At 46.3% G+C, this 72,089-nt stretch overlaps 2 protein-coding genes and 2 long non-coding RNA genes across 4 annotated transcripts in view; 1 reads left to right on the forward strand and 3 right to left on the reverse strand.

The window, feature by feature from the left end:
• Positions 1-2,458, reverse strand: part of LOC120698803 (CSC1-like protein At4g02900) — a 7,449-nt gene extending 4,991 nt beyond the window's left edge. Inside the window, exons 1-3 of the mRNA XM_039982544.1 lie at positions 2,307-2,458; positions 915-1,295; positions 561-710 (exon numbers count right to left, since the gene is read on the reverse strand). Of these exons, the coding sequence (XP_039838478.1) occupies positions 561-710; positions 915-1,228 (464 nt within the window). The 5' untranslated portion in view covers positions 1,229-1,295; positions 2,307-2,458. The remainder of the gene's footprint in view (positions 1-560; positions 711-914; positions 1,296-2,306) is intronic.
• A 22,457-nt stretch (positions 2,459-24,915) lies between these two features.
• Positions 24,916-26,643, reverse strand: LOC120698804. The gene is made up of 3 exons (XR_005685016.1): positions 26,497-26,643; positions 26,121-26,260; positions 24,916-25,249 (listed from the first exon to the last, which is right to left on the reverse strand). It is a non-coding gene; the product is annotated as an uncharacterized LOC120698804 (long non-coding RNA).
• An 877-nt stretch (positions 26,644-27,520) lies between these two features.
• Positions 27,521-28,433, reverse strand: LOC120698805. The gene is made up of 2 exons (XR_005685017.1): positions 27,906-28,433; positions 27,521-27,813 (listed from the first exon to the last, which is right to left on the reverse strand). It is a non-coding gene; the product is annotated as an uncharacterized LOC120698805 (long non-coding RNA).
• A 1,387-nt stretch (positions 28,434-29,820) lies between these two features.
• On the forward strand, positions 29,821-45,130 carry LOC120698806 (isoamylase 2, chloroplastic-like). Its single transcript, XM_039982545.1, has 2 exons — positions 29,821-32,543; positions 44,982-45,130. Exons 1-2 carry the CDS (start codon positions 30,138-30,140, stop codon positions 44,991-44,993), a joined length of 2,418 nt encoding a protein of 805 aa, XP_039838479.1. The 5' UTR covers positions 29,821-30,137; the 3' UTR covers positions 44,994-45,130.
• Positions 45,131-72,089: the final 26,959 nt, after the last annotated feature.

Here is a 72,089-nt window from a genome sequence, read left to right on the forward strand (position 1 = left end):
TACTTTCGGATTCTTCTATGTGCATCAAGATCTTGTGCCAGTCTAAAAAAAGAACTATTTAGAATTTGTTCCATTTACATAACTTGATCAAAGATCATGCACACTATCTTAATTTGTAGGAGTTTTGGTTTAGGTATCAGTGATTGTTGTCTTAATAATTCTGTGATCAATTTATGTTATGTATCAAAAGTGTGCATCCATATTGTGCATTCACTCTCAAACAGGTCAATTAACAAGTAAAGGCTCAATACTATAAATGAGAATAACTTGGAATATGTTAGAAAAACTCTAATTATGTGACTGACAACTTATAAAAAGACGTAGCAAGAATACCAGCCTTCCAGAGCTTCTAATCAGTTGTACGCTAATCTAAAACAATAATGACAAAATGGATTTGAAATATCTGAAATGTGAAGTTAAGACTAGCATCAGTGCACTGTATTAAATATTAAGTAACACATAACTATAAAAATATGCAGGGGGCATGATCCATTCTGATGCTACAAGATGCACTAAGCAACAATAGCTTGAGCAAGTAGAAGTAGAATTATTAGTTGTACCTTTTTGAACCTTTTCCAAGATTCGATATCGAAAGCTTGTCAATTTGGTCATAACTTAGTCCCTTTTCATTTTCCAATGTTCCACTAGTCCAATTGACGGGAACTAGAACAGCAAATGCTAGGAGCGCAATTGGCACAAATATTTTTAAACTGCAAATGAAGTGCGTGATACACCATCATTAGGAACATAATGTACTTATTCTGTAAATATGTTGATTTACCAGTGCATATGCTAAAATGAATCAAGTGACCATGTTCTAACATCAAACTTGCAGCCCAGGTAATTATTTTTGAATTTTGAAGACATGGAAGTAAAAGCAATAATGGTGCTGGAAAGATGAATGTCACACTCACCCGAGAAGATAGATGCGGACATATACCGCAGAGTCAAGCCCCGCATGCTCAATGAGTTCAGGTTCTGGCATTCTCAGTGCTGCGGGCATCCAGTTCAGAAACCGAATATATGTTGACATATCCGCATTGACAAACTTTGAGATAACAGTTCCTAAGTGCCTTGGGCTGCTTCTTGTCCCTTTGAGGTACCATTTTGGAAAGTACACTCGATCGTTAATAGGCTGTATCCTCAGAACTGCAAACGCTAGAAGGAAACCCAATGCAGATAGTATGTTTATGCCCGCAGAAACACCAATGTCAGTGAGAGAACCCATATTGCTCCAATTGTATTCACTCCAGAACAACCATCATACAGTATTAGCCAGATGTCGGAGCAAAAATCTGCATATAAACAATTGATTGGTCAAGAGGAGTTGTTAATTCGAATTAACAAAATAAGCATGCCCACTTGTTGGTCAACTCGTATGGAATCAGGTCCACGAACCCAAAGGTTTTAAACTCAAACTTTTGGACAAATGTAATCCCAGTACACATACGCATGCTCCTACGTTTCCCAACGAGGTGATCACAGCTGTTACTCTTTATGAAACACTTGAAACGTGTGCTACACTAGGATCTTCTTTCCTTTGTCGTCCAAAAAACAAAGCTAGTAGTTTTAATTTGTACAACTTTGTTATGGAGAACTTAGTTTTGTAAGACTTTCCTGGATAGTGCATTATTATTACCAAGCAAATAACTGGGGTGCTAGGGCATGCGATTCTGGTGGTAGCAGAGAGGAACCATCTCCAACGGTGGGCTATCTCCAACAATGGAATGCATATTTGAGTATCCATTTGTACGAATGCCTTCTCTGTGTCCGTGGATTGCGGCATGCAAATATTATGCACTCCAACAGAAGACGCAAACGGAGAGGCAAACGAAGGAGACGGTTGGTTGGCGGGCTTTTACCAGGGGCAAGTGTATTTTCCCGAGCTCGGACGCATTTACCGCGGCGCGGTCGTTGCTCTGGAGGCCGATGCGTCGAGGAGAGAGGGTACTCATTTTTGCGTCATCTCTCTCCTCCAACGCAAAATGGATCCCTCATATGCATCCTCTGTTGGAGGCTGATGCATACTGCTACAGTACGTTTCGAGAGGCATTTTTGCCTTTGCGTTCCCGTATGCGTCCGCTGTTGGAGATAGCCCGGCCAAAAAACAGCAATGCAAAACACAAACGGATGAGGATGAAAGACATCCCAGGAACCACTACGTGCACACATTCACAATTTCACATCATGAAATGGCGAACGCTTGCCCCTAGCCCTGCTCCGAAACCGCACGTCCAGCGGCAGAGGATCGAGGCACCCACATTCCCAAATTCCAATCGACGCAGAGGGGAGGTAGCGCGCGTTACCTGGAGGCGGCAAGACCGAGAGGCAGAACGCATCACCACCTCGACCCTGGGCGCGCGACCCCCAGGGCCGGGAACGGGCGCCGATCGCGCTCGCTGGCCCGCCTCGGCCTCGCCGCCGTGCGCGGGGGAGGGACGCGATCGGAGAGAGGATGAGGACGGCGACGGGTGGCCGAATCGAACGGATCGGGGGGGGGGGGGGGGGATGCTCCTCGCGGCGTAGTTGCCGTGTCGCCGATTTGTGTTGTTTGGGTTGTTGTCTTGTCGATGGGGAGAGGAGGGAGGCGCCGGCACGACGACGTCGTCTTCCTTCCTTCCTCCCGCGCCGCCGCTGGCCGGATCGCCGATCGCGCTTCGGCTCGGCTGGCTCCGCCAATTGTTTGTTGGTGCGCGGCGAGGCGGGGCGCACGCGCAACGGAAATAACGACGTGGGGCCCACCGTCCTGTGCCAGCAGACGTGCGCGCGCGCGCCCTCGAGCGCTTTGCGGGTACCTAGTGGCGCGTGCCCGGCACGTCGGGAAGGCTGCGTGAGGCCGGCATGTGTGTGGCTGGAGAGCTGGGCCGCGGAGACCGTGGCTCTGGCCTACCTCTTGGAGCCCAACAAGCAATTGGGCCAACAGTACAATACTGCAGCGCCTGGACAGGCACAGACGCCACAGAGAAATTCATAAGACCATCTCCAACAGATTAGTTAAAATTTCTAACTAAATGGAGAACTAAAAGACTAGTTAAAAAAATAAAGCTTTTCAAAAGGGTAGGAGATCCAACAGCTTCTCCAAATTAACTCACATCCCTCACGTTCGTCCCTCGCCGCGCGCCTCCCGAGCTCTATCCGCCGCGCCCTTCGCCGTCGCCCGCCGCGCGCTCCGCCCGTCGCCGCCGCCCACCGCCGCGCGCGGCGCTCTGCCCGTCGCCGTGCGCTCCGCCCGGCGCCGCGAGCTCTGCCGCCGCACGCGCTCCGCCCGGCGCCGCGCGCGAGCTCTGTCCGCCGCGAGCTCCGCCGCCGCCCGCCGCACCCTCCGCCGCCGCGCGAGATCCGCTCGCTGCGCGCGCTTCGCCGTCGCGCTCGAGCAGCCCCACCGCGGGCGCTCCCTCCCTCCCTCTCGTCTCCCTCCCGTCCCCTCTCTCTTGCCGAGATCCCGCCGCCGGTCCGAGATTGTAACGGCCCAGGGTTTTAAATAGCCAATTTAGGGTAATTAGAACCAAATTATGCATCATGTGCTTGACTTGCTTGAAAAAGGATCTTTTTGTAATTATAAAAGGTTATATGTGTAATTATAATTTTATGCAAGGTCCTTTCTATAGTTATGTTGAATAGGTTGCGTAATTTTAACTTTTGTGGAGGGTGTTTTTGCAAAATTCAATGCATTTAATGCATGGCAGCAAATTTTGCTTTAAAGTCTAAATTTAAAGTGAAATTACCTTGAAAAAGACAAAATTCCTAGAATTCAAAATCCTTTCCATGTTTTCAAAATTAGCTCTTTATCCTTTGATCAAATAAATTTTTGCACAACATCAAAGTTGTAGATCTTGAAAAATTGAACAACTTTCATGTTGGGAACTTTTTCATTTGAGCCCTATTTTAAAAGTTATTGCTAGTTTACAGACTGGTCCCTGGAATTTTTAGAAATAGCGTTTGGGTCCCTTTTCCCCCTTCCCCTGTCTGTCTCTCTCTGCTCTCTCTCGCCGCCGGTGCCGTGCGCCGCCCGCCCGCCGCTCTGGGCCGCCCTCCCGCGCCACCTCCCTCCTGCTAGCTTCCACGCGTCGCATAGAAGCTCCTCGACGCCCTCTTCCTTCGCGCTGGACCTCCCCTCCCTTCGCCACGCCGCCCAGAAGCTCCTCGCGGGTGCCACCTCGCCGCCGCCGTGGCCCGAGCAGCGCAGCACACCGGACCCTCATCTATCGCGCGCATCAGCATCCCTGGAAGTTCCACAACGCGTTCCCCTCGCTCTCTCGCACGCTCCCTACCCAGACTCCCCAAACCAGCGCCGCCGTCCACCCGCAACCCCGGCGAGCTCGACGCCGCCGCGGGACCGCCTCTGCAGACCCCATCTGCCTGCGCTGACCCCCTAGAAAGCTCTACCGTGGGCCCGCGCAGCTCACCGACCCATCCCCCTCGCCCAATTTTCACTGGAACACCTCGCCGCCGTTGAACATCCGCCGCCGCCGCCATGCTCGCCGTGGAGCCGCTCCTCCTTCCTTCCTCTGCCCAAATCAAGCACCCCACTAGCTCCCTCATGTCGAGGTGAAGCTTCCTGGCCACTCCACGCCACTTCTACCCTACCGGAGCGCCGCCTCTGCCATCTCCGACCACCACCGGCCGCCGGAGCCCGCGGACCCGCCGCCATAGACCATCCCGAGCCGTCCCGAAGCCACCTAGAGGTGCGCCTGGTTCCCCTCTTGCTTTCCCACCCCGATACCCTCGCCGCCGGCGACCTGCGCCACCGGTAATGGCCGGCGCCCTTTGCTCTGTTCTTCCCCATCGGCCAAGGACCCCGTGTTAGAAGGAACAAAAGTGCCAGGGGGTTATTTGAATAGTCAGTGACTCATATGAATAGTGCCAGCAGGGACTCCTTTGTAATTTTTGCAGTGAACTTTGAAATTCCATAGAAAATCGTAGGAAATTCAAAAAAAAATGTAAACTTGGATGTTTTGGAATCCTTGAGAGTAGCTCTTTGCAGTAGAATCAAAATATAGTGTATGTTTGTTGCAAGTTTTTGCTGTACAAGTTGTTTTGTGTCACTAGGTACATAAAGACTAGTTATTTAATCTTTTTCTTATCTGATGATTAAAAGCTTGTATTGCAGTGAAACTTTTATGGTAGTTTACTCATCTAACACTTGTTTTGCTATAAAAATTTCATGATCAGTGCTTTGGTGTAGCTATTTATTTGATTTAATCCTTGTTTAGTAGGCTTTAATTATGGTAAATAGTTTCTGTTCATAATAAGTCATGAATTTATTTCTACATGTTCTTTTTGAGTAGATTAGCTTGTCCAGGAAGTTTGAGCCTCAGTTCATGAATAGAACAGGAGCTAAAATTGAATCTTGCTAAACTGTTGTCTGTTTTGTTTATTTTCTCAGAATTAATTATTTGTAGATAAAATCATGAAAAATTCACAATAGCTAGATCATCCCTGTATAGGTCTGTTGTTAAATTTTTAGATTCTAATTTGCTCTAGTTTGACCTGTGTAATTCAAGCTTGCTCTAGGTGTTGCCTGCATGAATGATTTATTGTGATTAAATGGCTACATGTCTTGGCATGATTTTTACAGGGTTGATTGCTTTGTTCATGTTCTGTTTAGGGTAATTTTATCAGATGTGTTACAGTTTGTACTAAGAGTAGTTGATTTGTTAGCAAGCTATGTTTTGTTTGTTATAAGAAAACCACCCCCACTTGTTTATAAAGTTAGTCAACTTCTTTTGTGCTGTTGATCATGATGCCTTGTGTAGTTAAATTTGTTATTTAACTACTCTATAAATGATTGCCCATGTATGTTTATAATGTTGTTCTTGCATTACATATAGACACGACTGCCTTATCGGACGGGACGTACGAGCTAATTCCGGAATCTGACGTAGGTGATCTCGAAGCTCAAGTGAACGCAGCTGAACTAACTGAAGCCCCGAACCAAAGTTCGGAAGAGCATAGAGCTGAAATAGTTAGCGACTACCGAGAAGGCAAGCCCCGGACATAACCTATATTTCAAATTATTATCATTTAATGTTATTATTTACTTGTGCATCTACAGTTCTTAGGATTTGAATTGAAACCCTAGATGCATGATCCTAGGAACCTATGTACTGAACACTAGACCTGAGTTCGACTACTTGCTAAGCTTATAGGACCGGTAAAAGTCGAGTGATTGCCTGTCACTCGCGAGCTTTATAGGAATTGCTTGTTTACTTTCTGTTATCAATATAAGGACGACGGACGGGGTCGTGTTCGATATCATGACCTTTGGTGAGACCCCGTCTGTGTTGATAAACTTGCTAAGGTCGTGGTGTGTGGTAGTGCTGGTTAAGTTTTTGAAAGTACTAGCCACATGCCGTAAATATGGTACGCGGTAAGCCTAGTAGCCGATTGGACCGGGGAGTGGATATACCTTTCACTCTCTCTTTAGAGATAGGTTTTTAAATGTTATTGTTGAGCAACACTACGACTTCAAGGGACAAGGGTGGACCGGGCACGGGTGGACCTTGGAGCCCTGTAGTCGGGGAGAGTGACCCTATCCACAAGCCGGAAACAAAGGTCAACGGTTGCTTGAAAGTGACTCGATGGTGCTTCAAGCGTGTGTGCTAGGTTATCCTTGCAAGGTTGAATTTCGATTCAGAATCGTCCGCCTCTCACGATGAAATGAGACTGCTTAATCTCTTTGCCACACAGAGTAACAAGAGCAACAATATTATGATCAATCTTGATGTTTGCTTAGAAGTTCTACCATGATTGATTAATAGTTGCTTACATAGAATGGTTAATCAACTAGAATCTTGAAAGCTAAAACTTGAAAGTAAGGACATACTCTTTATTGCTTTTCAGCAAAAGGAAAACCAGAGCCTCACAAACCTTGCATAGTCTAGCTATAGTGGGCTACTTATACCCGTTGGCGGTTAAGTCTTGCTGAGTATTAGAATACTCAGCCTTGCTGTTGAAACCCTTTTTCAGGTATGAGTCTTGAGGACCAGGTCGCTAGTTTGACCTATCCCTGCTCTTTGCCTCCTGGCTGGTCTGTAGAGTGGGATTCGTCTTCGGCCGGCAATGACCATGACGAGTGATACCTTGCTTGGGCTAGCTTGGTATACTTTTGCGACGTGTTGTAGCCATCGTTGTCTCTTTCCGCTGCTTTCAAACTCTGAAGTTAAAGTTATGGTTTGTATAACTGCTTTTTAAAGTTTGTACTTGTGATAATGTTTTAGAACTGGTTTGTAATCATTTTATGCCTGTGTTGTAAACTTGTGGTTGTAATATCTCTAGACTCGCCTTCGTGCGGGGTATGCTTGTTCGATCCGAGAACCGGTGGTTGTATCGGGACGTTACCCGACAGACCAAGAATTGTTCCGTTTGAAGTGCGTTTGAGCTAGTGTTGCATTTAAGGTGACGCCCTGCGCACTTGAGCCGGGATAATTCAGGTGGTTCTGCCACAGCTGGCATCAGAGCTACAAGCGTATACCAGAGGTGTTGGAACCTTAAAAATCGCTTTCCGTATAAAATTGGAACAACAGGGTATTTCGAAAAATTACGTTGGATTCGTTAAGGGTTGTACATAGAACGTAAAGTCCTAGGGAATTTACGGGAATTACTAGGTGGTTATTTGTGTATGGTTTATGTTATTTGACTTCCAGCACTTTACATTTTGTCAAACCATACTCACAAGCAACTCTTAATTCCTGTAACGACGCACCTACGTTGAGGTAAGATGGTAAGGGTCCTCAGTCAGCTAAGGGAGTCTGACCTTCCCGTCGGTGATGCGAGCCGAACGCTGCCCTCAAGCAGTGACTTACTTGAGGTGCTTCCAATATACCGACTATTAGTTGACTATATTGGAAGTAAAGTGTGCTCAGTCAGCTGAGGGAGTCTGACCTTCCCGTCGGCGATGCGAACCGAACGCTGCGCTCAAGCAGTGGCCTACTTGAGCTGCTGCCAATATATCAATCTCGGTCGACTATATTGGGAGTAAAGGAATTTGTGAATACGCCTCTGAGTAGCGTATGTTAACGTTGGTCATACGGCGGGAATTGTATGGCTGCCGCTTCTATAGTGAGCGGTAATGTATGGGGACGCTTTCATGAGTGCTGGCATGAAAGGTTCAATGGATATATATATATATATATGTTCTGTCAATCTTCTGCAGGTACACTAACCGCGATTGATAAGTTAAGAACGGTTAAAATGTATCGACTAGCTATATAGGGAGAGCCGTATCTATGTTATACCACCGTGCTAACCACGTAAGCCCAACCATAGTTGGCAAATTGTTTATCTTGTGAGGAACGAACAGGACGTGCATGCATATTTGGTTGATGTTCTAATTGATTCCTAGTCTTTGAAGTTGTTACATGATCGTTTTAAGGAACTCCTAGTATGAATCCTCATAAGGTAAGTGTTAGTGTGCTTAAACTATAAGTGGATTAGATTTTGATTTTAGGAGCATGCTTGTTAAAAGGCTTAGACTTTCTTGGATGAAAAAGATGGTTTTAAGTCATGCCTTCATCCTAAGCCCCATCTTGATGTCTAGTGATCTTTTCATTCCTTAGAATCTCAAATGATGAAACAGTACCACTTGGACTACCAGTTTGGAAGATCATAATCCTTCCTACTTGCCAAATCTCTTCATTTGTGCATTTCTAGGCTGTTTGATGAATACTAAAAATGTTGCAAATTTTGTGACATGGGTGCTCATCAAATTTTAGCCTATTGAATCTGTGAGACTATATTTTTAGTCCAATCACTACTATGATCGCTGTTGATTAGCAGCGTAGCACAAAAACCCTGTCTATTCGATCGCCTAAGATCTATCTAGAAATCTGCCTTTCTATTGTATCTGGGAAAAACAAAATTAATTGGCCTAGTTTGTGACCTGATCTATGGTTGATCATGTGGAAAGTTTTAATCAAAAATGTGTTCTCTGGCTGCTACTAAATTTTCCCTAGTTAATGAAAGAATTACGCATTGCAGATGGTGCAAGGGACACACAATGCTCCTGCAGGGTTGGGAAGTGCTTGTGTTAGCGGACAGCCACTACTGTCCAACCTGGCTGAACTCGTGGCTACTCAGACCAAACTACTCCAGCAACTTGCTCAGAGACAGCAAGAGATTTATCAACTCTTACAGCAGCAACACCAGCTAGGGGAAGGGTATGATGTCCCCCTACCTCTGGTTGCGGAATATCAAGAGCTTAATGAAGAAATAAAGGAGACGAGGGATGTTTACTTAGACTCCCTAACGCCACCATCGCGACCTCCGATGGAATTTAAGGCTCGCCAAGCAAAGCATCGGACTCTCAAGCATGACCCAAGCGACATAGACTTGACTGGGTGGGAAATTACCTGCACGGACTTCATCCCACGTGGTGGTTCAGGCAAAATAAAACGTTGCTTCAATTGTGGGAATCCTAACCACTTCGCTCGACACTGCTCCCAGCCTAGACGACCAAAACAGGGTCAAGATTCTTTGCAGAACAACAAAAATAAGGGCAAGAGACAGGCTAGTTTACAAGGAAGGGTTGGAGGTACCCCACTTGCCGATCTTCTTGAAGGTGCACCGGATATGACGGGTATATTCTCTATTCTCAAACCATCTAGCCCATACTTTGCGTATCAAAAGGGAAGTCTCATTACCCTCCTTGCTCGTATAACTCTCCTTGAAAACTAAAAAGAGTGGCAATCAAGAATACTAGAATAACACGCAGGATCATTACTAGCATGGTTGTTGCATAGCCATTACTTAAACATGTGCATCATGGGGCTCAATTACAATTAACATCATATGCATCTGGGAAGGGTTTTGCGTTTATCACCTAACCCTCCGTCTTTCTTTCTAGCCATGCACATTATTTAGGTTGCTATGTTTTTACCTTGTCGTGGTGTCTGTCACTGACCAATGGTGCCGCGACGGGACCTAGGGCCTCGTGTGTGCTGCAGCCATACGTTTGTGCCACTAGAAGCGCGCTGGTATCTTGGTACGTGTAAGCAATACCCCGACAATCCATTTTTCACGACCTAAATATTGTGTTAACTTGGGGTTTTGATTCGACCAACAAAAACCGTGAGTTTTTGGTATATCCTTCTGGGTCACTAACCAGCATTGCAATCATACATCTCGAGGATGCATCATTCTCATGGTCATCAAGCATATGCATCTCGCATCATATTGTTTAATTTAATCAACAGTTTGAGAAACAATGTCCTTGAGCAAAAACTCACCTTGATATCTTTTCTATCTGGATTCACCACCAAATTGAGACCTTGATTCTACCAGAACTTAGGTCCTCTCTTCTTTACAAAAATACAACTCTATGTTAGTACTATAAAAGTCCACCGGTCTTTTCCAGCCGACTTTGATGGTGATTGTGATCTCATGTTTTATCCACCGACTCTTGCTGCAAAGAATGAAATCCTAGAGCCTTTAGTGTGGAAAAAAACAATTGATTAGTTCACACAATCGCACAGTAATTCCTCTCGCTCATAATATCATACCTTGTTTCTTGAACTTTCTCTAAGTTCTCAATCCTTATCTACAAAAGATCATATCGTCAACATCAACCTTCTCTATTGTGACTTAGTCCTGTTGGCTTTGATGGTTAGTCTACTCCTCTTCCCTTGAGAGTTTTTCGTTCGGAATCTCGGGACGAGATTCTTTTTAAGGGGGGTAGGCTGTAACGGCCCAAGGTTTTAAATAGCCAATTTAGGGTAATTAGAACCAAATTATGCATCATGTGCTTGAATTGCTTGAAAAAGGATCTTTTTGTAATTATAAAAGGTTATATGTGTAATTATAATTTTATGCAAGGTCCTTTCTATAGTTATGTTGAATAGGTTGCGTAATTTTAACTTTTGTGGAGGGTGTTTTTGCAAAATTCAGTGCATTTAATGCATGGCAGCAAATTTTGCTTTAAAGTCTAAATTTAAAGTGAAATTACCTTGAAAAAGACAAAATTCCTAGAATTCAAAATCCTTTCCATGTTTTCAAAATTAGCTCTTTATCCTTTGATCAAATAAATTTTTGCACAACATCAAAGTTGTAGATCTTGAAAAATTGAACAACTTTCATGTTGGGAACTTTTTCATTTGAGCCCTATTTTAAAAGTTATTGCTAGTTTACAGACTGGTCCCTGGAATTTTTAGAAATAGCGTTTGGGTCCCTTTTCCCCCTTCCCCTGTCTGTCTCTCTCTGCTCTCTCTCGCCGCCGGTGCCGTGCGCCGCCCGCCCGCCGCTCTGGGCCGCCCTCCCGCGCCACCTCCCTCCTGCTAGCTTCCACGCGTCGCATAGAAGCTCCTCGACGCCCTCTTCCTTCGCGCTGGACCTCCCCTCCCTTCGCCACGCCGCCCAGAAGCTCCTCGCGGGTGCCACCTCGCCGCCGCCGTGGCCCGAGCAGCGCAGCACACCGGACCCTCATCTATCGCGCGCATCAGCATCCCTGGAAGTTCCACAACGCGTTCCCCTCGCTCTCTCGCACGCTCCCTACCCAGACTCCCCAAACCAGCGCCGCCGTCCACCCGCAACCCCGGCGAGCTCGACGCCGCCGCGGGACCGCCTCTGCAGACCCCATCTGCCTGCGCTGACCCCCTAGAAAGCTCTACCGTGGGCCCGCGCAGCTCACCGACCCATCCCCCTCGCCCAATTTTCACTGGAACACCTCGCCGCCGTTGAACATCCGCCGCCGCCGCCATGCTCGCCGTGGAGCCGCTCCTCCTTCCTTCCTCTGCCCAAATCAAGCACCCCACTAGCTCCCTCATGTCGAGGTGAAGCTTCCTGGCCACTCCACGCCACTTCTACCCTACCGGAGCGCCGCCTCTGCCATCTCCGACCACCACCGGCCGCCGGAGCCCGCGGACCCGCCGCCATAGACCATCCCGAGCCGTCCCGAAGCCACCTAGAGGTGCGCCTGGTTCCCCTCTTGCTTTCCCACCCCGATACCCTCGCCGCCGGCGACCTGCGCCACCGGTAATGGCCGGCGCCCTTTGCTCTGTTCTTCCCCATCGGCCAAGGACCCCGTGTTAGAAGGAACAAAAGTGCCAGGGGGTTATTTGAATAGTCAGTGACTCATATGAATAGTGCCAGCAGGGACTCCTTTGTAATTTTTGCAGTGAACTTTGAAATTCCATAGAAAATCGTAGGAAATTCAAAAAAAAATGTAAACTTGGATGTTTTGGAATCCTTGAGAGTAGCTCTTTGCAGTAGAATCAAAATATAGTGTATGTTTGTTGCAAGTTTTTGCTGTACAAGTTGTTTTGTGTCACTAGGTACATAAAGACTAGTTATTTAATCTTTTTCTTATCTGATGATTAAAAGCTTGTATTGCAGTGAAACTTTTATGGTAGTTTACTCATCTAACACTTGTTTTGCTATAAAAATTTCATGATCAGTGCTTTGGTGTAGCTATTTATTTGATTTAATCCTTGTTTAGTAGGCTTTAATTATGGTAAATAGTTTCTGTTCATAATAAGTCATGAATTTATTTCTACATGTTCTTTTTGAGTAGATTAGCTTGTCCAGGAAGTTTGAGCCTCAGTTCATGAATAGAACAGGAGCTAAAATTGAATCTTGCTAAACTGTTGTCTGTTTTGTTTATTTTCTCAGAATTAATTATTTGTAGATAAAATCATGAAAAATTCACAATAGCTAGATCATCCCTGTATAGGTCTGTTGTTAAATTTTTAGATTCTAATTTGCTCTAGTTTGACCTGTGTAATTCAAGCTTGCTCTAGGTGTTGCCTGCATGAATGATTTATTGTGATTAAATGGCTACATGTCTTGGCATGATTTTTACAGGGTTGATTGCTTTGTTCATGTTCTGTTTAGGGTAATTTTATCAGATGTGTTACAGTTTGTACTAAGAGTAGTTGATTTGTTAGCAAGCTATGTTTTGTTTGTTATAAGAAAACCACCCCCACTTGTTTATAAAGTTAGTCAACTTCTTTTGTGCTGTTGATCATGATGCCTTGTGTAGTTAAATTTGTTATTTAACTACTCTATAAATGATTGCCCATGTATGTTTATAATGTTGTTCTTGCATTACATATAGACACGACTGCCTTATCGGACGGGACGTACGAGCTAATTCCGGAATCTGACGTAGGTGATCTCGAAGCTCAAGTGAACGCAGCTGAACTAACTGAAGCCCCGAACCAAAGTTCGGAAGAGCATAGAGCTGAAATAGTTAGCGACTACCGAGAAGGCAAGCCCCGGACATAACCTATATTTCAAATTATTATCATTTAATGTTATTATTTACTTGTGCATCTACAGTTCTTAGGATTTGAATTGAAACCCTAGATGCATGATCCTAGGAACCTATGTACTGAACACTAGACCTGAGTTCGACTACTTGCTAAGCTTATAGGACCGGTAAAAGTCGAGTGATTGCCTGTCACTCGCGAGCTTTATAGGAATTGCTTGTTTACTTTCTGTTATCAATATAAGGACGACGGACGGGGTCGTGTTCGATATCATGACCTTTGGTGAGACCCCGTCTGTGTTGATAAACTTGCTAAGGTCGTGGTGTGTGGTAGTGCTGGTTAAGTTTTTGAAAGTACTAGCCACATGCCGTAAATATGGTACGCGGTAAGCCTAGTAGCCGATTGGACCGGGGAGTGGATATACCTTTCACTCTCTCTTTAGAGATAGGTTTTTAAATGTTATTGTTGAGCAACACTACGACTTCAAGGGACAAGGGTGGACCGGGCACGGGTGGACCTTGGAGCCCTGTAGTCGGGGAGAGTGACCCTATCCACAAGCCGGAAAGAAAGGTCAACGGTTGCTTGAAAGTGACTCGATGGTGCTTCAAGCGTGTGTGCTAGGTTATCCTTGCAAGGTTGAATTTCGATTCAGAATCGTCCGCCTCTCACGATGAAATGAGACTGCTTAATCTCTTTGCCACACAGAGTAACAAGAGCAACAATATTATGATCAATCTTGATGTTTGCTTAGAAGTTCTACCATGATTGATTAATAGTTGCTTACATAGAATGGTTAATCAACTAGAATCTTGAAAGCTAAAACTTGAAAGTAAGGACATACTCTTTATTGCTTTTCAGCAAAAGGAAAACCAGAGCCTCACAAACCTTGCATAGTCTAGCTATAGTGGGCTACTTATACCCGTTGGCGGTTAAGTCTTGCTGAGTATTAGAATACTCAGCCTTGCTGTTGAAACCCTTTTTCAGGTATGAGTCTTGAGGACCAGGTCGCTAGTTTGACCTATCCCTGCTCTTTGCCTCCTGGCTGGTCTGTAGAGTGGGATTCGTCTTCGGCCGGCAATGACCATGACGAGTGATACCTTGCTTGGGCTAGCTTGGTATACTTTTGCGACGTGTTGTAGCCATCGTTGTCTCTTTCCGCTGCTTTCAAACTCTGAAGTTAAAGTTATGGTTTGTATAACTGCTTTTTAAAGTTTGTACTTGTGATAATGTTTTAGAACTGGTTTGTAATCATTTTATGCCTGTGTTGTAAACTTGTGGTTGTAATATCTCTAGACTCGCCTTCGTGCGGGGTATGCTTGTTCGATCCGAGAACCGGTGGTTGTATCGGGACGTTACCCGACAGACCAAGAATTGTTCCGTTTGAAGTGCGTTTGAGCTAGTGTTGCATTTAAGGTGACGCCCTGCGCACTTGAGCCGGGATAATTCAGGTGGTTCTGCCACAGCTGGCATCAGAGCTACAAGCGTATACCAGAGGTGTTGGAACCTTAAAAATCGCTTTCCGTATAAAATTGGAACAACAGGGTATTTCGAAAAATTACGTTGGATTCGTTAAGGGTTGTACATAGAACGTAAAGTCCTAGGGAATTTACGGGAATTACTAGGTGGTTATTTGTGTATGGTTTATGTTATTTGACTTCCAGCACTTTACATTTTGTCAAACCATACTCACAAGCAACTCTTAATTCCTGTAACGACGCACCTACGTTGAGGTAAGATGGTAAGGATCCTCAGTCAGCTAAGGGAGTCTGACCTTCCCGTCGGTGATGCGAGCCGAACGCTGCCCTCAAGCAGTGACTTACTTGAGGTGCTTCCAATATACCGACTATTAGTTGACTATATTGGAAGTAAAGTGTGCTCAGTCAGCTGAGGGAGTCTGACCTTCCCGTCGGCGATGCGAACCGAACGCTGCGCTCAAGCAGTGGCCTACTTGAGCTGCTGCCAATATATCAATCTCGGTCGACTATATTGGGAGTAAAGGAATTTGTGAATACGCCTCTGAGTAGCGTATGTTAACGTTGGTCATACGGCGGGAATTGTATGGCTGCCGCTTCTATAGTGAGCGGTAATGTATGGGGACGCTTTCATGAGTGCTGGCATGAAAGGTTCAATGGATATATATATATATATGTTCTGTCAATCTTCTGCAGGTACACTAACCGCGATTGATAAGTTAAGAACGGTTAAAATGTATCGACTAGCTATATAGGGAGAGCCGTATCTATGTTATACCACCGTGCTAACCACGTAAGCCCAACCATAGTTGGCAAATTGTTTATCTTGTGAGGAACGAACAGGACGTGCATGCATATTTGGTTGATGTTCTAATTGATTCCTAGTCTTTGAAGTTGTTACATGATCGTTTTAAGGAACTCCTAGTATGAATCCTCATAAGGTAAGTGTTAGTGTGCTTAAACTATAAGTGGATTAGATTTTGATTTTAGGAGCATGCTTGTTAAAAGGCTTAGACTTTCTTGGATGAAAAAGATGGTTTTAAGTCATGCCTTCATCCTAAGCCCCATCTTGATGTCTAGTGATCTTTTCATTCCTTAGAATCTCAAATGATGAAACAGTACCACTTGGACTACCAGTTTGGAAGATCATAATCCTTCCTACTTGCCAAATCTCTTCATTTGTGCATTTCTAGGCTGTTTGATGAATACTAAAAATGTTGCAAATTTTGTGACATGGGTGCTCATCAAATTTTAGCCTATTGAATCTGTGAGACTATATTTTTAGTCCAATCACTACTATGATCGCTGTTGATTAGCAGCGTAGCACAAAAACCCTGTCTATTCGATCGCCTAAGATCTATCTAGAAATCTGCCTTTCTATTGTATCTGGGAAAAACAAAATTAATTGGCCTAGTTTGTGACCTGATCTATGGTTGATCATGTGGAAAGTTTTAATCAAAAATGTGTTCTCTGGCTGCTACTAAATTTTCCCTAGTTAATGAAAGAATTACGCATTGCAGATGGTGCAAGGGACACACAATGCTCCTGCAGGGTTGGGAAGTGCTTGTGTTAGCGGACAGCCACTACTGTCCAACCTGGCTGAACTCGTGGCTACTCAGACCAAACTACTCCAGCAACTTGCTCAGAGACAGCAAGAGATTTATCAACTCTTACAGCAGCAACACCAGCTAGGGGAAGGGTATGATGTCCCCCTACCTCTGGTTGCGGAATATCAAGAGCTTAATGAAGAAATAAAGGAGACGAGGGATGTTTACTTAGACTCCCTAACGCCACCATCGCGACCTCCGATGGAATTTAAGGCTCGCCAAGCAAAGCATCGGACTCTCAAGCATGACCCAAGCGACATAGACTTGACTGGGTGGGAAATTACCTGCACGGACTTCATCCCACGTGGTGGTTCAGGCAAAATAAAACGTTGCTTCAATTGTGGGAATCCTAACCACTTCGCTCGACACTGCTCCCAGCCTAGACGACCAAAACAGGGTCAAGATTCTTTGCAGAACAACAAAAATAAGGGCAAGAGACAGGCTAGTTTACAAGGAAGGGTTGGAGGTACCCCACTTGCCGATCTTCTTGAAGGTGCACCGGATATGACGGGTATATTCTCTATTCTCAAACCATCTAGCCCATACTTTGCGTATCAAAAGGGAAGTCTCATTACCCTCCTTGCTCGTATAACTCTCCTTGAAAACTAAAAAGAGTGGCAATCAAGAATACTAGAATAACACGCAGGATCATTACTAGCATGGTTGTTGCATAGCCATTACTTAAACATGTGCATCATGGGGCTCAATTACAATTAACATCATATGCATCTGGGAAGGGTTTTGCGTTTATCACCTAACCCTCCGTCTTTCTTTCTAGCCATGCACATTATTTAGGTTGCTATGTTTTTACCTTGTCGTGGTGTCTGTCACTGACCAATGGTGCCGCGACGGGACCTAGGGCCTCGTGTGTGCTGCAGCCATACGTTTGTGCCACTAGAAGCGCGCTGGTATCTTGGTACGTGTAAGCAATACCCCGACAATCCATTTTTCGCGACCTGAATATTGTGTTAACTTGGGGTTTTGATTCGACCAACAAAAACCGTGAGTTTTTGGTATATCCTTCTGGGTCACTAACCAGCATTGCAATCATACATCTCGAGGATGCATCATTCTCATGGTCATCAAGCATATGCATCTCGCATCATATTGTTTAATTTAATCAACAGTTTGAGAAAGAATGTCCTTGAGCAAAAACTCACCTTGATATCTTTTCTATCTGGATTCACCACCAAATTGAGACCTTGATTCTACCAGAACTTAGGTCCTCTCTTTTTTACAAAAATACAACTCTATGTTAGTACTATAAAAGTCCACCGGTCTTTTCCAGCCAACTTTGATGGTGATTGTGATCTCATGTTTTATCCACCGACTCTTGCTGCAAAGAATGAAATCCTAGAGCCTTTAGTGTGGAAAAAAAACAATTGATTAGTTCACACAATCGCACAGTAATTCCTCTCGCTCATAATATCATACCTTGTTTCTTGAACTTTCTCTAAGTTCTCAATCCTTATCTACAAAAGATCGTATCGTCAACATCAACCTTCTCTATTGTGACTTAGTCCTGTTGGCTTTGATGGTTAGTCTACTCCTCTTCCCTTGAGAGTTTTTCGTTCGGAATCTCGGGACGAGATTCTTTTTAAGGGGGGTAGGCTGTAACGGCCCAGGGTTTTAAATAGCCAATTTAGGGTAATTAGAACCAAATTATGCATCATGTGCTTGAATTGCTTGAAAAAGGATCTTTTTGTAATTATAAAAGGTTATATGTGTAATTATAATTTTATGCAAGGTCCTTTCTATAGTTATGTTGAATAGGTTGCGTAATTTTAACTTTTGTGGAGGGTGTTTTTGCAAAATTCAGTGCATTTAATGCATGGCAGCAAATTTTGCTTTAAAGTCTAAATTTAAAGTGAAATTACCTTGAAAAAGACAAAATTCCTAGAATTCAAAATCCTTTCCATGTTTTCAAAATTAGCTCTTTATCCTTTGATCAAATAAATTTTTGCACAACATCAAAGTTGTAGATCTTGAAAAATTGAACAACTTTCATGTTGGGAACTTTTTCATTTGAGCCCTATTTTAAAAGTTATTGCTAGTTTACAGACTGGTCCCTGGAATTTTTGGAAATAGCGTTTGGGTCCCTTTTCCCCCTTCCCCTGTCTGTCTCTCTCTGCTCTCTCTCGCCGCCGGTGCCGTGCGCCGCCCGCCGCTCTGGGCCGCCCTCCCGCGCCACCTCCCTCCTGCTAGCTTCCACGCGTCGCATAGAAGCTCCTCGACGCCTTCTTCCTTCGCGCTGGACCTCCCCTCCCTTCGCCACGCCGCCCAGAAGCTCCTCGCGGGTGCCACCTCACCGCCGCCGTGGCCCGAGCAGCGCAGCACCCCGGACCCTCATCTATCGCGCGCATCAGCATCCCTGGAAGTTCCACAACGCGTTCCCCTTGCTCTCTCGCACGCTCCCTACCCAGACTCCCCAAACCAGCGCCGCCGTCCACCCGCAACCCCGGCGAGCTCGACGCCGCCGCGGGACCGCCTCTGCAGACCCCATCTGCCTGCGCTGACCCCCTAGAAAGCTCTACCGTGGGCCCGCGCAGCTCACCGACCCATCCCCCTCGCCCAATTTTCACTGGAACACCTCGCCGCCGTTGAACATCCGCCGCCGCCGCCATGCTCGCCGTGGAGCCGCTCCTCCTTCCTTCCTCTGCCCAAATCAAGCACCCCACTAGCTCCCTCATGTCGAGGTGAAGCTTCCTGGCCACTCCACGCCACTTCTACCCTACCGGAGCGCCGCCTCTGCCATCTCCGACCACCACCGGCCGCCGGAGCCCGCGGACCCGCCGCCATAGACCATCCCGAGCCGTCCCGAAGCCACCTAGAGGTGCGCCTGGTTCCCCTCTTGCTTTCCCACCCCGATACCCTCGCCGCCGGCGACCTGCGCCACCGGTAATGGCCGGCGCCCTTTGCTCTGTTCTTCCCCATCGGCCAAGGACCCCGTGTTAGAAGGAACAAAAGTGCCAGGGGGTTATTTGAATAGTCAGTGACTCATATGAATAGTGCCAGCAGGGACTCCTTTGTAATTTTTGCAGTGAACTTTGAAATTCCATAGAAAATCGTAGGAAATTCAAAAAAAAATGTAAACTTGGATGTTTTGGAATCCTTGAGAGTAGCTCTTTGCAGTAGAATCAAAATATAGTGTATGTTTGTTGCAAGTTTTTGCTGTACAAGTTGTTTTGTGTCACTAGGTACATAAAGACTAGTTATTTAATCTTTTTCTTATCTGATGATTAAAAGCTTGTATTGCAGTGAAACTTTTATGGTAGTTTACTCATCTAACACTTGTTTTGCTATAAAAATTTCATGATCAGTGCTTTGGTGTAGCTATTTATTTGATTTAATCCTTGTTTAGTAGTCTTTAATTATGGTAAATAGTTTCTGTTCATAATAAGTCATGAATTTATTTCTACATGTTCTTTTTGAGTAGATTAGCTTGTACAGGAAGTTTGAGCCTCAGTTCATGAATAGAACAGGAGCTAAAATTGAATCTTGCTAAACTATTGTCTGTTTTGTTTATTTTCTCAGAATTAATTATTTGTAGATAAAATCATGAAAAATTCACAGTAGCTAGATCATCCCTGTATAGGTCTGTTGTTAAATTTTTAGATTCTAATTTGCTCTAGTTTGACCTGTGTAATTCAAGCTTGCTCTAGGTGTTGCCTGCATGAATGATTTATTGTGATTAAATGGCTACATGTCTTGGCATGATTTTTACAGGGTTGATTGCTTTGTTCATGTTCTGTTTAGGGTAATTTTATGAGCATGTGTTACAGTTTGTACTAAGAGTAGTTGATTTGTTAGCAAGCTATGTTTTGTTTGTTATAAGAAAACCACTCCCACTTGTTTATAAAGTTAGTCAACTTCTTTTGTGCTGTTGATCATGATGCCTTGTGTAGTTAAATTTGTTATTTAACTACTCTATAAATGATTGCCCATGTATGTTTATAATGTTGTTCTTGCATTACATATAGACACGACTGCCTTATCGGACGGGACGTACGAGCTAATTCCGGAATCTGACGTAGGTGATCTCGAAGCTCAAGTGAACGCAGCTGAACTAACTGGAGCCCCGAACCAAAGTTCGGAAGAGCCTAGAGCTGAAATAGTTAGCGACTACCGAGAAGGCAAGCCCCGGACATAACCTATATTTCAAATTATTATCATTTACTGTTATTATTTACTTGTGCATCTACAGTTCTTAGGATTTGAATTGAAACCCTAGATGCATGATCCTAGGAACCTATGTACTGAACACTAGACCTGAGTTCGACTACTTGCTAAGCTTATAGGACCGGTAAAAGTCGAGTGATTGCCTGTCACTCGCGAGCTTTATAGGAATTGCTTGTTTACTTTCTGTTATCAATATAAGGACGACGGACGGGGTCGTGTTCGATATCATGACCCTTGGTGAGACCCCGTCTGTGTTGATGAACTTGCTAAGGTCGCGGTGTGTGGTAGTGCTGGTTAAGTTTTTGAAAGTACTAGCCACATGCCGTAAATATGGTACGCGGTAAGCCTAGTAGCCGATTGGACCGGGGAGTGGATATACCTTTCACTCTCTCTTTAGAGATAGGTTTTTAAATGTTATTGTTGAGCAACACTACGACTTCAAGGGACAAGGGTGGACCGGGCACGGGTGGACCTTGGAGCCCTGTAGTCGGGGAGAGTGACCCTATCCACAAGCCGGAAACAAAGGTCAACGGTTGCTTGAAAGTGACTCGATGGTGCTTCAAGCGTGTGTGCTAGGTTATCCTTGCAAGGTTGAATTTCGATTCAGAATCGTCCGCCTCTCACGATGAAATGAGACTGCTTAATCTCTTTGCCACACAGAGTAACAAGAGCAACAATATTATGATCAATCTTGATGTTTGCTTAGAAGTTCTACCATGATTGATTAATAGTTGCTTACATAGAATGGTTAATCAACTAGAATCTTGAAAGCTAAAACTTGAAAGTAAGGACATACTCTTTATTGCTTTTCAGCAAAAGGAAAACCAGAGCCTCACAAACCTTGCATAGTCTAGCTATAGTGGGCTACTTATACCCATTGGCGGTTAAGTCTTGCTGAGTATTAGAATACTCAGCCTTACTGTTGAAACCCTTTTTCAGGTATGAGTCTTGAGGACCAGGTCGCTAGTTTGACCTATCCCTGCTCTTTGCCTCCTGGCTGGTCTGTAGAGTGGGATTCGTCTTCGGCCGGCAATGACCATGACGAGTGATACCTTGCTTGGGCTAGCTTGGTATACTTTTGCGACGTGTTGTAGCCATCGTTGTCTCTTTCCGCTGCTTTCAAACTCTGAAGTTAAAGTAATGGTTTGTATAACTGCTTTTTAAAGTTTGTACTTGTGATAATGTTTTAGAACTGGTTTGTAATCATTTTATGCCTGTGTTGTAAACTTGTGGTTGTAATATCTCTGGACTCGCCTTCGTGCGGGGTATGCTTGTTCGATCCGAGAACCGGTGGTTGTATCGGGACGTTACCCGACAGACCAAGAATTGTTCCGTTTGAAGTGCGTTTGAGCTAGTGTTGCCTTTATGGTGACGCCCTGCGCACTTGAGCTGGGATAATTCAGGTGGTTCTGCCACAGAGATCCACCGCCGGTCCGGGGCCGAGCTCCCACCGCTGGCGGGCGCGAGCTCCCCCACCGCAGGGCCGAGCTCCGCCACTGGTGCGAGGCTGAGCTCTCGCCGCGGGTCCGAGCTCACCTGCCGGCGGGCGCGAGCTCTCCCACCACGGACGCGAGCTCCCCCACCGCGGATGCGAGCTCCGCCGCCAACGGGTGCGACCTTCGCCGCCGACGGGTGCAACCTCCGCCGCCAGTGGGCGCGACCTCTGCCGCCGCGGGTCCGAGCTTCGCCGCCGATTTGTGTGCGTGGGAACAGGAGGATGGAGAACGGCGGGGCATAGGCAAAGATGTCTACCGGGAAAGCCGGGATGCAGAAGGGAATAGCAACCCCACCACTTTGCATAAGCTGTTGGAAATGAGTTTTATGATCTTTTCTCTATTTTTACATATCCATAGTGATTTACATAAACTGTTGGAGTTGCTCTAAAGAACAAACCCACTCATCACTATGCTCTTTTTTTTAGTAGATCACCATGCTCTTTTCAGCTTGTTTCAGCTTGCTTCGGATTATTTTTCCCCAGAGAACACTAACCAATCAGCCGAGTTATATACCAGCCAAATAATGTTGTAGGAGTCAGATACCTCTCATTCTAGCACCTTTTTGACTCAAAGATGTAACTTTATACAATGTTTGCTTATATAGTCTACTTCCTCCATTGTCAAGTAGAGTTAAAAGGGAGGGCTAATAACATCTTTTTTTTTTGAGATTGTGAAAGTACTATACACAAGAGAAAAGGTGCGTGAACGAGTTTTACATTTCGTAAACTAGATAGTTTTACAACAATTTATGGTCAAGTGTAAAAGAAAAGAATTTGGCTAAATTACACCGTAATTTAGCTGTCCACTACGGCCAGTCTTTTTAGGAAAAGTTAAAGTACAATGCGACCTATCTTTTCCTTTTTTTGGAAAAAAATTGAAAAAATTGCTACCGGCTCCACATCTCTGCGAAGCGCAACTACTAAGCAGGATAAAGACAAAATAGCTGACATCAGCACATGCAAAATCAATCTTATATTTAAAAAGACTGTAATTTTACAACTGAGTGTCAAAATTAAAATCCGATTGCACTATTGCGTTGCCCCCGACAAAATGATCAAAACAAGATCTCACTTCAATATGTTTCGATGATAATTTTCTCATACAGTTCCAAAAGCACTTTTGTTAAAGGTTGAAAGCATATCATAATAAACTCCGAAGCAATTTAAAACAAATGTACAAGCAAATAAAACAGATTAATCCAAAGCAAATTAGAATAATTATACAAGCAAATAAAATAGATTCACAATAATATTGTTCGTCACGTAACCACTAGATACACCTGCTTATGCTTGACTTTAGCTTCGCAGCACATGACCTACAAAAAAATGCATGTTAAAAAGTTCGTGAGGCAACAAAAAAAGCATATGTATGATCAAATAAACTGTGCTAGCTTCAGAAGCGCCTTATTTCCTAAACCAGAAACAAATTATTATCCCAAAGGACCATGATATTGCCTAACACAGATCATATTGTTGCTTCTAAATATAACATAAAATGCTTTCCAGACATACACATATAATGCATAATGAACATGTACAATCACAAAATGAGAATTGTGAACGTCAGATTTTAGACAACGATAGACATAACACTAGATTGAATAATTTGCTTGTTGATTTAGCATCTAATTATGTTGTTGCAGCTGTGACGCAAGCATAACAATTTGTGCTAATGTAGCTGCTCCTACATACGCAACAACTATCCATACTGCTATACTTTCTGCTACATCAGTTGCCGCATGATGATTCATCAGCTTTTCATGCAAAAGGCGCATGTAACCTTTTGCAGAACAAAATACCTATTGTAACCCATATTATTGCCTATCAAGAACAATATTATTGCTCAATTCCTACCAATATTATTGCCTAGTTCTGAAATTGCTTCAAATATTTGATGTATTTGCCTACTAGAAAGTACTGAAATGCTTCTAGCATTTGATGTATTTGCCTACTGGAAAGTAATGAAATGCTACTAAAAATGCTTCTACTTTTTGATAAAAATACCTATTGAATTGAAAAGTACCGACTAGCAGCGTGTATATAACCAGAGCTACAACACTTGGTTGTGGGGGTCTGTATAGCAGCATGACAGAACAAGGAGAGGTTGCTCTATGGTAAGCGAGCCATCACGGCATAGGATTCGTTAGCAAAATGTCGAATAGCTGAACTTGCAAAACATCCAGCATGCTAGATAGCAAATGCGTCACGTGAATAGCAACATACCTCGTCGCGGGCCAAGCGCACTTCAGCCTCCTGGCGCTCGATGTCGGTGAGCGCGGTCCACGCAGTGCTCGAGTGTCCTCAAAACCCTTGAGCAGAGCCCGGTTATCCTCGCGCCGCAGTAGCTTGTCCAGATTCTCCCCCATCGCCGAGCTCAACCACAAAGTTGTATTATTGATAATATAGAATCGATGCAGAACACACATGTATTATTGCTATTTCGCGACCATATTATTGCCTACTAATGTATATTCATTTACCTAGTTTAATAGCATATTACTGCCTAATGAATTATATCATTTTGCCTAACTTACAACTATGATATGAACATCAACTATGTATTGGTGAGAGAAACATCGGAACAAAACTAACAGAGAACACACAAAAGAAATATCTCATAGTTATGCTATAAATTACTGAAAAGGATTAAAAGTCAGTCATAAAAGCAAGGAATGATATCAATCAAAAACCATATTTTGGAGGAAAAGAACTAAAAAAACATCCGTTCATAATGCTGCCTGATAATTTTTAGTAACGACTAAACACATGTTGAAATTTTGCCAAACAATTACAAATACAGACTTAATAGAGCTAACAAAAAATCGTTCCCGACAAATTTATTCCTTTTAACATATGCAGGCCAACGCATTAGGCATTACTGGGTTTTGTGGTGCACTACAGATCACTATAGATTGAAAAATAGTGGATGTGCCTATTAAAACGGAAGGGAAGCATTCAAGTCATTGAGCAAAAAAACAAAAACTAAAAAATGAGGAATTGCTTAATTAATACCAGGATACTATTTGCTAGTTTCAAAAGATATAATGGACTCAAAAAGTAACTTAGGATAAGTGAGAGAGCAAAGTAAATCGAATTCATTAGAAATACCTATCATCATCGGAACACAAAAATACTAAATTAGAAGAACAAAAATGTTAAACTATGATAAGATAGATTACTTGTCGATTCAGTATAAGTTGCCTACAGGTGAAACAACATACTTAAGCAGGACGCCAAACCTGATGTGGAGAGCCATACTCTACTATCCAGACTTGTCCCCCTAGCATCTTCAACCTGGGAGCAGAAAAACTATAATTGCTTATCCATTGCTATAAAATTGCTTGACGGAAAAACTATAATTTCTAGAAAACATATAACCCGTGTATGCATGCCTAGCTAACAAAGCTACAGCTGCTATGCTGATCCACCAAAAAGTTTGAACACAACAGCTAATGTTAGGGACAAAAAGGACATTATAGATGAACTTAATATATTATGTATGCCTAGGTAATAGAAGACTTCATTTTCATTACAGAGCATGTAAAAAAACATAAACTGTAAATATCTGCAATGGTTTCTTATTTTAGACAGCGTCAGGATTTGCGAGTTTACTGAATAATACTTCTACCTTATGTATGAGAAATATGACATACAAACAAGATATTAAGTCTAATGTAAAAAGTTTTCATTCCAGAAACCAATAGACAACTATAGGTGGAGGTTATTAAACAAGAATAGACAGCTAGTATTCTATTTGTCCAGTCACAAATCATTTTCCACTAAGAAACGTGAAGAACAAATAAAAAGCACATGTACTGTGAATTGCTTACTCCCGCCACATCATATTTCTCCTTGCAGTAGTTCTTCATGGACGATATGGTCTCTACCTTCTATTTACCCCGAAAAATTTTGGGGAATTTTTTTTAATCTCAACACTTAATTAGCAGAGCCAGCTCACAAACTCAGGGCTCATACTCGGCAACTCATCTTACAGTATCTGCTCAGAGTAGCTAGGATAGTGGATGATGGGAACAAAAGATAACGTGCTTGGCCAGACAGAGCAGGCCGCGACAACCTCGGAATAGAAGGCGCTGACCATGAAATTCATGAGAGGGGGAGAGAAAAGTGGGAGTAAGCGAGAGGAGATCACTTCACGAGTGCTTACTAGGAAGCAGATCGGCACTCCTTGAAGTCCCCTCAACTCGCCATGGCATCGTCGGCGCCCTGGTACCAGGATGATGGAATGGAGACTCGCCAGCGTTCACAGGGGGCCTCTTCCTCCCTACTTGATTTGGGTTTCTCCCTCTACCAAAAAACAGAAAAAATAATTAGCCAAATCAAATAGATTCCGAACGCAAACACAGCGCTCCTGTACAAACTGTTTCTCACATTCGCGTGCATCGGCTCCTCTACCAACAACTAGATCTCACAGCATCTCTGCCGAAAAATCCATAGAGAAAATCCCCAAAAATCCGTTCGCATTGCGATGGAAAAACGGAAGAGTATCGAAGAAATCCATGGAAACAGTGGGATAATATCACCTCCGTGTACGCCCCTTGCATCTCCACCTCCGATCTACGCTTCCCACGATGTAAATTTGCCGGATCTAACGAGAATCGCTAAAGGGCACCTGAGTGAGAGGGGGAGAGGGCACTTGAGTGAGAGAGAGGATAGATGGATAGGCTAACCTAGAGGGAACCGTATCCTATGGAAACCAAGACCCCTATGGAAACTTTGGAAACTTCAAAGGAGGCCACTGGATCTCCATCTGAGGGCAGCGGAGAGAGGTGGGAAATTTTTTCATCTAGCCGCCCGCCTCCCCCCTCCGTTGACTGCTCATTTTGCAATTAGCTCCCTCCCTCCCGTTCACGGACGCGCCGTCCACCTCCGTTCCCCTCCGTCACGAGCGCACAGGCCGCGCCGTTCTTCGTCTCGCCCAGGCGCCGACGCCTAGGGCTTCCTCCGCCCCACGACGCCTCCGCGCCCTCCCACAGCGCCGCAGCACGATCAGCAAGGGCGATTAGCTGCACCCCGCCCGTTCCGTGGCCTAGGGCAAACAACACCGTACGTGAGACAAATCCTCCAGTGCCGGCGGCGTACTCCAGCGCCTGCAGAAGTGGGGGTGCCCTCGTCGCAAGGGAGCAGGGGCGCCATCGTCGCACGGGTCGCCAGCGCCCTTGGATCAGATGGTGGCATCTTGCTGGATGCTTGGATGAGATGTTGGGCACGCTTGTCCCATGTTTTTTTATTCTTCTGAGAAGTAATATGCAATGGTATTCAGTGTATGTGGCCAATATTCAAGGTAGTTTCAGTTTGGGTTGGACATGCTGTTATGTTTCCTAAAGAATTCTCATCCAGTTCCCACAAATTGTTGGTCTGGACACCCAATTGTTTGAGACATGTTTGCCATCCAGTTCATACAAGAATTCTCATATCTGAATTCACTCAATCAGAACCTGTACCAAACTGTCACCACAAGCAATAATCTGGTTTGCACTTGAGTCAATCTCATTATCAAATGACATAACACAATTCCATTACATATCTTCAGATGACAGTGTACAATTCAATCTAAATCATTTAAAATGACAGAATACAATTCAATCTCATCAATTCTTTTTTGTACAAATTGACGGAATGTACAAACAACTTGTCAATCATTTTAGTACATAATTCAATCTCATCAATTCTTCCCTCCTGTTCATCTTCCTCTGTTCATGGCCATGATCATGCTCCTGGTGGTCTATCTTATCTGTTGGATTGGCCGTTCCACGTGCTGCTGCTGCTGCTGGCACAGAGCAATGAAGATGCCTTGTTCTCACTCCCAAGTCGGATGCTGCCTGTCTTCGCATTTCAACCTGAATTTGTAAAATAAGAGTAAACCAATTCAGAGCAAGATAATATGTTAAACCCATTCAGAGAATGATGGGCAGAACCTGCAGAACAGCACCTACAATGGGGAGACTGTCTTCTGCATTCTCATCTGCATCATGGGCCTTGTCTTCTTCTCACATCTCATCGGAAACATGCAGGTAGTAGGGATACATGTGAATTGCATTCTTAGCTAGCTTTTCCTGAATAATATCGCATCGATTGATTTGCATTGGTATATAGTACTGATCGAGTGACATACTGACGACAGATGAAATCGTTTCTGACAAATAAATCCTGCTGCCTGCAGACCTACCTGCAGTCGATGACGCTGCGGGCGCCAGGAATTGCCCCTGCTCGACGATGGGGAACCGGCTCAACGATGGGGGGCCGGCACGGCGATGGGAATCGCCGCGGACGCCAGGAATCGCTGCGGACGCCAGGAATCGCCGCCGGCGCCGCCAGCCCATCGGCGCCACGAAAGGGGCAGCGGCGCGGCGAAAGGGCCTATCGCCCATCGGAGGCCGGCGGCGCTGTTCGAGCTGGAGGGCGCCGGCGCCTAGGGCAGGAAGCGGCAGCCTTGGTTTCATTGCACGGTTCGGCGGCGAAGGAAACGAAACGTCCAACTCCCTCGGAGGCTAGAGACGGAGGCAAACGGACGGGACATAGGGGGTGATCCGCAAAATAGCCAGGTAAACGGTGGGTTGGTGCGGGCGGCTAGATGAAAAAATTTCCCACCTGTCTCCGCTGCCCTCGGATGGGGATCCAGTGGCCTCCGTTAGAGTTTCCAAAGTTTCCACAAACACCCTAGTTTCCATAGGATACGGTGCCAACCTAGAGAGAGAGAGTCAGAAAAGGAAGGAGGTGAAATGATGACCTTTGGAGTCTGGAAGTAACGGCGTGGGACCTTTGGAGTATGGAAGCTTACACCGTGAGTGGAAATAATGTTTTTTATATATGTGGTTATTCGATGGTGGGGATGGATGACGAGAGGCCGTGTAGAAGGTCTAACGTACGGCCCGTTGGAGTGTAGTCTTTACCAAAAGAAAATCAGCCGATTCTTGATGATTCCTAAGGCCCTCTTTGGCACGGCTCCAAAAACAGCTCCGGCAGTGGCTTCACTCGGAGCCCTACCAAACGGTGGATTTTCCACCGGCTCCGGACCAGAAGCCGCACCTGGAGCCGGTTGCGGCTTCCACACGGGGGCCGGAGCCACGAAATCGTAGCTCCGCGCGGCTCCAGAGGCTCCTCCGTCTCCCCTGACGCCTTTCCCCCCTCCTTGCGGCGTCCTCGGCCAGTCTCGCCTGCTGCAGAGGCCGGGCAGCGGCGAGAGCCTAAGGCGGGGCAGGGCAGGAGGCCGAGCGGCGGCCGGCCACGGCGGCGGGCTACGGCGGGAGGGCGAGCGGATGTGGGAGCTCGATTCGGTGGTGGACGGCGGGAGTTTGAGGCGGCGGGTTCCGGCGGGAAGTCATTGTAGCCCTGCACTCCATGACCACTTACACGTTCACCGAAGCATACATGCACACACCACTCGCTTCCCGCCGCACACATGACTAGTATTGCTCTAGCATTTTTACAGTTGGGCCTAGGTAAAGAGTATTTTTCTACCCGGCTTAGTTAACCCCCATCATGTTTGTAGAATGTCACTGGCATTCACGCTTCACGGCGCAGTTAGCCCGTCACACACTCAAGCGCCATGCTCTCATGTACGCCACCGGCACACGTGACACCATTATTTTATTCGGCTGGCTGTGGCTGTTGACCGGTGCTGATTTACTGAGTGGCCGGTGGCTGTTGATTTATGCTAATTTAGTATGAGAGAATGAGAGAAAAATATTGTTGGCTGATTGTAGTGAACAGTGAATATGGAAAACGTCCACCGCATCCGTGATTCCGTTAGCCGTCACGAACTGACGCGCGCACGGGACCAAAAGAGCCCACCACCCTTCGTCAGGCAAAAGCAACGTCACCGGTCGGGAGAAAGGGAAGGGAAGAGGACAACGACGCGCGTCGCCACCGCCTGATGTGACCCGTCCGCGCATCGCCGCCCTGACCCCGTGCGCCGCGCCAGCCGTTCCCAACTCTCCAACGGCGCCTCCTCGTCTTCCTCCGCTCCCGCTTTTCCAGTTCCACCACGTGTGCGCCGCGCCTCGGCTCCTCCCCCCACCCCACTCCACCAGCCTCGTGCTCGCGCGCCGCTCCACTCCCTCGCACAGCGCAGGCAGCACGCGATGCCCGCTGACTGCTCGGCGCAATTCCCCACCCCCCGCTGATCCCCCCCTCACCTCACCCCGCGCGCCCAGCCCAGCCCATGGCCATGGCCTCCTCCCTCCCCGCGCCGCCGGCCCCGCCCCCCGCCTCCTGGCGCGGCGGCCCCCCGCCCCGCCGCCCGCCGCCGCGCCGCGGCCCACTCCTCGCTCGCGCCGCGGCGGCGCGCTCCTGGCGCTACCGGTTCCGGACCGACGACGACGGCGTGGTGGACGTGGCCGTCGCCGGGAAGGACGGCGGCGCCGGGTACGCGGTCGCCGTCGAGGTCCCGGACCTGGGCGGGCGGGAGGGCGGGCTGGTGCTCCGCGCCGCGGGCTCCGGCGAGGCCGCCCCGCTGGCGCCCGCGCCGGGAGGCGCGCTCGCGGCCGAGCTCTCCTACGACGGGGCCCGCGCGCCGTTCCACGTCTCGTTCCTGCTGGCCGACGCGGCGGGGGCGGAGGTACGGACGCACCGCGGGACGAGCTTCCGCGTGCCCGTCGGCGTCGGCCGGGGCCGCCCCGCGCCGCTCGGCCTGTCCCGGTCCGACGACGGGGCCGCCAACTTCGCGGTGTACAGCAAGAGCGCCAAGGCCGTCGTGCTCTGCCTGTTCGGCGGCTGGGACGCCGGCGGCGACGAGCCTGCGCTGGAGGTCGAGCTCGACCCGTACGTCCACCGGACGGGCGATGTCTGGCACGTCTCGCTCGAGAGTGTCGAGGGATACGCCAGCTACGGCTTCCGCACCGGGCTGTTCGCCTTGTTCGGCATTGACCGCCCGCTGCTCGACCCATACACAAAGGTGATTGGGAACTTCGTCCCTGACGATACTGTTAACGACGACGGGCTCTCCGTGCCATCCATAAGGTGCCTCGGGTCTTTGGAGAATGCACCTGGTTACAATTGGGGCAGGGACAAGCACCCGTGCTTGCCGTTGGAGAAGCTGGTGGTATACCGGGCAAATGTGGCCTTGTTCACCAAGGACACGTCGAGCGGGTTGCCGGACAATGTCGCCGGTACTTTCTCTGGGTTGGCTGCAAAGGTAGAACACTTCAGACGTCTCGGCGTAAATGCGGTTTTGCTGGAGCCAGTGTTCCCATTCCACCAGGTCAAGGGACCCTACTTTCCCTACCATTTCTTTTCACCGATGAGCTTGTATAGCAGTGAACGTTCCAGTGCCTCAGCTATTAAGTCTATGAAGGATATGGTCAAGACAATGCACAGGAATGGAATAGAGGTTTTCTTGGAGGTTGTTTTCACGCATACTGTTGAAGGAGGAGCAGAGTGTCAGATGATATCGATCCGTGGCATTGATGGTTCCTCATACTACATTGCTGATGGAATTGCTGGATGCAAGGCAAGCGTATTGAATTGTAATCATCCCGTGACCCAGAAGCTAATTTTGGACAGCCTCCGCCATTGGGTGCTTGATTTCCATGTCGATGGGTTCTGCTTCATCAATGCCCCTTTCCTTGTCAGAGGTCCAGGTGGCGAGGGCCTGCCGCGGCCTCCCCTTCTTGAAGCCATAGCATTTGACCCTGTGCTTTCAAAGACTAAGATCATTGCAGATCCATGGTCTCCACTTGACATATCTAATGTGCAATTTCCATTCCCTCATTGGAAAAGATGGGCTGAGATTAACACAAGATTCTCTATGGATGTGCGCAAGTTTCTTAAGGGAGAAGCACTTATTAGTGATCTTGCTACACGTTTGTGTGGCAGCGGGGACCTATTTTCCTCAAGATGCCCAGCATTCTCGTTCAATTATGTATCAAGGAATTCTGGACTTACTCTTGTTGATCTGGTGAGCTTCAGCAGTGATGAGCTTGGTTCTGAGTTCAGCTGGAACTGTGGTGAAGAAGGACCATCAGAGAACAATGCAGTCCTTCTAACGAGGTTAAGGCAGATACGCAGTTTCTTGTTTATTCTATTTGTTTCCCTTGGTATTCCTGTTCTGAACATGGGAGATGAATGTGGGCACTCTGCTGCTGGTTCAACATCATACAAGGATAGAGGTCCTCTGAATTGGAAAGCCTTGAAAACCATGTTTGTTAAGGAAGTTACCGGGTTTATTTCATTTCTATCTGCACTGAGGAGCCGACGAGCAGACATTTTTCAGAGAAGAGAATTTCTAAAACTTGAAAATATACATTGGTATGGTAGCGACCTATCTGAGCCACGATGGGAGGATCCTACTAGTAACTTTCTTTGCATGCACATAAATCCAGAGCTGGATGAAAATGTGCCAGATTCAGTCAGAGGTGATTTGTATATCTGTTTCAATGCAAATGAGGAATCAGTGAGTGCTACTCTACCGGCTCTTGCAGAAGGATCTACATGGCTGCGCTTGGTTGATACATCACTTGCATTTCCTGGTTTCTTTTCAAGCGAGTCTAGTCCTAATGTACACCAACTCCTAGGATTGTCCTCTTATCAAGTAAAAGCACATAGTTGTGTTTTGTTTGAATCGAAGAGGGTTCTTTCCTAGTTTCTGATGTCAAACATGAAGCCGAGCGGCTTCGATAATAAAGAGAAACTTTGTGTATACAACTTTGTGGGACCGAAGCCGGCGACCAGAGGGCGGGGTGAATGGGAGCCGATCAAAATTTCTTCCGAAATTCAAACCGTCGGCCTATATCCCGAAAATCACCCGAACCCTCAAGCGTTCTAGCCAAAGTTTGGAATAGCTATGGAAAAGCTAAACCAACACAAAAGACCTCGAACGAGCGAGCGAAACCACAAAGCAAATCGGAAGCGAATTGGGAAAACTGCAGAACTGATCTGCCTGGACCGGTCTGACCGGTGCGCTCTACCGGTCTGACCGGTGCGCTGGACCGGTCTAACCGGTAGTGCCTACCGGTCTGACCGGTAGCACCCAGAAAACCCCCGAGAAATTGGATTCAAACGTTGAATCCCAAGCAAATGACCACGAAAACCTATGAAACTTGGGGGATTGCTTCGCCCCTACCCCGTGAACATATCCCCAAAAGATCTCGACCCAAAGATCAACGAATCGTGAGAATTATGGGGGAGATCAAAAGGGATTGGGGTTTTCTCAAACACTCAAGAACTCGAATTCGAACACGCCAGAGATTCCAGAGGGTTTAGGTCAGAGTTGGGAGCACGGGAATCACAGCAAAGAACTCATGGACTCCTCGCAATCAAGTGCACCAAAAACGAAATAGAAATTTCATCAAACAAGGCACAAAACGAGGAGATGGATTGATTCAAATCGCCCAGAGGGCACGAGGAGGTTAGGGCCTCCTTTCCGAATCAAATCCACAAGAGTTCTCACACAAACAAACATTGAAATCTACCCTAAAGAGATGAACTGAGGAAGAGGAACACAGGGGCGGTGGCCTGGGGAAACAGAGAGTCCACGAACAGATTACAAAAGCCGCAATTAACCTAACACAAGTGAAGGGGTATTTATACCCGCGGGACCGGTCAAACCGGTGCGCTGGACCAGTCAGACCGGTGTGTTAGACCGGTCAGACCGGTGCGCTGGACCGGTCAGACCGGTTGGCCTGCAGCACCCCCTGTACATGATCTCATCCGACGGCCGAGGTTCTTTCTTCGAAACGAAGTCTTCTCCGCGATGCCGCCGTCTTGATGAAGATCCAGTCCGCGGTTTTGGCGGGTCCGCGAAACCCGGGTAGGTGGCCGGTTTTGAGAAAACCGCCAAAACCTCACGCGCGGGAAGATTCCCGCCTCCACGCCGTGGCCCTAGACCCCGTTCCCGCCTCGGCCTTCTGACGGCCCTAGACGCCGCCCGATGCCCGTCACCTCCTCGCCCGTAGCGAGGCCCTAGACGCCGTCGACGCCCGTCGCCTCCGTCAGTCCCGAGACCGACGCCCGTGCCTCCACGACTTGGCGTCTTCAACCGCCGTCCGCCTCCTTGGTTTTGTGGCGCAAACCAAGAAACCCGCCTTCCGTCGCCGCTTGCGCCCTCGATCCAGGAGTGGACGCCACAGCTGCCGCCCGGTCCGAGCTCCGGTCCCGGCTGCCCTTCACCGCCGTCCACCGCACGGTCCATCGGCCACAGCACCTCCACGGCAGCTCCCCGTCGACACTCGACGCCCGTGTACCTTCAATCCAAAGACCAAGCGCACGATCACACCGCACGGTTGACAATTTACTCATCACAGGCAGGATAGAGTACTCTCGTTCCTCAATTGTGGGACCGAAGCCGGCGACCAGAGGGGTGGTGAATGGGAGCCGATCAAAATTTCTTCCGAAATTCAAACCGTCGGCCTATGTCCCAAAATCGCCCAAGCCCTCAAGCGTTCTGACTAAAGTTTGGGGTAACTATTGAAAAGCTAACCTAACCCAAAAGGCCTCGAACGAGCGAGCGAACCCACGAAGCAAAACGGAAGCGAATCGGGAAAGCTGCAGAACTGATCTGCCTGGACCGGTCTGACCGGTACGCTGGACCGGTCTGACCGGTGCGCTGTACCGGTCTGACCGGTCGTGCCTACCGGTCTGACCGGTAGCACCCAGAAAACCCCCGAGAAATTTGATTCAAACGGTGAATCCTGAGCAAACGACCACGAAATCCGACGAAACTTGGGGGATTGCTTCGCCCCTACCCCGTGAGCATATCCCCAAAAGATCTCGCCCCAAGGATCAACGAATCGTGAGAATTATGGGGAAGATCAAAAGGGATTGGGGTTTTCTCAAACACTTAAGAACTCGAATTCGAACACGCCAGTGATTCCAGAGGGTTTAGATCAGAGTTGGGAGCACGAGAATCACAGCAAAGAACTCGAGGTCTCCTCTCAATCAAGTGTGCCAAAAACAAAATCAAAAATCCATTGCACAAGGCACAAAACCAGGGGATTGAATCAAATCAACACCCCATAGGGCACGAGGAGGATAGGGCCTCCTTTCCCAATCAAATCCCTTACAAGGTTTCAACAATCCATGGACAAAATCAACTCAAACGAGAGGAACAGAGGGAGGGAGACGCAGGGGCGGCGGCCTGGAGAAACAGAGAGTCCACGAACAGATTACAAAAGCCGCAATTTACCTAACACAAGTGAAGGGGTATTTATACCCGCGGGACCGGTCAGACCGGTGCGCTGGACCGGTCAGACCGGTGTGTTAGACCGGTCAGACCGGTGCGCTGGACCGGTCAGACCGGTTGGCCTGCAGCACCCCCTGTACATGATCTCATCCGACGGCCGAGGTTCTTTCTTCGAAACGAAGTCTTCTCCGCGATGCCGCCGTCTTGATGAAGATCCAGTCCGCGGTTTTGAAGGGTCCGCGAAACCCGGGTAGATGGCCGGTTTTGAGAAAACCGCCAAAACCTCACGCGCGGGAAGATTCCCGCCTCCACGCCGTGGCCCTAGACGCCGTTCCCGCCTCGGCCTTCTGACGGCCCTAGACGCCGCCCGACGCCCGTCACCTCCTCGCCCGCAGCGAGGCCCTAGACGCCGTCGACGCCCGTCGCCTCCGTCAGTCCCGAGACCGACGCCCGTGCCTCCACGACTTGGCGTCTTCAACCGCCGTCCGCCTCCTTGGTTTTGTGGCATAAACCAAGAAACCCGCCTTCCGTCGCCGCTTGCGCCCTCGATCCAGGAGTGGACGCCACAGCTGCCGCCCGGTCCGAGCTCCGGTCCCGGCTGCCCTTCACCGCCGTCCACCGCACGGTCCATCGGCCACAGCACCTCCATGGCAGCTCCCCGTCGACACTCGACGCCCGTGTACCTGCAATCCAAAGACCAAGCGCACGATCACACCGCACGGTTGATAATTCACTCATCACAAGCAAGATAGAGTACTCAACATTCCTCAATCTCCCCCTTGATGAGTGCATTGTCAACACACCACCTGAAACCAGAGAAGTGATAAAAAGAGAAGCAAGAAAGCGAAGAACTCAAGCAAGTGACAAAAAGCTCAGAAAGGCAAGAACAGTCACTTACTCAAGCACAGAGCGATCCCCTAAGACAAGGGCAACGGCTCGACGCAATCGATCAAAAGCCAAAACATGACTCCTCAAAGACAGAGGTAACGCTCGACGCAGTCATGCAAGCAGCAGAGGGAAAACGAGAAAACCAGGAGCCAAAACCAAAGCAGAAACTCCCCAAGCAAAGTTTTTCCCTCTCACAAGTGCAACTCTCCCAAAATGATGCACTCTCAAAGCCCTGTGCACAACAAGTTTTTCAAAAATCAAACAAGTCTCCCCCTTGTTCGATCACTTCTCTCAAAATTCTCCCCCTTGTTGGCACATGCACACATCAAGCCTAAAAAGACCTAAAGCTCCCCCTGAAGCAGAGACTCCCCCTGAACAGATGCTATGCAATGAATGCAATGGAGGAGGTGTAAGTGAAAGCATTCAGGGATACAAAGATATGAGCAACATCTAGTCACGAGCACGTGTGCATCCACAAACCAGACCTGCATCTAGCTCAACAGGGTATATCATATCAGTCTAGAGCTAGGCAAGTTCAGTTTATGAGAAATAAAAGCATCACCCATGAACTAGCACTAACAAGTAGGAAATGGAAAGCAGTGCTACTCAAACTCATACAGGTGAGCCAAACCAGCCAAAACAAGTCGCCAACATTCACTTTTCAATTAATTTTTATATCAAGCAATTCTAAGTGCCAGGGGTTGAAAGTTTGTCATGCTTTACTTAGCAACGAGGCCAAGCCTATGCCAAAAGACAATCAGAAGCTTAAAGCATTCGTTTCAGTCATGCACAGCCTTGCTCGGGCTCTCACAAGTGCAAAGTGAGCCGTCCCGAAAGCTCGATCAGTGCGACAAGCAATCCCACCTGGATCTTTTCCATCCATTTCAAGAACAGTTCAAGCAATTTTATCAGATTTAGATCATTTCAAGTATGAATTGCTGAACGAAAGGCCACACTAGCATGAATAAGATAGCAAAGCATATCAACACGCCCTAACATGCTAGTAGCCAAGACAGGGTGATCATGTTTTCAGATTTTCAAATCAAAATAGCTTAACTCAGATGATGTCATATACACAATGGAGCAAGCTATACATGATCAAGTTTATCAACTCACACTAGCAGGCACTAGAAGATCATAGCAATGTATACAAGAATGTTAGTGCAAGTGAGACAATGCAAAATGCAAACATGTACAATGCATATGCACAATGCAACTACCAAACCTAAAAAACAAAGAGAAGCAAATAAAATCTACAAAGCTAACCAAAGGGAAGTCAGCAATCAAAAGGGGTAACAAACCCCAAGCTCCCCTCGCAAGCGAGCAAAGGTGTCCTGCTCTAGTGGTTTGGTGAGGATATCTGCAGTTTGCCTCTCAGAAGGGACATGGATCAGGTCTATGTGTCCTCTCTCATGGTTGTCTCGCAGGAAATGAAATCGGATGTCTATGTGCTTGGTTCTGGAGTGTAGGACAGGGTTCTTTGCAATGCTAATGGCTGACATGTTGTCTACAAAGATAGGAACCCTACCGAAACTCAAGCCATAATCCTGCAAGGTTTGTTTCATCCAAAGTATCTGGGAGCAGCAGCTAGCAGCGGCAACATACTCACCTTCTGTGGAAGAAAGCGCTACGCTAGCATGCTTGCGAGAGGACCAAGACACCAAAGATGTACCGAGAAATTGACAAGTGCCGGATGTCGACTTTCGATCCAACCGACACCCACCAAAATCGGCATCAGAAAAGCCCACCAAAACCAGAGATGAATCCGCAGAATACCAAAGACCAAACTCAGGGGTGAATTTCAGATACCTGAAGATGCGTTTCACCACTTGCCTGTGGGAGGTGCGCGGAGAAGCCTGGTAGCGCGCACAAAGGCAGACGCCGAACTGGATGTCCGGTCGTGTCGCCGTCAGGTACAGGAGCGAGCCGATCATGCTCCTGTACTCCTTCTGGTCCACCGCCTCGCCGTCCAAGTCCTCATCAAGCGCCGTAGATGTACTGATCGGAGTCGGCTGAGGAGACAAGTCGCTCATGTCGAACTTCCGCAGCAAGTCTCTAGTGTACTTGGCTTGATGGACAAAAGTGCCCTGAGGAGTCTGCTTGATCTGCAGCCCGAGGAAGAACTGCAGCTCACCCATCATGCTCATCCCGAACTCCCTGGACATCTGCTCAGAAAACTTGGATACAAGAGCGTGAGAAGAGCCACCAAAGATAATATCATCCACGTATATCTGAACCAAAAGAAAATCAGTGCCAGATCGCATGAGAAACAAAGTTTTATCAACACATCCCATTTTAAAGGCCTGAGCCAGCAAAAAGGTTTTCAATCTATCATACCAAGCTCTAGGTGTCTGTTTCAAACCGTAAAGAGCTTTCTGAAGTTTATAAACACGGTTTGGAAACTTGGGATTTTCGAAACCAGGGGGTTGCTTTACATAAACCTCTTCTTCGATAAAACCATTCAAGAAGACAGATTTAACATCCATTTGGAAAACCTTAAAACCCTTGGAAGCAGCAAATGCAAGAAAGATTCGAATAGCCTCCAAACGAGCAACAGGAGCAAAGGTTTCCTCAAAATCAATACCCTCTTTTTGGCAAAACCCCTGGGCAACAAGACGAGCCTTGTTTCGAACAACCAAACCATCCTCACTCTGCTTGTTTTTGAAAACCCACTTCGTTCCGATGGGATTACAAGCAGGTGGAGGCTCGACCAAAACCCAAACTTGGTTTCTTTCAAAATTTCCAAGTTCCTCATACATGGCATTGACCCAATTAGAATCAGAAAGAGCGTGTCCAATATCTTTGGGCTCAAAAGAGGCAACAAACGCTGAATGAGCAAAGCCAGCGATACTTGTTACCTTGGACCTGGTGACTCGCTCGTTGAGATCACCTAGCATCTGTTGAGGTGGATGGCGACGCTGAATGTGTCGCGGTGCTTCCCATGTCGAAGTCGCCTCCTCCTCAACCAAAGCTGGTGCCTCCTCAGAATCAGCTGGTGTAGCCTGAGTCACCTCCTCGAACAACCCCCGTGAAGTAGACGTAGTCGGATCGGGGCCGTCTTCATCGTCCGAGCTTGTAGCAGAGATAGCTGGGTCCACAGCACGCGTGGTAGCCTCACCCTCGCCATCTACAGCTTCTTCCTCCTCATCTTCAAAGATGGAGGTGCCGAGCTCATCATCTCCTGCAACTTCAAAGACAGAAGAATTGCACGGTGCAGTCTCGTCGAAAGTGACTTCACAAGTCTCTCTGACGATGTTAGTATCAATAATTAGCACACGGTACGCTCTAGAGTGAGAAGCATAACCGAGAAAAACACCGTCAGATGAGCGAGACTCAAACTTATCAAGATTTCCATCTTTCAGCACAAAGCATCGGCAACCGAAAACTCTGAGATGGTCAACACGGGGCTGGCGTCCAAACCGCAACTCATAAGAAGTCCTGTGCATGAAAGCACGCAAGAAAATGCGGTTGGACACGTAACAAGCGGTGTTAACCGCCTCAGCCCAGTATTTGCGAGGAGTCCTATGCTCATCGAGCATCGTCCTCGCCATCTCAACCAGCGTCCGATTCTTCCGCTCTACAACTCCATTCTGCTGTGGAGTGTAGGGAGAAGAATACTGGTGTTCGAGTCCTTGATCACTACAAAAGACATCAAAACGAGCGTTTTTGAATTCTGTGCCATTGTCAGAGCGGATCGCTCGCATGGCCTGGGGTAGCTCGTTTTTCAATCTCAAGATCAAGTCTCGAACAAACTCGAAAGCCTCATCCTTGGTTCTCATGAAAAAGACCCAAGAATAGCGAGAAAAGTCGTCCACAATCACAAGCACGTACCACTTCCCACCAACAGACATCACCCTGGAAGGGCCAACAGTGTCCATGTGTAGCAACTCTCCAGGGTGAGAAGTCATCACCTGATTAACAGGCGGATGAGAAGCGGCAATCATTTTCCCGTGGCGACACGGATGGCAAACAAGGTTCTTCTCAAACTTCAATTTGGGCAATCCTCGGATCAGGCCAAGTGAGCTCAGTCTCGACAACAAATCGAAGCTCAAATGTCCTAGTCTCCTATGCCACCTCCACAAATCAGAAGAAGAACCAGCCATCAAGCAATGAGAAGGGCCAAAAGGAGTTCCAGAGAAGTCAACCAAGAAAACTCGATCGCGAGGTGTAATCCGGCAAACCAAATCTCCCCTGGAATCCAAAACACGCGAACAGCCCTCCTTGAAGCGAATCTCATACCCCTCATCAAGAAGTTGCGAAACAGAGAGCAAATTAAAACCAAGATTCGAAACCAAAGCAACTTCTCTCAGGGTAAAGCGATCAGAAACTCGAACAGTGCCAAGTCCACGTACCTTTCCTCTTCCATTATCCCCGAACACAATGTACTCCTTTGAGCGCATCGGGGTGAGGCTGGAGAACCATTTGTCATTTCCGGTCATGTGGCGCGAACAACCGGAGTCCATGATCCACCTGTTCTCCAAGCCTCCGACCTGCACATCAGTAGTGAGACAAAGGGTGAGCAAATATCTCAACACTGGGGTTAGTAAAGTGAGAAGCAAACCAGTGTCGAGCCATTTGCTCTATAGAAGGATTAGCAAAACCAGACAAAGCGTATCCCCCGTCCCGTCTACCGCATGACTGACGAACACCACCGCGAGGAAAGCGTGGAGCCTCAAAACCTCCTCCAAAGCCTCGGTCCCGTGATCCATAGCCGTACTGAAAACGACCAGGAGCACGGCCGGCAAAGCGACCACCCGCTGGAGCACGGTAACCACCACCGTCTCCCTGACCTCCACCTACACGGCGCGCCCTAGCATCTCGCCTATCACCACGCCGAGAAGGACCATGCACCCGAGCAGAGTACATGTCCGCGTTCCGTCTCTCCTGCTCTCTCCTCACAGCCCGCTTCCTCCTAAAGCAAAACTCCTCCAAGTGACCTTCCCTGTCACAGAACTCGCAGTGGTACCTCACCTCACACTTGGGAGGTGGAGGCCTAGCCTGCGGACGGGGAGGAGCAGCCCCCTTCTTCTGGGCAACCTGGGCTGTGGCAGCAGGGAGCGTGTCGAGGGAGTTCCTCAGCTCATTGGGCTTTGGAACCCAAACCTGCTTCTGCGGAGGTGCTTTCGGTGGTTCTTTAAGCACACCATCCGCGGGGTCAACAAGCGAAGGCTGCGTGCTCGTGCTAGCAGTGTTTCTAGCAGCCTTGCCAATCTTACCATACAACCTGTCAAAGTCTGACTTTGTGTATGTGTAACCGACCCCAAACCCATCACCACACTTGAACTGCTTAATCATCATGCCCAACTACGGCTCACTGCTAGAAACCCAACTCAGAATCGCCCTAAGATAGGTATTCTCATTCTCCAGGTTGGCTTTCTCTACCGCAAGACTATCTAAATCAGCAATCAAACCAGGGCAAACAGAGCAGTCAATAGGTGGGCTAGACTCTACGACCTTAGTCTTTCCAAAAGACTTGATCAAAGCGTTCTTCTCCTCTAGCTCCAAACTAAGCGTGGGACAAAGCTTACAAACGCCAAGCAAAGCAGGCCTAGATCTAAGCTCCTCTAGTTCACAAACAACAGTAGCAAACTTGGACTGCAAAGAAGCTAGATCTGACTTGAAGATAGGACACTCATCGCATTCAAGCACATCACTAACAATGGGAGCGTCCTTGACAAGTTCAAGCTCATGCTTGGCCTTGGCTAGCTCGTGAGACACGTCAGAAAGCGAAGTCTTAGCAACATCTAAGTTCGTGACGTTCTCATCATACTTGGCACGGAGAGCAACAAGATCATTCATGTGAGATATGCAGCCAGCGCACTCATCCTCACTAGACTTCTCCCTAGCACAAGCCAGCTCAGCCCTAAGCTTTCTACGCTCTCTAGCTGCTTCCTTAAGCAGCCTCTTCTGGTTGTCGAGAGCGGCGTACAACTCCCTAACCTCTGTATCAAGCAGGTCAATCGTGGAGTTTACCTCTGAATCGCTCTCGGATCCAGGAGAAGAGCCGGAGTGCGTCGGTGTAGCGTGTCCACCCGAAGACGCACGAGCACCATTGGCTTCGCCCGCCATGGTGCAGAAGCTCTTGCGCCGACCGGCCGCCAAGCAAAGGCCGATGAAGCCGGTGGCTTCCTTGTCCCGCTTCTTCTTCTTCTTGTCGTCGTCGTCGGAGGTCGGTGAAGAAGAGCGGTCGGTGTCGGAGCTCTTGTCGAGGTCGCTGAGCTGCGCCAGGAAGGCCTTCTCCCGCTTCTTGGCCTTGTACTGGAAGCGCTTCTTGAGCGACTCCTTGTCGAAGCGTCCTCCCCGGTCACGACTGCGGTACTTGTGGCGCCGACGCTCCTTGTTGGAGCCTCCCTCGTCGCGGTCGCGGTGGCGGTAGTAGTCGAAGGAGTTGTTCTGGCCACCACCGGACTTCTTGGGGCAATCGGCGACGAAGTGGTTCAGATCGCCGCAGTTGTAGCACTCGGGGTTTTTCTTCCTCTGCCTGTTGTGATAGACGCGCTGGAACTTGCTGATGAGGAGGCACAAGTCATCGTCGCCCAGCGTCTCCAGCTGCTCATCTGAAACAGAAGGCAAAGAGGCAAGAGAAAAGCCAAGAGCAAAGTTAGCGTTAGAGCTCGATCCACCTGGGCCAGTCACAAGAGCGACGCTCTTGGAAGGAGGGGCACCATTGAGCTTGGCTCGTGTCTGGTTATCCACCTCCGTGGCCTTGAGCTTGTTGAAAAGCTCGTTCACCGTCAGAGTCTCATAGCCAGCAGACTCAATGATGGTGTTCACCTTGAGATCCCACACAGAGCGATCAAGTGCGTAAAGCAACTTAAGGGCCTTCTCGTGCTCTGTGTACTCAAGGGCACCAGCAGATCTGTTCGCATTGACCTTGTTCACAATCGACTGAAAATGACTGAACATCAGGTCAATGCTCTCACCCGGCTCCTGTGTGAAGTTCTCGTACTCACGCCGGTGAGTCTCGAACAGTCTGGCCTTCACCTGAGGTGTACCCTCGTGGTAGTTCTCAAGACACGTCCAAATCTTGTGGGCTTCCTGAAAACCCTGGATGCGTGAGAACTCCGCACGAGAAATGCCAGCGAACAAGGCATTGACAGCCTTGGCGTTAGCCTCGTGCTGGGTCACCTGAAGAGGCGTGGTCCGAACAGCCAGCACCTCGTAGAGCTGGTTCGTGGTAATCTCCCAGACATCGGCTCCCATGCTCTGCAGGAAGGCTCTCATGCGAACCTTCCAGTAGGCATAATCCTCGCCGGAAAACACCGGGATCTTACCAAGACTCGCCATGGTCGCCGAGTGGTTTTCGAACCGGTTAAGGTACTGAAAACCTCAACCGTGCTCTGATACCAATTGTGGGACCGAAGCCGGCGACCAGAGGGGGGGTGAATGGGAGCCGATCAAAATTTCTTCCGAAATTCAAACCGTCGGCCTATATCCCGGAAATCACCCGAACCCTCAAGCGTTCTAGCCAAAGTTTGGAATAGCTATGGAAAAGCTAAACCAACACAAAAGACCTCGAACGAGCGAGCGAAACCACAAAGCAAATCGGAAGCGAATCGGGAAAACTGAAGAACTGATCTGCCTGGACCGGTCTGACCGGTGCGCTCTACCGGTCTGACCGGTGCGCTGGACCGGTCTAACCGGTAGTGCCTACCGGTCTGACCGGTAGCACCCAGAAAACCCCCGAGAAATTGGATTCAAACGTTGAATCCCAAGCAAATGGCCACGAAAACCTATGAAACTTGGGGGATTGCTTCGCCCCTACCCCGTGAACATATCCCCAAAAGATCTCGACCCAAAGATCAACGAATCGTGAGAATTATGGGGGAGATCAAAAGGGATTGGGGTTTTCTCAAACACTCAAGAACTCGAATTCGAACACGCCAGAGATTCCAGAGGGTTTAGGTCAGAGTTGGGAGCACGGGAATCACAGCAAAGAACTCATGGACTCCTCGCAATCAAGTGCACCAAAAACGAAATAGAAATTTCATCAAACAAGGCACAAAACCAGGGGATTGAATCAAATCAACAGCCCAGAGGGCACGAGGAGGATAGGGCCTCCTTTCCCAATCAAATCCCTTACAAGGTTTCAACAATCCATGGACAAAATCAACTCAAACGAGAGGAACAGAGGGAGGGAGACGCAGGGGCGGCGGCCTGGAGAAACAGAGAGTCCACGAACAGATTACAAAAGCCGCAAGTTACCTAACACAAGTGAAGGGGTATTTATACCCGCGGGACCGGTCAGACCGGTGCGCTGGACCGGTCAGACCGGTTGGCCTGCAGCACCCCCTGTACATGATCTCATCCGACGGCCGAGGTTCTTTCTTCGAAACGAAGTCTTCTCCGCGATGCCGCCGTCTTGATGAAGATCCAGTCCGCGGTTTTGAAGGGTCCGCGAAACCCGGGTAGATGGCCGGTTTTGAGAAAACCGCCAAAACCTCACGCGCGGGAAGATTCCCGCCTCCACGCCGTGGCCCTAGACGCCGTTCCCGCCTCGGCCTTCTGACGGCCCTAGACGCCGCCCGACGCCCGTCACCTCCTCGCCCGCAGCGAGGCCCTAGACGCCGTCGACGCCCGTCGCCTCCGTCAGTCCCGAGACCGACGCCCGTGCCTCCACGACTTGGCGTCTTCAACCGCCGTCCGCCTCCTTGGTTTTGTGGCGCAAACCAAGAAACCCGCCTTCCGTCGCCGCTTGCGCCCTCGATCCAGGAGTGGACGCCACAGCTGCCGCCCGGTCCGAGCTCCGGTCCCGGCTGCCCTTCACCGCCGTCCACCGCACGGTCCATCGGCCACAGCACCTCCACGGCAGCTCCCCGTCGACACTCGATGCCCGTGTACCTGCAATCCAAAGACCAAGCGCACGATCACACCGCACGGTTGACAATTCACTCATCACAAGCAGGATAGAGTACTCAACATTCCTCAGTACACCAACTCCTAGGAATGTCCTCTTATCAAGTAAAAGCACATAGTTGTGTTTTGTTTGAATCGAAGAGGGTTCTTTCCTAGTTTCTGATGTCAAACATGAAGCCGAGCGGCTTCGATAATAAAGAGAAACTTTGTGTATACAACTTTGAGAGGCCCTTGGTTCCAGTAAGTTGCAATTTGCAACCTTAATGAAAATGAGAATGTTTGCAATAATAAAACCCCTCGTTTTCAACTTACAGAGGTCTTGGTTTTGACCTCCTTGTACATGAGAAATTTTATGGTGAATCCACCATTTTCGCAGATGGACAGTATCTCTAGTTCCTTACTGCCTTTTTGTTACCTGAGCGGCTGAGCCCCTAAGGTCCATAGCTTTCTTTGCTATGTTTGCGACGATAATACTTATTTAATAGAAGTATTAGCACCGGCAGAGATTAGTAGCGGCCAAGGGTATTTTTAAAATCTGGTGTGAATATGTTGAATGAACAAGAGAAGCTGCGGATTATGCGACAAGTGGAACAGGTCCTGTAATGGTGAGGACTGAGTAGCTTCCTGAAATAGTGAGCTCTGACCTCTGAGTATGAATGTAGGGATTGAAAGATTATGCTCTCTGCATAGAAGCTGCTCCCTCCGTTCTATATTGTAGATGTTTTAGGATTTCTAGATACATTGATTTAATTTTGTATTTAGTATTCACCTAGATATACACTATGTCTAGATACATAGTAAAAAATATATATCTAAATGTACCAAAACGACTTACAATTTAGAACGGATGGAGTAGAGAAGCAATTGGTTCCCTTGATTACTCAAAGCACCATCGTCAGGGTGAATCGTGGTCCTATACTTGTTTGTTTGGGTGCATGTTTACGCTGTTAATAGCTGACGTATAATTTGCACTCGGAACTTGAGTTTGGTGTTCCCAACTATACTCATTTTGAAGTTTGAACTCATCCGGATGTGAAAATCGCGGTGTCTTCCATCGGAGAGGCTATTCTATCATCGCGAACCAGGTGAAGCTACTACGAGCCAGCAAGCCGTATTCGTGTCGGATGCGCAGAACCAAACAGCAGCAAGGGGGAGCTCTTACATTTCAAAGAGTCGGGAGTTTTTATACATGGAAAAGCCCACAAGACGACCAAGACACTTAAATTAGTGTATCTGCAGGAATTCATGTTCCGAACGGCAGTTACTTGTAAAATGTACAGTGGCATCAAAGATGATTGCTACCGTGCGCCATGTGCGAACTGGACGAGATGGTGGAATCAATGCTTGAATTATTGCACAGGCAATTTATAGCACGCAGCAGATGAATCCTGTTCGCCTTCTAGCTAGGATAAAAGGGCAGCATGAGAGACGACTCCAAGCTATGCGATCGAGTTCATAGGAAGTTAGGGGAAACCGGCAGCCACAGTTTGTTTGTCTGAAAGTCGTAACAGCGACAATAGGTTTGTTAGATAGTAATAGACATGGGAGACATTTGGAACATGGACAACCCCCATTTCCATTGCAACTTGCAAGAACGGAAATTCAAGCCATTACAGCCACAACGCATTGAGAAGAGGGGGGTAAAAGAAGGGAACCGGTACAAGTTTTAGAGAGTAACACAAGGGAATGACTTTCAAACCCCCGGCGCCCCTGCTACCGATAACCCAAAACCTAGGATTCCTAGGACAGTCCTCACAGGTTCAAATTAACCGAACAAGCAGAAAGCTAACAAAAGAAGCTAAGACGCGCGCCCAACAAAAGATAAGAATCCTCAGGCTTCATCATCAGAGGCTTCATCGCCTACATCGTGGAGTCTCGCGGGGCCTTCAAGCAGCAGAGGGGGAGAGTAAAGCTTCTGCTGGGCTATAACCTTGTGGACGCATGATATGAGAATCTTCACGCCCTCCAGAATCTTGCCATGCATTTCCGATCCGTACAAACCTGCCCAATAAGACATAAGAGTAGACATTTGGAACATGGGACTTACCCGCGAGGCTAACTGAAATGCCATTACAAAAAACCTGACGTACGAGACTTGCGGGAGTACAGAATTTGCCATTTAATATGATAACAACTTAGAACAAATACAATGCAGTTTGGGTAATTTGGCCGGAGTGTGGGAAATGAAGTGCAAGACAAGGATTCAAAAAACTGACCCAGAGGCTGCTCTGGCGTTGGATTTCATTGTCCTCGATTTTTGCTGGTAACAGATGGAAGAATCTCGCTTTGTTTACTCTTAACATCCTCCTCGAAAGTTTCCTTTAATTGTAAATAGTCAACTAAACTAAACGAATATGAGAAACTATTTCTAGGGCATTATGGTTTGGTTTGGTGTAGAAACTATTTCTATATTAAATGGACTAGTAGTGCAGATTAGAGCAAGTTTGATAGTTCTGCCGGCTGCTCGCAGCCTACTGGTGGTAACAAGCACGTGATGGTGGTGGGCCCGCTGCTATTCAATGCACAGCTTGCTGCTCAGCCAATGCTAGCGGCAGCAGCTTGTTTTCGCCGGCCGGAGCGAGCGCGTTGCGAGACACCCATCCCCTTCTCTTTCTTCACTTCTCTCTCCTCCACGTAGATATGAGCCGGCTAGTCGTCCATCATAATACTTGCTTTTATAATCACCAACTGTACAAGAGATTGAAGCATAACCTTCAGGACATTTGGCTCACGGTCACATGCAACATTTTGTATGGATTACAGAGTAGGACAATCAGAGGGGGAAGATTTGTAATGTTACCCGGTAAAAATTATAGTTGAAGCAAAAAAAAAAGAACATATTCATGACCATGACAAACTAGCGAACAAGAGCGTCAAAGCAGACATGGTGAATGAAAAGAGCGTCAAAGGGAAAAACTCTACCAAGCAACAGGCAAGACCAAGCACATTGCATGTCGAGGAGACGAGGTCGATGAAACTAGGCCTTGTTTAGTTCCCTTCAAAATTTCAAAACTTTACAAGATTCCTCATCACATCGAATCTTTTAACACATGCATGAAATATTAAATGTAGCTAAACAAAAATAACTAATTACACAGTTTGTCTATAATTTGCGAGATAAATCTTTTGAGCCTAGTTAACTCATGGCGGAATAAGAATTATCGAAAGTGCTACAGTGTTTTACACACAAAACTTTATGCATCTAAACAAGGCCCTAGTGTAATTTTGTTAGGGCGCCACTGACAATGACGTGTCAATAGCTACAAGAGATCACAGCAGATTTTGTAACTTACTACATGGCGAAGAAATTTTAAGTCGATCGTTTGGCGGGGGGGGGGGGGGGCACCCCTCCACATGGATTGCTATGCACACATTTTTTTAATTTGTTTGTGCCCTTGTCCTTCTTCCTCAAAATTGTATTGCATTATATTTGTCACTACATCCTTTGAACATGTAAGTTGGACTAATTTTACAAAACACTGGTGGTGGTGGACCTGTAGACTACCCAAAATCCCATATTGTCTTTTAAGGGTTACCGAGTTTGTAGTATAAGATGTTTTAGAAGTAACGTATTGAGTTGGGTTCCATTGAAACTGCAACGACAGTTCTCTTTCTCTAAGGCTTTCAACCGGAATGTTCTTCATTCATCACTAAACCAAGCAACATATCCAACAAATCGGGACTTTGCCCCGATTTCATTACCATAACAGCAACAAAATTACATCATGTTTGTCGAGTTATTTAACGCAAGTTCACCAGCGAGCAGAGAGTTCAAACAGAGGCTCTCTGGTTACACAACAGCAAAGAGGGCTGCAAAAGACTACACAAGGGATTTGCCAATCCCATATCACTCCAGATCTCATAACAAAAACAAGAAGTCGACCAGGGGGAGACACGTCCCCCTGATTTTCATCATAAGAAGTTTGTGCCGTGATCCTTATCTCGTAACAGGCGCGTAAGTCATCTGTCCACGAGCGAGCCAAATTGTAGGCAGCTAAAAGTGTGCTCAAACTAAAGAAATGGTTGGTTTGAGCAATGGTAAACTACACCTAGCCCTCATGCAGCATTTGTCTTCCTGATATACCTCATATGCAACATTTGTTTTCCTGATACCTCGTACGCCTAGAATATCATGCTCTAAACAAAAGGAGAAGAAGCGAAGAGTTTGGCAGCACCCAGATATTCTATTGTGTAGTGTGTTTGCTTGAACTACTACTGTGGCTCTCTTCTTGCTATTTAAAACCAAATGGTGCATACAATCCTTTCAACTAGTAAAATGAGACTTAGACATGTTATCTAACATGTTTGTGAAGTTTGATGAGTTTTGAAGCATGTCTAGTATTTCTTTCAGAAAGCGAAATGAAGGCAAATTGCAATAAGTCAAGGGACCTGCCAGCCCTCCCCATTACCGAAAGGTCGTTTCAGCAACTGGAAAGTTGACACACAACTGTCCGCCATGTTCTGGGGCCTGTCGCCTATTAAATTACCTCTCCGGTACCCATATGATCTCTATTTATTGGACACCTAGGGGCGGACAGACTATTACATTTACAATTGTTTCAATTTAGTATTTATTTTCGGTACTTATTTTAAATTAATACTATTTTAAAAAAGAATTATCTGGGCTTTAAATGGACAGAAGAGGGCCACGACGCTGGATGTATATACCAACACAAGTGAGGTGCTCGCTATGGATCTCACCGTCACCGTTCACTGGCACAGGCAACAGCAGGGGTGGGCATTCGGTCTATTCGGGTATTTCGGTTCGGTCTATTCGGATTTTGCGAATTTCGGATTTCAAAAAATGAGAACCGAAATTTTAAAGACAAAATTAGGAACCGAACCCGAATAGACCGAATATTTCGGTTCGGTCTATTCGGTCCACCGAATTAACCGAATAATAAACACACTCTCATCTTCCATCAAAATATATGCAATGAATAGTTAAATAGAAGTACGAGTAATAGCGATAAGTAACTATGAAAAAATAGCATAATGAAATAGACATACAAATATTAAGATGAGATAACAACTATTAGCTAATAAGTTCAAAAATCACATAAGATATCATGGCATACCAAGAGTTTGAATGAATTTCGGGTTATTCGGTCTATTCGGGTTTTGGAGGCTAGGAACCGAACCCTAACCCGTACCCCGAATTAAACCATAAGTGTGGACCGAACCCGAACCCGAGAACCCGAATAGACCGACATTTCGGTCTATTCGGTTCGGTTCGGTTTGGTTTTTTCGGGTTTTAAATGCCCACCCCTAGGCAACAGCAGGATAAAAACCAATGGGTGTGTGTGCATTCTTTTTTTCTTTGAGGGGAAACACCAGGGGGACGATCAGTCCCCATCTGAATCAACTTCCATAGATGCCGGAGAACCGGTGATGGAGAGTGCCGCACATGGCGCATTTACATTGCCTTGGTAGGCTGTTCGTGGAGTAAAGTACAACAGAACTTGGGATAAGTTATATGGAAAAAACATTTCTCCAGTAGTCGAGCTCGTTGCGCAGAGCAGCCGGTAAACGCCAGCGCCACAGTTCAGTCGCTTCACGGCAAGCGGTGAGAAGCCGGTGGAGGTTCAGAGGCATGCCTCGGAAGACCACGTCATGGCGATGATTCCAGAGATGCCAGCAACAAAGGAGAATCATAGTATGCAGCGACCGAGTGGGAGCACCGGCTTGCGCTTCAATTCGCCAAAGGTCGTCAACGGGTGGGATGTGGGCTGGGTTCCAGCCAATGTGACGCCAGAAGCATTGGGCAAAAGGGCAGCCTGTTATCAGGTGGTTGGCGGTTTCAGTGGAGCGGGTACAGAGCTCACAAGTGTCAGTATCCAGGACGTGTTTCTTCTTCAAGTTGTGGCTGCATTGGATGCGGTTTTGGAGGAGAAGCCAGGCAAAGAACATGACCTTTGGTGGAGCGTGGTTTTGCCAAACAAAGTTGTAGGAATCACAGACGTTCGGCGAGGAGATTGCGAGTTTGTAAATCTTGCTGGTGACCAAACGGTGAAGATTGCAGGCTGGTCCGGCGAACATCATCACCATCCTCTGGCTCCCAATCATTCATGGCTAGTTGGACAGCAGCGAGCTCGGAACGCGCCTAGCAGTTGAGCCGTGGCACAAGGTACTGGAGGATCCCGTGGTTAACAGTGTCGCGGATAGAAGCACCGTGTTTGGCCACATGACTGTATAGCACAGGGAACCTGGAACATAGGGGCTCCACACCAAGCCATCGATCTTCCCAGAACGCAGTTGTTGCGCCACATTTGACTGAGACTGAAGTTAGTTGGTGGTAAGAGGGGAGCAGAGTGCGGAGGCCATCCCAGTGAGCGCCTTCAACCTCTCACTGCAGGGTGTGAAGGTCAACGCGTTGGCACACCCATGCGGCCCACGAAGAGTCACCTGGATGATGGAGGCAGTGTAGGAGCTTCAAGAGTAGGCAAGCAATTTGTACCGAGATCTGCTTCACACCGAGTCCACCGTCTTGTTTGGGGAGACAAACTTTGTCCCAAGCCACAAGGCATTGCGCACCAGTTGCAGTAGCTTGTCCAGACCAGAGGAAAGCTCTCCTGCGTTTATCAAGAGCTTCAATTGTGCCGGCAGGGAGAAGCAGGGCAGACATGAGGTGTGCTGGCATGCCGTCGAGAACCGAGTTGATTAGGACCAGGCGGCCAGCATGGTTGAGCAGCAGGGCCTTCCAGCCGGAAAGCTGTCGATCAACTTTGGCGATCAGTGGGACAAAAGCTTGCAGGTTCAGTTTCACATTGGAGAGAGGGAGGCCCAGATACACTTGCGGGAAGGTGTCTTGTTTGCACTGCAAGACTTTCATCAGCCGGCACAACTTTGATTCTGGAACATGCATGGGGACTGCTGTGCTCTTTGGTAGTTGATTTTCAGGCCGGTAGCATCTGAGAAGGAATCAAGTATACTCCTCAGGTTGATGACATCTTCAGATGTGGCACGGATCAGGATGAGCGTATCGTCAGCATACTAGAGGACTGGGCATGGGGCATCGATCAGCGGGTGCCAGACAGAGCCACAATCCTTGATCAAGCATTACAACAGGTCAGCGACGAGTATGAAGAAGTAGGGCGATAGTGCATCACCATGCCTAAGCCCACGCTTGCAGTTGATCCATGGCCCTGGGGAACCGTTGACGAGGACGGCTGAGCACGACGTTTGGAGAATCTCCAGCATCCAGTGTAGCCAGAGTGGAGGGAATCCTCTTGTTTGCATGATCTTCATCAGACTGCACCAATTGACCGAGTCAAAAGCTTTGGCAAAATCTAGCTTGAGCACAATAGTTGGTCGGCGACGGCGGTGGCAACACTGAATAAGCTCTGTGGCGTAGATAAAGTTTTCTGAAATGGACCGTCCACGGATGAAACCCGTTTGGTCCGTATCAACCAGAGCCTGAATTTGATGTTGAAGCCGAGTAGTTAGGATCTTGGTGAGTATCTTGACAGGGTAGTTCTAAAGAGATATTGGGTGGAAGTCTCCAGGGGCCGTGGCGCCCTCTTTCTTTGGCAGGAGCACAATGTGAGCCCGATTGATGCTCTCCAGCTAAGTGGTGCCATCATGGAAAGCCTCCAGGAACCTCATGATGTCGGATTTGTGTGTGTGCATTCTCATCAAACTATAGTCCATTGCTGCTGCTGTTAGCTTTCGAGTACTTGGCATAGAGATGGGAGGTGTTGGGAACTGAAACAATCCATACGAAAGACCATTTTGTACAATGAGATTGTGCATCAGTGAGGTGTCTTGATGTGATCGTTATGAGCTGCTTTCTGGTAGAATGCTCCACCAGCAATCTGAATGCACCAATCTGACTTGCACCAATCTGGTGCTGTAACACATGTGTAGCACCCCGAGAGTTGCTGAAGCCCTGAACGTAGGCCTCACTGACCGACTACCAAGTTTCCCCGGTTCATTCTGAATTTCTGATCAGGCGAGAGAAAATAGCTTTATGATGCCGCAGTAGCGCGCAGTACCACCATGCATGTGTAGGAGTGTCATGCCCAGCAATACCATGGATTGTGCCCAAGTGGAACCATGGGCTGGCAAGCCCATTTGTCGCTATTACAGCCCAAGTTCCAGTCCAAGACTAAGGCTACAAAACAATAGGCACATGCACATCATCAGGCATCGAACAGAAGTTAGGAATATTTCCCAAAACGTCGTCCTCTTCCTTGGGAAGGAGTGGCTTTGTTACTCCCGACAACGGTGGCGGGTACATCTACTTCCACGGGTGCGATGGCTATCCCAACCTCAGCATCGGCGACTTCGTCGAGTTCGAGATCAGGGCGGACTAGGATGAGCGCCCTAAGGCCTTTGACTTCATGGCTCCCGGCGGTGGCATGCTCACTGGTAGCACCGACTCTGATGGATGCAGCCACGGTGGCAGCGGGGCGAGCTACGGCGGAGATGGCAGCCTCGACTGCGGTGGTGGTAGAGGCTACAACGACAGCGACAACTGTAGGATCAAGAACACCGACTAGAGGGGGAGGTGAATAGGCGGTTTAAAATCTAAAACCAACGACACTAGAGAAATTTAATTTGTAACAAAAGAAAGCCCTATGTCATGCTACTACTAACTCTAGTTGGGTTTGCAACCTAGGGTGACAAGTTACAAATCAAGCTCTAGTAAAGTAAATTTCTCAAAGTAAATGAATTAAACAAGATGAGCAAGAGATATAACCGAGATAGACACACGAATTTATCCCGTGGTGTTGATGACTTGCCGGTAACCCCTAATCCACGTTGAGGTGGACTCCAAGAGTCAACCGCTCCTCTATCAAGAACTCTCTTGATCTTGAGCCGGCTTGAATCAAGGAACCGCTCCACACCTCGATTCCACTAGAGTTGCTCTTCACCACTCCGGTGAGGTGAGCACAAGACCTCTCACAACCGAAATCGGGGCTCCTCAACAATCTCCTTGGAGGAGCTCCACGAAATCCTCTTCTCCAAGCCGTCTAGGGAGCGGCAACTCCCAAGAGTAACAAGTCTATGATGCTTTCTTGAAGTTTCCCTAGTGCCATAAAGCTCAAACTCTTGATGCAATGCACTAGGATGCTCTCACACTCTTAAGAATGCAATCTCTAAATAAGTGTGTGTGTGTGAGAGGGATGCCTTAGCTCTATAGTATCAAGTATGCAGTCCAAATGGCCAAGAGAGAGACCCAATGGCCGGGCATTGGGTATATATAGACACCCCCTCAAAAGCTAGCTGTTACACTCTTTTCTGCGAAGTCGCGGACCGTCCGCGGTTCAAAAACCGGACCGTCCGCCGTTATAAACCAGTGAGTAAGAGTGCATTTAATGTGTGTCAGAACTAGCCGTTACAGCCCCGGTGGACCGTCCGCAGTTATGTGTTCCACACCACCAGAGATGAACATCGTCTCTGGTACAACTTTGAAATTAGCCGGCGGATCGTCCGCGTCCCAGGGGCGGACCGTCCGCCATTCATCCTTGAAAACCACCAGAGACAACAATGTCTCTAGTACAAATTTGAGATAAGTCGGCGGACCGTCCGCGCCCCAGGGGCGGACCGTCCGCGCCCCAGGGGCGGACCGTCTGCAGCACAGATCATAAGCCCAACCAGAGAAAACACCCTCTCTGGTACAATTTGAGTTAGAGCGGCGGATCGTCCGCCAGCCAATTAAATTCCCACTCGAGTTCAACAGGCTCTCTGGTACGGGTGCGGACTGTCCGCGCCATAGAGGCAGACTGTCCGCCCTTGTGCAGTCAGCTCTCAAACTTGATCTTTTTCAAATCTTTTTAAAATGTCGTTAGCCCTCACGCATGCATCTAGACATTTTGAGCAAAATGGCACTAAAGACCTGTCAAGCACGAGTACACAACCCCTCTTGATAGTACGGCTATCTATCCAACAAATCCGGCCACTTTTCATCCTATAAACGCCTTGTGACCGGAAAAATACAAAAGCCCTATTTTATACCTTTGCCTTGAGCCCGAGCTTTGCATATCATCTCCAAACTTCACACATTCACAACCAAATCCCTTTTATCCGTGGATCAAACTATGCTCATTATCTCAAATGAAATTGTTAATCCACAAATCATTGTTATTAATTACCAAAACTCGAATTAGGGGCCTAGATGCTTTCAATCTCCCCCTTTTTGGTAATTGATGACAACACTAAATTTTGGAGTGATAAAAGTGTTTAAGTCAACTTTATACACTAGGCATAAGGTGGACTTGGAATTGAACTTTGGAAGAACTTACTCATTTTTCTTGAAAATGTCAGAATATGGTATGAATAAATTCACCAAGTTCGATGAGTAGAGAGAACTCTCCCTTGATATGTGCATATAAATTTGAATGAATACCAAGAGCACATATATGTGAAATTTGAAAATTTTGACGGAGTTTCCCCTACAAGTTAAAATCAAGGCATACAAGATACAAGATATATATATATATATATATATATATATATATATATATATATATATATATATATATATATGATATGAATTTTAGCTTGGTTAGCACAACCTCACAACCACAAGATGAACATAAGTAGATAAGAGTAACACAAACCAATATAGTTCATCACACATTACAAACCAAATGTTCAAATCCAACCACAAGTCACAAACCGAGTTCATGCAAGACACAAATCATAAACATGTAATGCAATAGAGTTCAACACAAATGGAATAAGAGTAGCAAGTGGAAGACGAAAGCGAATGATCTCCATGTGAAGTCCATGAGCTCCCCCTAGATCCAAGCACTCCAAAGCTCCTTCTCCCCCTTTGGCATCAATTGCCAAGAAGGTCAATCCATCGGCGGTGGAGGAGGTGGCGGTGGGTAGAACGGCTGGTGCAGGTAGAACTCTAGAGGTGGCACTAGAGCCAGGAACACTGAGTAGAAGTGGTCAGAAAACCCGATGAAGGCTGTGCTAAAAGTATCAAATCGCTGCTCTAGATGCTGCTGCCTCTGCTCAAGCTGCTCAAACTGCTCAGAAGAAGGCAAATCCTCAAAGCGTGAGTCAAGAGCTGCTATGTCTTAGTGTAAACTCTGCTGAACCCCCTGCATCTGAGCCATCATTGGCTAGAACATCTGTTGCTGTATGTTCTGGAAGTTGAGGTCATCTGACTCTGCATCTGACTAGCCAAACCCGCAATCTGAGAGGACATTCTCTCCTGCATGGATGCAAAGTAAGGGTCAAAGTAGCCAGCTGGAGGAGCCCACTGCTGCTGTACTGAAGGATATGCTGGTGGCATGGCATGCTGAGCTGCAGCTGCTCCCATGTGAGCATCATCATCACTATCGTCAGCACCATCCTGCCCCTGTGCTTCAGCATCCATATCATCTCCAGGGAAAGGAGTCAAAGGCATCAAAAAAAAAGTATTGTCATTCTTGAATGGCCTAAAAGGAGTGTGGTTGCACTCACAAATGCCTCTAAAAGAGGTCTTGGCCTTGATGATTGACATGATGTATGGAGCAAAGTAAAGGTTCATCTCCATGTTGAGTCTCAGATCTACTAGCTGATCCATGATGAGTGCAATGACATTAATCCTGTTGCCATTCATCACATGAGAGATAACATTCCAATAATGACCTCTGATTTTGTCTTTGTTGCCACTCTTAGGCATGAAAGTGACTCTGGCAATTTTATTTATCACAGCAGGATGATGCCTCAGACCCTGAATTCCCCCAAAGCTTCTAGTAATACCAAGATGTGCAAGCTCATAGTACGTGGGGTAGTCATTCTCATCTAAAGGGTTTTCTAACACAACATTCATACTTTGCTCACTAGTGATGAAATCATAATCCAACTGGTTAGCAGCAACAAACTGAGCAAATGTAGCAAAATAAGTTCTCTTCCCAGTTGTCCACCAAAATGTTTCCTCAACCATGTTGATATCTAGGGTGGCATAGAACTGACGTATGACTGTTTCATTCCAATCACACTTATGCTGCAGAAAATTTGCTAACCCCATTTGCTCAAATCTATCCACTAGATCAGATATGACTTGTTGTGATCTCATATAGCCTAGGTCCATGGTCTGATGTTTGAATACATTCTTCTTAACAAGATGACCAAAGTAAGCATCTTTTTTACCTCATTTTGAAGAAGAGGATGTTGGTGTCACGAGGCAAGTTGAACTGATTCGCTGCTCTAGCATTGGCATAGCTCTCAGCAGTCCACTGTCGGCTAGGAAGATCTAGCCCCATCAGATCTGTGATATCATCCTCAACTTCCTCAGTCTCTTCCTCTGAAGATTCATCACCAACATCACCCACTGAAGATGTTGCAGCCATCTCACTAAGATTGGGAGCGTAGTCCACATCATCAGAGTCATCACTATCTCTTTGTCTTTTGGAAGACACAGCCTTCTTGATTTTGGAAGTAGTGGCCTTGAGGGTCTTCTGGAGTGGCCTGAGATCAATAATCAATCATAAGATTCATATATTCAAGTATAATATCCAAGCCAAGCAAGATCATCACAAGAGAACAAGAATCAGCCATTCTGTGCACTGGCGGACCGTCCGCATAAAGGCCGCGGACTGTCCATGTCCATGATTCTGCCTAACGGCAGACCGTCCGCCAGCTAGGAGCGGACCGTCCGCGATGCATCTGTTCATGTGCAGAGAACCCAAAATCGCCCTAAACTTTGATTCATCCATATTATGAGTTCTAGATCGAATCCACCAACCAAAATTTAACCATAGTACCTCCTCATCACTAGGAACAAGACACCCCAAGTATTTTCAAGAATCCATGGCCCAAAAACATATCAGAGCCCCTAACCCTATCTCCTTCCAATGATGAAATCCATAAACAAGAGTTAGAGATATGATGAAATACCGAGAGGACATGGTGTAGAATGTCACAGAGTGTCCGGGGATGTGCTCGGACCGTCCGGGAACCACGACAAAAGTCCTCCTGTAGGGTCGAGATGGCGGACTAGAGGGGGGGTGAATAGTCCTTTCTAAAACTAATTGCGCCGGCTAACCGAAACTTATGCGGAATTGAAACTATTCGCTTAGCCAAGACTTCACCCCTCTAACTATGACTCTAAGGCACCTCCAAAAAGATCCTACACAAAGCAAATGGAGTGCCAAGCTAGTAAGAGCTCTCCTAACAATTCTAATGCCAAGTCATACAAGCCTAAGCACTAGTACTTCACAAACCGGGGGAGCTCCTACACAATTCTAATGAGCAAAAGCACAAAGCCAAACCTAAGCTCACTAGATGCTCAAGGACAAGGATACACAATCCAAATCCAAGAGCTCAACTTGCTTCGCTACACAAGCTAACTAGTTACACTAGAATCTCTACTTCTAGCTACACAAGCAAGAAGATGATTAGCAAGCTACACAAGCTAACTAATCACTAGAGAGCAACTACACAAGCACAAGATATAGATGAATGTAAATACAAAGCTTGTGATTTGGAGAATGCAAACCACCGAGAAGAGTAGACAAGATTGACACGGTGATTTTTATCCCGAGGTTCACTTGGTTGCCACCAAGCTAATCCCCGTTGAGACAAGCTCCAAGGTTGCCGCCGATCCTCTTGCTAGTGGTGACTTCTCAAGTCACACTCTCCCACATGGAGTGCTCACACTTAGCTCTAGCACATGATCCGGCCGGACCACTTGTTGCTCTTCACGTCTCACTCAACTAGAGTTGCTCTTCGCGGCTCCCGCGGGGTGAGCACAATACCCCTCACAATCTCTTCTCCGGAGCACCGCCCAATCTTCTTACGGGCTTCAACGGAGCCTCTTACCACCAAGCCGTCTAGGAGGTGGCAACCTCCAAGAGTAACAAGCACACCGGCTTGCAACACGATCACCTAGTGCCACTCGATGCAATCTCTCAAAGCAATCGCACTAGAATTGCTCTCTCACTCGATCGGATGATTACTATCAAGTTAGAGTGAGTAGAGGCTCTCAAGCACTCTCACACATGGACACCAAGTCCCCAAGGTGCTCAGCCACCTCAAATGGCCGGCCACACCCTCTATTTATAGAGGGAGGCCCCAAACTAGCCGTTACACTCAAATCCCGTGAAAACAGAGTTTTCGCGGACTGTCCGCCTCACAGAGACCGGACCGTCCGCCATTCAAAACCAACGGCTAGAACTGCAATGATTATGTGTCAGAGTCGACCGTTAGAGCCCCGGGCGGACTGTCCGCACCACTGGGGCGGACCGTCCGCGGTTCAAAACTTCGAACCAACCGATTTGCAAACGTCTCTAACTAAATCTGGAAGTGACCGGCGGACTGTCCGCTCCCCAGGGGCGGACCATCCGCCGTTCAAAAGGTCAGCACATACAGAAACCGCAGTGTTTCTGTCCCAGAATTTTCAGTAGGAGGCGGACCGTCCGCCCCCAAGGGCCGGACCGTCCGCAGTACAATTTGGACACCCAAGATAGAACTACCAAGTTTCTGCGCACGTTTCAGCTTTTAAAGGCGGACCGTCCGCCCCCATGGACCGGACGGTCCGTAGTTCATTTTGGACCACCAACAGAGCCAAAAACGGTTCTGTTCGAGCTCATCCGAGATAATGGCGGACCGTCCGCAGGTCTATTTCCAGTAGAAATGTACCTCGGTAAAACGGCCATAACTCTTAGCTCCGATGTCCAAAATTTGGTGATCTTGGACTCTATGGAAAGCTTATTCAGAGGGCTACACAACCCAACTGAATATTTGATCCAAAACACAATGGATCAAAGCAGTGTTTCACTCCAAGAGCCAACCTAATCTCCGAAGAACACCGAAAAGCCTTTCTTGCTTCCCCAAGTTGATAAACATCAACTCCAACTCTTTCTCCTTTGCAAATGTGCCAACAACACCACGCGAACAACACCATGTGCATGTGTGTTAGCATTTCACAAACATTCTCAAAGGATTTTCACTTGATCTCACCACGCCACTCGATCCTAGCAACATCGCAATGTTAGATCGCTCAAGTGGCACTAGATGACCGATATGCAAACAAGTTTGCCCCTCTTGATAGTATGGCCATCTATCCTAAATCCGGTCATGCACTTCTCTACACAACCTTTGACCAGTGAAATGAAATGCCCTACAAGTCATACATTTGCCTTGCACATTCCATTTTATCTTCCCAAATGTTGATGCCATACAAACACCAAACTCCATCAAGCCTTTTGATCATCATCATGAGTCAACACTTGGCTTGATCTTTCTTGAATAATATGATCCACTCCATATTATCACATGACCTCTTTGGTTCATCGATCTTGACCTTGCTCGCTCTTCACCGTTGCCTCGGTCCATCGGCGCCAAATCTTGCCCAAGCTTCACCGCCTCGCGGTCCCTCGCTTCAAAGCCTTGACTTGCCCTTCTCCATTGCAACCGGTCCATCAAGCCAAGCCTTGTCTTGATCTTCTCCACTTTGGTCACATAACTCCATGTCATGTCTCATATGCAATGAGCTCCTCGATCACACTATATGAGCATAGCATCAACTCTTAGCCATTTCTCCTCCATGGCACATGTTGCTCATACTAGTGTCTTTGTGTGGACTAATCTCCTGTGTATCTCAACATAAACACTTATTAGTCCACCTAAGTTGTCACTGAATTACCAAAACCAAACAAGGACCTTTGAATCTCCCCCTTTTTGGTAATTGATGACAACTCTACAAAGATATGGAAATTAAGCTTATTCCAAGCTAGCACTTCACACATGTGTAAATAGCTAACTTGGTTTGGATTTTATGTTTCTTATCCACCATTAAGACCACTTGTAAAAGATTGGATAAGCACCATAAAAGTCCGACTTGGTAGTGATAACTCCCCCTACATGTGTGCTCAAGAGATTTGGTTTTAAACTCACACACATGCATAAATATGAAATTTGTGGGATTTTTATCACTACTAAGTGATGCTAAGGTATATAGGATAAACCTTTGAAGCATGATACCAATTTGAGTTGCATCCTTGAAGTTCATTCCTTAGCATCAATGAGTAACTAGACATTCATCAAAAACTCAAGATACCTCATGAGATCAACAATATTAGCAAGGCTCTTGATTCACTTGTAAAAAAAATGTCTAGCTACAATTTATGCATGCTAGTTATCAAATTATCAATCAAGTTCTATGACTAGCATACATCACACACAAGCAATGCATATAAAATTTTTAAAACTTATGCAAATGCAAGCAAGCACATGAATATGCACATATCAAATACAAACAACCAAGTTCATGAGCTTGCTCCCCCTACTTGTGTGCTCCTCTTGTCCAAGAATATTGATCCTACAGTAGCACCCCCTCCATTTTCCTCCTCCTCGTGCATCTAGCCCTAGTTCGTTCTCGCGGATCTAGCAATCCGGAGTGCGAAGCTTCTTCCCGTATGTGTGGACTTCGTGGAGGTGCTGCGCTTGCTGCACAAGGACGAGCCGTTCGTGAGGAGGGTCACGCAACTGCACTGCCGGCTTCCATCTGCACTACACCGATGCACTACAGAAGTTCCGCAACCGCGCGTCTAGTGGTAATCCCGTGATCTATAACTGCAGTAATCATGGTTTATGTGGTAGAAAATTTTTGTTTTTGCTACCCCATATTCCTACTGCGGTATCAAGAGCCAGTGTTGTCTCGTTATAGATTCGGATATGTGCAAATGGAGATATGTGTAGTTTCAGATCGATCTATGACCTAGTTTCGTAAACTAGCTGCGAAGGTTGTGCAACGACATACTCCTACCGGTCGGTTTTCCGCCATCGGAGTTAAGTGATGCACATAAACCCGGTCGCTGTGGTTGGAGATCAATGTGATTGGTCGAATCGGAACTTAGAGCATAAGCCAGATGCATGAGATGCATATGGCAGTAGATTGGATCTACTGCGAATTCTGTTTTGTTGTAAAAGCGTGTTTTACAGTAAAACAGTCATAACTTTTGCATACGAACTCGGATTTAGGCGAATTTTATATCGATTTGTATCTACAGAAAAAGTTAGACTTGGTTCAGAACAGCATCTCTATTTTCGCGAAATTTAGATTTGCGAACTTCGGCCCAGAAGATAGAGTTTTCGGCGTTTTAAGTTCGGACGTTGGAATCGCATAACTCTGTTTTGTAGGTTTTGTGATCGGTATGACCCCTATGTGTATGTGATGCATGTGTGTAATTGTTTCATGACCTGCGTGTCGTGATTATGACAATTCGGCCGGAGCCATATGAATTGTTGCATTTGATGTACTGGCCTGTGTACCAACCTGTGATGATCCAAGTCGTGAATGTAATTTTATTTACTAGCTATTAGGTGTAATAGCAAGTTTTAGTTCTTGGAGTTTTCATCACATGAAGGATGGTGCACATGTACATGGAGATGGAGATCAACATGGTGAACAATTTCCATGAAGATGGAGATCTACATGGCAAACAAGTTCTATGGAAATGGAGATCACCATAAGAACAAGGGCCATACTGATTCACAATTATGTTCTTGCCGTTCTTGATGTTTTACTACTACGTGCGTCATAGTAGAAGTAGAACGATCCCTCACAAATTTCGAGCTATCATGCACTACCAACTAAACCTTGCACTGTCCCATGTCTTGTACGATTGGTGATGGGTCTATGAAATTGGGGCACCACTGGTTTTCCTTGACTAGACAGGCTGTATCGGATACATGCACGCATAAAGGGTTGGTTAGCTTGACAATGTCATCTTAACAGTTAAGGACCTTGGGGCATAAAGGTTGGGAGCGAGACATGGAGATGTCACCCAACAACAAGAGTCATATGTGATATGATTAGCAAAAAGTTGCTTACCGATCTATCTAGTCTTCTAGCGGTGATGCTAAAGCTCACTAGTCGACTTGATAGTTGTGGGTCTTGAATCGCTAAGAATCAGTATAGGGATATTGATTTTAGTGGGAGTAAATTCTGTTAATTGCTTAAAGTCGTTTACTCCATCATGAATACGTTTGTCTTAGTATTTTGCATTATTATTTTGTTGTAGATCATGGTCTGCAATAACACCCAATCCTTTTCATTGCGTTCGGTCCTTGAGAAGGACAAACTGAATGAGACTAACTATGCGGATTGTATCCGCAACCTGAGAATTGTTCTCAGGGCAGAGAAAAAGGAAGATGTTCTGGATACCCCATTACCAGAAGAGCCTGCTGATGATGCACCTGCTGAGGAAAAGACTGCTTACAGAAAGGCTTGTGACAACAACTTTGAAATAAGCTGCCTTATGCTCGCTTGCATGGAACCTGACATACAGATGCAGTTCGAGACAAACCATGAGGCACACGATATGATCGTGGCGCTTCAGGACATGTTTCAAACTCAGGCCAGGACTGAAAGGTTCAATGTGTCCAAGGCCTTTGTTGAGAGCAAGCTGGCAGAAGGCGCTGCAGTGGGTCCTCATGTAATCAAGATGGTTGGTTACACACAGAGGTTGGAGAAGCTGGGCTTCCCACTTGGCCAAGAATTGGCCACTGATTTCATTCTCGTCTCTTTACCGCCAAGCTATGGGAACTTCATCTCAAACTACCATATGCATAGGGCTGAAAAGGGCTTGACTGAACTATGTGGCATGCTCAAGACAGTAGAGAGTGACATTAATAAGAGCACAAGCGGCAGCCATGTGATGGCTGTACAGAACAAGCTTGCTTTCAAGAAGAAAGGTTCTTCTTGGAAGAAGAAGGGCAAGGCTAAGATTGCGAACCCTAAGCCAAACTCTGCACCCAAGGCTAAACCTGGACCAGCTACAGATAATGAGTGCTTTCATTATCACGAGAAGGGACACTGGAAGAGGAATTGCAAGCTGTACCTCGCCTCGTTGAAGAACCGTTCTTCCACCTCAGGTACGCTTGTTATTCATATTACAGAAATATTCCTCGCTGATTCTTATGTTAATTCTTGGGTATTTGATACCGGATCGGTTGCTCACATATGCAATTCGATGCAGGGACTAACAAAGAGTAGAAGTGTTGGAAGAGGAGAAGTTGACTTCCGCGTCGGCAATAATGCAAGAGTTGCTGCTGTGGCCGTCGGGACGATGGAACTTCACCTACCATCAGGATTTGTCTTGGAGCTTAGTAATTGTTATTTTGTTCCTAGTTTGAGTCGAAACATTCTGTCTCCTTCATGTTTGATGAAGGATGGTTATTCTTTTGCGAGTGAAAACAATGGTTGTGCTATCTCTAAGAATAATATGTTTGTGGCTTTTGCATCCATTGTGAATGGGCTATTTGTTTTAAATCTTGATGATTCACCTATCTGTAATATTAATGCTAAAAGGCCTCGGCTTGCTGATTTGAATCCTATCTACATGTGGCATTGTCGTCTCGGTCATATAAGCGAGAAACACATGAAGAAGCTCCATTCGGATGGACTTCTAACTTCGTTTGATTTTGAGTCATACAAGACATACGAAGCTTGTTTGCTAGGCAAGATGACCAAGACGCCATTCACAGATTTTCCAGAGAGAGCATCAGACTTACTGGAACTCATACATACTGATGTATGTGGACCAATGAGCTCGATTGCTAGAGGTGGATTCTAATACTTCATAACTTTCACTGATGACTTGAGTAGATATGGCTATGTCTACTTGATGAAGCATAAGTCTGAAACTTTTGAAAAGTTCAAAGAATTTTAGAGTGAAGTTGAAAATCAGTGTGGCAAGAAAATTAAAGCTTTACGATATGATCGTGGAGGTGAATATCTGAGCCACGAGTTTAGCAATCATCTAAAGAGTTGCGGAATTGTTCCACAACTTATGCCGCCTGGAACACCTCAGAGAAACGGTGTGTCTGAGTGACGTAATCGAACTCTGTTGGGCATGGTTCGATCAGTGATGAGCCAGTCAGACCTACCGTTATCATTTTGGGGGTTACGCTCTAGAAACAGCAGCTTTCACATTAAATAGGGTGCCATCTAAATCCGTAGATAAGACACCATATGAGATATGGACTGGCAAGACTCCTAGTTTGTCTTTTCTAAAGATTTGGGGTTGTGAAGTATTTGTCAAATGACTCCAGTCTGACAAGCTTGCACCCAAATCGGATAAGTGCATATTTGTGGGATACCCAAAGGATACCTTAGGGTATTACTTCTACAATCGATCTGAGGGCAAAGTGTTTGTCACTCGGAACGAAGTTTTCCTAGAGAAAGAGTTTCTCAAAGGAGAGAAAAGTGGAAGAACGGTGCAACTCGAAGAAGTTCGAGATGAGCCAATAGGACAAGACTCTACAAGTGACGCTAATGTAGCTGAACAAGTTGAGATGCCTATGGCAACAAAAGCACCTCCGCAACCACGAAGGTCAGCAAGGCTCCGCGCAGTGCGGGAATTATTATTGTTAGACAATGATGAGCCTGCAACATATGCAGAGGCGATGACAGACCCTGACTCTGAGAAATGGCAAGATGCCATGAAATCCGAAATAGAATCCAGGAAGGAAAATCAAGTTTGGAACTTGATAGACCCGTCTGATGGTGTGAGAACCATCGAGTGCAAATCGATCTATAAGAAGAAGAAAGATATAGATGGAAATGTTCACATCTATAACGCTCGACTTGTCGCAAAAGGTTTTCGACAAATTCAAGGAGTTGACTACGACGAGACTTTCTCGCCCGTGGCGATGCTTAAATCTGTTCGGATTATTGTAGCTATTGCTGCATATTTCGATTATGAAATATGGCAGATGGATGTCAAAACAGCTTTCCTTAATGGAAATCTGACCGAGGACGTGTATATGATGCAGCACGAGGGTTTTGTCGATCCGACCAATGCTGGAAAGATATGCAAGCTTCAAAAATCCATTTATGGATTTAAGCAAGCATCTCGGAGTTGGAACATTCATTTTGATGAAGTAGTCAATGGGTTTGGCTTCATTAAAAACGAAGAAGAAGCTTGTGTTTATAAGAAGGAAAGTGGGAGCTATGTTGCATTTCTAATCTTGTATATAGATGACATACTGCTGATTGGAAATAATATTCCTATGCTTGAGTCCGTAAAGACTTCATTGAAAAATAGTTTTTCGATGAAGGATTTAGGAGAAGCAGCATACATACTGGGCATCAAGATCTATAGAGATAGATCAAGGAGGCTTATAGGATTAAGCCAGGATACTTATATTGACAAAGTGTTGAAACGGTTCAACATGGAAGAGGCGAAGAAAGAGTTCTTGCCTATGTCACATGTCATACATCTTAGCAAGAGTCAGTGTCCTATGACAACTGATGAGTGGGATCGCATGAGCAAAGTTCCATATGCTTCGGCAATTGGATCTATTATGTATGCAATGATAAGTACCCATCCAGATGTTTCTTATGCTCTAAGCGTTACAAGAAGATACCAGTCTGATCCGGGTGAGAGTCACTAGACAGCTGTGAAGAACATTCTTAAGTACTAAGAATGTGTTTTTGGTCTATGGAGGTGAGGAAGAGCTCGTTGTAACCGGTTACACCGACGCTAGCTTCCAAACTGACAAAGATGATTCAAAGTCCCAATCAGGTTACGTGTTCACAATAAATGGTGGTGCTGTTAGCTGGAAGAGTTCCAATCAGGAGACGGTGGCCGATTCTACGACAGAGGCCGAGTACATCGCAGCTTCGGAAGCTACGAAGGAAGGTGTTTGGATAAGGAAGTTCCTTATTGAGCTTGGTGTGTTCCCTAATGCCTCTAGCCCGCTGGATCTCTACTGTGACAACAATGGAGCCATTGTGCAAACCAAGGAGCCAAGGAATCACCAGAAGAGCAAACACATTATGCGGCGATTTCATCTCATTCGAGAGTTCATCGATCGGGGTGAGATCAAGATATGCAAAATACACACGGACATGAACATTTCAGATCCATTGACAAAACCCCTTCCACAGCCCAAGCATGAGAGGCACACAAGAGCAATGGGTATTAGATATATTCTGGATTGACTCTAGTGCAAGTGGGAGACTGTTGGAAATATGCCCTAGAGGCAATCATATTTCCTTGTATTCATGGTTAATAAAGTGTACATTGAATATTCATGGATGACAACTTGTATTGATTAATGCTTATGTGAAGTATTTGTGAAACTCTATACTTGTATGAATATTCTAAAATGTTCCTAGTCGGAGTTCATGTGAGGACACACATGAATATTAGACTAGCACATGTATTAGTTGATTGACTATGTTTCACAAGTCATGGACATAGTGATGTCAAACTAATAATGTGGGCTCATGTGATATATGAGATTGAACTGACCCAACACGAGATGATGACTTCTCATTACACAATATGTACGCTGTGTCTTAAGACTTGATATCGTCGTATATACTCAAGATGTGAACCGACTTACTTAGGAGCCATCAAACGATGCACCGTAACAGGGTAGTCATAAAGGTGGCTTTCGGGTCTGTCAATAAGCATGCTGTGAGACATAGTCAGTCAAGATGAGATTTGCCCCTCTCTACAAGAGAGAGATATCTCTGGGCTCCTCGAGTGATTTGGATCAGGAAATGCATGGTCATGCTGGGGTTAAGAGTTAACCAAGAATTCCGAATCATAGGATCCATAAAGAGTGATCAGCTTTAAACTAGACCAAATATCGTGAGGCAAAGGGAACATCATGTATATGATATTGTGGCGGCTCGTCTGATATGATCTTTGTGTGCGTATAGGAGTTGACATGTCTTGCTAGAGGACACTGTCTACTATTGGGCCGAGTAAGAGTACTCGGGCCATGTCTATTCGCATGTGAGCCCATAGCGTCACACACTTAAGGGAAAGAAGCCTTATAAGGATGAGATCCGAATTAGACTGGGCTTAAATGCACTAATTGGCCTTTTAGGCCCAAAAGGGGCCGCCCAAGGTGGGGCCCAAGGCAGCCCACCTAAGGGGCTATATAAACAGAGGAAGGGGGCGCCTAAAAACCCTTACCCTTTCTACTATCACGCGGATGAACAGTACCATGAACAGTAACAACGTGCTACAGTAGCACCCCCTCCATGTTCCTCCTCCTCGTGCATCTAGTCCTAGTTCGTTCTCGCGGATCTAGCAATCCGGAGTGCGAAGCTTTTTCCCGTACGTGTGGACTTCGTGGAGGTTCTGCGCTTGCTGCACAAGGACGAGCCGTTCGTGAGGAGGTTCACGCAACTGCACTGCCGGCTTCCATCTGCACTACACCGACGCGCTACAGAAGTTCCGCAACCGCGCGTCTAGTGGTAATCCCGTAATCTATAACTGCAGTAATCCTGGTTTATGTGGTAGAAAAATTTTGTTTTTGCTACCCCATATTCCTACAGATTTCACCAAATTCCTCACAAAAACATGGGTTAGTTGATCCAAAGATAATATCATCAACATAAATTTGACAAGCAAACAAATTCTTACCGATTGCTTTAGTGAACAAGGTAGTGTCAACATTATCAATTTTGAAACCCTTAGAGATAAGAAAGTCCCTCAATCTTTCATACCAATCTCGTGGAGCTTGCTTAAGACCATAAAGAGCTTTAGAGAACTTGTATCCATGATTTGGCTTCTTGGGATCTTCAAAACCGAGAGGTTGCTCAACAAAAACAAGCTCACTAATCTTGCCATTCAAGAAAGCACTTTTCACATCCATTTGAAAAAATTTTATGTTGTGAGAGCAAGCATAAGCTAATAAAATTCTAATAGCTTCTAATCTAGCAACGGGAGCAAAAGTTTCACCGAAATCCAAACCTTCGACTTGAGTGAAGCCTTGAGCCACTATTCCATCTTCATTTTGCTTGTTTCTAAAGACCCATTTAGTGCCAATGATATTATAATTCTTGGGCCTCTCAACAAGATCCCAAACTTGATTCCGGGTGAAATTATTCAATTCTTCATGCATAGCATTCACCCAACCCGGATCTCTCAATGCTTCATCTATACGGTTAGGTTCGAGAAAAGATACAAAAGAATAATGTTCACAAAATGAAGTAATGCGAGATCGAGTTTGGACATCCTTACTAATATCACCCATGATTTAATCCACCGGGTGATCCTTTGCAAGAACATGATGAATTCTTTGAGGAACAATGGGTTCTTGAGTTGATGGAGAAGGTGCACTAGATGAGCCCACTTGATCTTGTACTTGAGAATCATCATTGCTTGAATCTTGTACAATTGGTTGTGCTTCATCATTTGAGAGATAGAGGTTGAAGGATTTACTCTAATAGAAATAGAAGGACCATCTTCATCCTCATCTTCTTCTCTTGGTCTAACATCACCAATTGACATATTTTCCATAGCATTTCTCAAGCCATCACTTCTCACATCATCAAGATTTTCTTGTTCCTTTTGAGACCCATTGGTTTCATCAAACTCCACATCATATGCTTCTTCAACAATACCATGAGTTTTGTTGTAGACCCGATATGCCTTGCTACAAGATGAATACCCAATAAGAAAACCTTCATCACATTTACTTTAGAACTTTGATAACCGAGTTCCCTTCTTGAGAATATAGCATATGCAACCAAACACCCTAAAATAAGAGATATTTGGCTTCCTTCCAATAAGCAATTCATATGGGTCTTGTTATGAAATCTATGGCAATATAATCTATTTGAAGCATGACAAGCCGTGTTGATTGCTTCGGCCCAAAAACTATCCGAAACATTGTACTCGGAGAGCATTGATCTTACCATATCAATTAAAGTTCTATTTTTCCTCTCAACAAGACCATTTTGTTCCGGAGTGTACTTGGTTGAGAATTCATGCTTGATTCCTTTCTCATCACACCATTCTTCAACTCTTGTGTTTCTAAACTCACTTCCATTGTCACTCCTCACTTTCTTCACCTTGAGCTCAAATTCATTTTCGGCCCTTGTCATGAATTTCTTAAATATGTCATATGTATCGACCTTGTCATGAAGAAAGAAAACACATGTATATCTTGAATAATCATCCACTACCACAAGACAATAGCAATTTACACCAATGCTTTTATATGTTGTAGGACCAAATAAATCCATATGCAATAATTTCAAAAGTCTCTCGGTTGACATAACACTTTTGGTGGGGTGAGCATTTGTCACTTGCTTTCCGGCTTGACATGCACTACATAACTTATCTTTTTCAAACTTCACATTCTTCAAGCCAACTACTAAATCATGCTTTATGAGTCGGTTGAGTTGTTTCATACCAACATGACCAAGTCTTCTATGCCATAACCATCGCAAAGATGATTGAGTGAACAAGCAAGTAGACAAGTTTGCCTCTTTAGTAGCAAAATCCACAAGATATACATCCTCATGTCTAAATTCCGTAAAGCTGTGATATTTTCCATCCAAGCTAGTCACTACAACATCATCTTTAGTGAAACTACACTTATATCCAAAATCATAAAGTTGAGTGACCGCTAAGAGGTTAAACTTGAGAGAATCAACCAACAATACTTTTGAAAGAGAATGATCACTTGAGATAGGAATTGTACCAACTCCTTTGACATTGCCCCGGCTATTGTCATCAAAGATGATGTCACTATAGCCAACCACATTCTCATCTAGAGAGGAAAACATCATTGGATCTCCGGTCATGTGTTGAGTGCATCCACTATCAAGCACCCAATGTCTTTCTCCGGACTTGTAATTCACCTACAAAAGAGAAGTAACTCTTTTAGGTACCCTAATTTTCTTGGGTCCTTGGATGTTAGTGACCAAGGTTTTAGGCACCCAAATGGCATTCTTTTTAGCACCATATATAGGTGGCCTAACATATTTTGCACTAACACAACCCTTAGAATCTTTCATGAGAACATAGCTAGAATCAAAGGATATGGCTTTATTGTTGGTGCAATTCTTCTCATTATGGCCCAACTTTTTACACTTTTCACAATATGGCCGTCCATCTTTCTTCACAAATACGGTCTTGGATTCATAGAAGGCCTTCTTGCCTTTCTTTGGGATATATCCAATACCTTGCCTATTCAAGGTGAACTTTTGGTTTGACCAACAATGGTTGAATTTGGCTCTACTATCATAGCACTTGCTTAAATCATTGGTCAAACAAATCACTTTCTTCTTCAATTTTTCATTCTCCAAGACAAGTTTCTCATCACAAGAAGAATTTTTTACTTGTGCTACATGAGGGGTTAGTAGAGCTAGATATATGATAAGATTTGCAAGTTTCACTACTAGCCCCCATGCTCAACTTAGCCTTGTCCTTGTGATCAAGCAAGGTGTTGTGAGCTTTCTTAAGTTTCTCATGAGTTTCTTTGAAGGTCTTTAGCCCCTCATAGGAAGCTTGGAGTGAACTATACTTCAACTCCAAGTCCTTCAACTTTTCCTTTTCCTTGATCACAAGATTACCGGCATCATTGAGCATGTCTAAAAGATCATCATATGAAAATTCTTCAAGTTTATCATCATCTTATAATACCTTTGCACCACCCTTTGCCATAAAACAATGTGGTGTGGAGAAGAGTCATGGAGCCTCCTTGATGGCGATCCCGGCAACTCCCTTGGATGGCTTGTCATCATCATCATCATCATCATCATCATCATCATCATCATCATCATCATCATCATCGGAGCTTGCATCGGAATCCCATTCAACAAAATAAGCTTGGCCATTCTTCTTCTTCTTGATGAACTTCTTATTTTTTTCATCATTTTTCTTGTCCTTCTTTTCTTGTCATCTTTCTTGTTTGGACAATTGACAATGATATGACCCACTTCACCACATTGGAAAAAAGTCTTGTCCACAAAAAAAATTTTCTTGATGATTGACCTCTTTTACCAAAGTTTTTCTTGCTCATCATTCTATTGAATCTCTTGACAAAGAGAGCCATCTCCTCATCCGATTCTTCTTCTTGGCACCCACTTACTTCTTCATTTTTGCTATCTTGAGCTTTGAATGCCACACTTTTGTTTTTCATATCAATTTCTCCCCCATGAGCTTCATCTTGAGATTTCTTGAACATGTCATGGGTGAGAACTTCTCCCAATATTTGTGTGGGAGTTGCGGACTTCACATTTGACCTTACAAGCAAGGTCACAATTGTGTCATATCTTTTCAAAAGACATCTAAGAAATTTGTGGTTAAAATCCGCATCCGGTACCTCAAATCCAAGTCCCTTGAGGTCATTCACAATGTCATTTAGCCGGTTGAACATCTCGGCTATACTCTCATCATTCTTCATGGTAAATTCACTAAAATTGCCCTTGAGCAAATATAACTTGGCCTCCTTCACACTTGATGTGCCCTCATGAATTTCCATAAACTTTTTCTATATGTCATTTGCATTTGTGAGGCTCTTGACTCTATTAAATTCAGTCACATC

Source organism: Panicum virgatum, chromosome 3K (assembly GCF_016808335.1).
Source record: "Panicum virgatum strain AP13 chromosome 3K, P.virgatum_v5, whole genome shotgun sequence".
Taxonomy (NCBI): Eukaryota; Viridiplantae; Streptophyta; class Magnoliopsida; order Poales; family Poaceae; genus Panicum; species Panicum virgatum.

Bases quoted from the DNA above. Each gene is read 5' to 3' on its own strand.
- LOC120698806 (XM_039982545.1), top strand. From the start codon at position 30,138: ATGGCCATGGCCTCCTCCCTCCCCGCGCCGCCGGCCCCGCCCCCCGCC.